Source organism: Hemiscyllium ocellatum, chromosome 33 (genome assembly GCF_020745735.1).
Source record: "Hemiscyllium ocellatum isolate sHemOce1 chromosome 33, sHemOce1.pat.X.cur, whole genome shotgun sequence".
Taxonomy (NCBI): domain Eukaryota; kingdom Metazoa; phylum Chordata; class Chondrichthyes; order Orectolobiformes; family Hemiscylliidae; genus Hemiscyllium; species Hemiscyllium ocellatum.
In genome coordinates this window covers 31,199,401-31,271,489 of record NC_083433.1, presented here as the reverse complement: position 1 = coordinate 31,271,489, position 72,089 = coordinate 31,199,401, and positions in this window count along the sequence as shown.

Genomic DNA, 72,089 nt, shown 5'->3' with positions numbered 1-72,089 from the left:
TGAGAATTGTTAATGTGATCCACATGTTTAAGAAGAGTAGCAGAGATCATCCAGGGTAATTATAGACTAGTGAGCCTGACGTCAGTGGTAGGAGAACTGTTGGAGAAGATACTAAGGGATCGGGTCTATTTTCATTTGGAAGAAAATGGTCTTATTAGTGATAGGCAACATGGTTTTGTGCAGGAAAGGTCATGTTTTACCAACTTAATAGAATTCTTTGAGGAAGTGACAAAGTTGATTGATGAAGGGAGGGCTGTAGGTATCATATATATGGACTTTGGTAAGGCAATTGATGAGGTTCCCCATGATAGAAGAAGGTGAAGTCGCATGGGGTCCAGGGTGTACAAGCTGGATGGATACAGAACTGGTGGGTAGCAGGAGACAGAGAGTGGTAGTGGAAGGGAGTTTCTCAAAATGAAAAAACTGTGACCAGTGGTGGTCCACAGGGATCTGTGTTAGGACCACTGTTGTTTGTGATATACATAAATGATCTGGAGGATCTGGTGGTCTGATTAGCAAGTTCACAGATGACACTAAGATTAGTGGAGTAGCAGATAGTGAAAGGGACTGTCAGAGAATGCAGAAGAGTACAGATAGATTCAACAGTTCAGTAGAGAATGGACAGGTGGAGTTCAATCTGGGCAAATACGAGGTGATGCGTTTTGGAAGATCTAACTCTCGAGCAAACTATACCGCAAATGGAAAAAATTCTGAGGAAAATTGCTGTACAACCAGATCTACGTATTCAGGTCTTTTTTTGCACCCTGAATGTGGCAACGTAGGTCGATAGAGTGGTCAAGAAGACATACGGTATGCTTTCCTTCATCGAACGGGGTATTCAGTGCAGGAGTTGGCAGCTCATGTTACAATTGTATAGGACTTTTGTTCGGCCGCATTTGGAATACTGCGTACAGTTTTGATCGCCACATTACTAAAATGATGTGGATGCTTTTGAGAGCGTGAAGAGGAGGTTTACCAGGACGTTTCCTGGTATGTAGGCTGCTAGATATGAGGAGAGGTTGAGTGGATTAGGATTATATTCATTCGAAAGAAGGAGGTTGAGGGGTTCCTGATTGAGGTACACAAAATCATGAGTGGTTTAGAAGCTTTTTCCCAGAATGGGAGATTCAATTACAAGGAGTCACGACTTCAAAGTGAGAAAGAAAACATTTAGGAGAGAAACATGTGCAAAGTTGTTTACAAAGAGGATGTTCGGTGCCTGGATTGTGTTGCCAGTGGAGCTGGTAGAGGCGGGCATGATAGTGTCATTTATGTTTTATCTGGACAGATACATGAATGGGCAGGGAGCAAAGGGATGCAGATGCTTAGAATATAGGTGACAGGTTTAGATAGAGGATCCGGATTGGAGCGCCAAAGAGTCTGATACTGTGCTGTAATGTTCTTTGTTCTTTGTCTTTTTCCAAGTCCAAGACAAGAGGCAATAGTTTAAGATGAGAGGGGAAAGATATTGAAGGGACCTGAGGGGCACCTCTGTTCATCATTTTTATTAATATTTTGACATAGAAGAATGGGTACGTAAATTTGCGGATGACACTAAGGTAGGCAGAGTTGTGGAGTGTATCAATGGATGTTGTGGGTTACAGAGCGACATAAATGAGATGCAGAGTTCGGCCGAGAAGTAACGAATAGAGTTTAATGCAGACCAGTATGAGGTATTTCACTTTGGAAGAAGTAACAGGAATGCAGAGTACTGGGCTAATGGTAAAATTCTTGGCAGTGTAGATGAGCAGAGAGCCCTCAGTGTCCAAGTGTATAAATCCCTGAATGACAGGGTTGTTAAGAAGGTATATGGTGTGTTGGTTGAGGGTTTGAGTTTCAGAGCAATGAGGTCATGCTTCAACTGTACACGGCACTGGTAAGGCCACATCTGGAGTATTGCATACAGTTCTGATCACCGCATTATAGGAAGGAAGTGGAAGCTTTGGAAAGGGTTCAGAGGAGATTTGCTAGGATGTTTCTGGTCTGGGAGGAAGGTCTTACAAGAAAAGGCTGAGGGAACTGAGGCTGTTTTCATTGGACAGAAGATGTTGGTGAGGTGACTTAATCAAGAATCATAAGATAATCCGAGGGTTAGATTGGGCGGACAGTGAGAGGCTTTTTCCTCAGATGGTGAAGGCTAACTCAAGGGGACTTATCATTAAAGTGAGGGATGATAGATTTCAGGCAGATATTAGCAGCAATTTCTTTACTCAGAGAGTAGTGGGGCGTGGAATGATCTGCCTGCAACAGTAGTAGACTCACCAATGTTTTGGGCATTTGACATACATATGGATAATAGTGGAATGGTGTAGGTTAGTTGAGCCAAATGGCCAGTTTCTACACTGTAGGGATTCTATGATTCTTTGATTCTTTGATGGCAAATCTGATGTGGTCAATTATCAACTCATCTGGCTATTCTGTGCTGTGAAAATACGAAGCAAGTTGTTTTCAATAGTGTTATGAAGCAATACCTGGTCAGCAATAACCGGCTCACTGATGCCCAGTTTGAGTTTGGTCAGGGCCACTCAGCTGATGACAGCCTTGATTCAAAGAAGTTGAACGCCAGAGGACAGGTGAGAGTGACTACCCGCAATATCATGGAACCATTTGACCGGATGTGACGTTAGGTGCCCAAGTAAAACTATGGTTGATGAGAATTCAGAGAAAACTGTCTGTTGGTTGTAATAATAACTAACAAAAAGGAGTATGGTTGTTGTTGTTATTGTCAGCAATCTCAGCTCCTGGATATGTCTGGAAGAGTTCCTCAGGGAATGTCCTGTGTTCAATCATCTTCAGTTGCTTCGCCAATGAACTCCCCTCCCAAATAAGGTCAGAAGTGGAAATGTTCATTAATGATTGCACCATTTTCAGCACCTTTTGCAAGTCCTCAGGGACTGAAACAGTCCAGATCAAAATAGATCAGGACTTGGACAACAGCCGGCTTGGTCTTTCAAGTGACAAATAACACTTGTACCCCGCAAGTCCCAGTCAAGAGCCATCACCAAGATGTTAGAATCTTATCATCGCTCTTTGACATTCAATGGAATTATCATCTCTAAATTCTGACAATAACAACATCCTATGGTTTTCAGTTGACAAGAAACTGAACTGGACTCACCATATACTATAAACAGTGCGGCTCCGAATGAGATCAGTGTTAAGTCTCCTGCAACAAATAACTCCACTGTTGACTCTCAAAAGTCTGTTCACCATCTGAGTTACAGAATACTCCACTTGCCCGAATGGGTACAGCTCCAGCAACACTCAAAAAGCTTAACACCATGCAGGACAAAGCAGCCCCTTAATTGTCACCCCATCCACAAATATTCAGTCCCTGCATCACCCACGCAGAGGAGCAGAAGTGAGGAATTTGCACATTCTCCCCGTGTCTGAATGGGTTTCCTCCGGGTGCTCAGGTTTCCTCCCACAGTCCAAAGATGTGCGGTCAGGTGAGTTGGCCATGCTAAATTGCCCATAGTGTTAGGTGCAGTTGTCAGATGGAAATGGGTCTGGGTGGGTTATTCCTCGAACGGTCGGTATGGACTTTTGTGGCCGAAGGGGCTGTTTCCACACTGTAGAGAATTTAAAAAAGAATGGCTAGTCAGAGTCTTTATCCCAGGGTAGGAATGTCAATTATGGGGAGTCAAAGACTCAAGATGCTGTGGAGGAGATCAGATTCCCCCAAAGTATGATTTGATTTGTTTGGATTTATTATTGTCACATGCACCGAGATACGGCGAAAAACATTGTTTACCTTACATAAGTATATCAAATTAATATAGTGATACAGCTACAGAAAAGGTACAGGTGAAAGATCAACTCTAAAATATGAACGGTCCATTCATAAGTCTTGTAACAGCAGGGAAGAAGGTGTTCTTGAATATTTTGTGTATTCTGCCCAATCAAAGAAAGCCTAAGAGATTATAACCAGGGTGGGAGGGGTATTTGATTATGTTGGCTTCTTTTTCAATGCAGCAAGAAATATAGATAGAGTCAATGGACGGAAAATTGCGTGATGGACTGGGCTGTGTTCACGACTGTAACTTCATGCAGTCTTGGGCAGAGCAGTTGCCAAACCAAGCTGTGATGCATCTGGATCGGATGCTTTTTATTGTGCTTCTATATAAATTGGTAAGAGTTAGATATCATCGCAGACTGAAGTTAGACTGTACCAATTGTGTGAAAGTGAGTACTGCAGATGCTGGAGATTAGAGTTGAGAGTGTGGTGCCAGAAAAGCACATCAGTCAGCAAAATCCAAAGAGCAGGAAAATCAACGTTTCTGATGAAAGGCTTTTGCCCTGATAAGTCGATTTTACTGCTCCGCGGGTGTTGCCTGACCTGCTGTACTTGCACCAATTCTTGTTATTCCAGCAGATTCTCCTTACTCTTGTATTCTATGCCTTAACTAGTAAATACAAGTATTCCATCTGCCTTCTTCATCAGTTTACCTCCCTGCCTTAAACCTTTAGTCTCCTGTGGATTTATATGCCAAATTACTTTCCATGATCCTGCTGTTCACTGTGTAATCCTTGCTAGCCTTCCTGATCTCTCACATTTTAACCTCTCACTCCATTCCAAGGTGAAGTCTATTTACTATTATTCAACAGAGCTGACCAATCTGTTGATATTCTCCTCCAGTTTACACCCTCCGCCCCACTATTGACCACGTAACCAATTTGCATAACATATGCAAACTTCTTAATCCTTTCACAAGCAATCATTTCCAAATCCCGAAAATGCACCATAAACAGCAAAGGCCTCAGCACCAAGCTCTGTGTAATCTGACTGGAAACAGACGACTTCAGGTCATGGAGCTCGGTACTTTTACAATAGTTAAAAGGCATCTGGATGGGTACATGAATAGGAAGGGTTTAGAAAGATGTAGGCTAAATGCTTTCAAAAGGGACTCGATCTGTTTATGATATCTGCTGGGCATGGATGATTTTCACCTTAGGGTCTGGTTCCAAGCTGTTTGACTCTAAGTCACAGAAACATCCCTTCACTGTCTCCCTCTCTTTCCTATCAATCGTTTTACATCCAATGTGTCACTTTGTCCTGTATCCCACTGGCCTTTACTTGACCAGTTTTCAATGAAGGAGTTTATTAAAAGCTTGTTAAACTCAATGTAGATTAAAGCAAATGCATTTCCCTCATTGGCAATCTTGGTTTCTTCCTCAAGAAAAATGAAGTTTATCAAATACAATTTTTACTGAATAAATTCTTGCTGCTGAACCTGGTGAGTGTTGGCAGCAGCTTCTGTGGTTATTGGAGATTCCCAGTGGGATCAGGATCAGACTGTCTGAGTATTAAAGGAATCCCTGAGCAGGAATCAATCTTAAATACAGCATGGGTAGTAACAGAGGAGAGAAATTCAGGAAATCAGAGAATCTGTGTGTTACTTTCCCAGTTCCAAGCTGGAATTCCAGATTACCATCATTCTCAAAAAGAAGTAACAATTTGAATGATCTGTTTTTCACAGAATGACACTCTCATGCATTTTCAAGACAAGTGACGAATCCATAGTTTTTACTTTGGCTTGGGGCTATTCTGGTGATTGGTTTAAAATTGGAGCCTTGTGATCGTCGGAAATTGAATCCCAGTCAACTGCTTGGAAGTCAGCGATACTCATCATTGATGAAACAAATGAATATGGTTGGATTTAGCACATTCCCTGATGAGCCGCTGCAGTGGTGTCCTGGCATTGAGATTACTGACACCGTTCCCTGCCACCACCCAAGCTGCAAAATCTGTGCCCATACCTCCCCCTTCACCTCTGTCCAAGGGCTCAGAGGATCATTTCAAATCTGGCAGAGATTCTCCTGCACATCCAGCCATCTCATTTATTGTCTCCGTTGCTGTCGATGTGTCTCCTCTGCATTAGGTAGATGGAATACCAACTTGTAGAGCAGTTCAGGGAACATCTCTGGGACACCCACACCACCTGCCTGTTAGAAACAGGCCGAGGGTCCACTCCAGCCCCAGAGTTACAGCAATGCTCCACAGCTTCTTCTTGCTGCTGTTCAGGCTAAGCTGGAGGGAAAGGAAATGCTAGAACTTTCTCTATTACTGCAACTATTCCACAGCATTTTCACACAGCTCAACACAAGGTGTGAGTTGGACTGAGATAAATCTGTAAAGTCAGTTCATTTTTTTTAATGAGTTTCTGAGGAGGAACTTCAATCCATTTCACTGATGAACATCCAGTGATTACATGGATCAGTTTTATAAATCTGTGAGTTGTACAAATGACCATGAGATTTTAAACAGATTCTCCTCTTCCTGGAGAAATTACTGAGAGACATCACACGACTGTTCCACTTCCTCATCCTCAGTACATCCGGAACAGCTGGGACTGAACTGATGGACACAGATTGTGTTAAGGATGGTTAAACTCAGGACAGTATCAGTTACTGCACACAGTTTCTTTGTGTGTGTGTGTTTCTGCACCTCTGTGTGTACATTCAGTGCATTTCTATCCCTGTGTCTATGTGTGTCTTGTATATGTTTGTCTGTGTCTCTGTGAGTATCTCTGCATATGTGTGTGCCTCAGTGTCTGTGTCTGTTTCTGTCTCTGTACCTGTGTCTGTCTGTCTGGGGGGTATATCTGACTATTTGTGTGCATGTGGGTTAAAATGTCCTAATGTGTGTCTCTATATTTGTATGTCACACTGTTTCTGTGTCTTTGTATAATGACTTGTCTGCAGTTTTCGGAGTCAGTGATTCACACAGGGGGGTCGGTCTGCTCTCCCCAGGTCAGTGACATAGACACAGTGTGGTCAGACCGCTCTCCCTGGGTCAGTGAGAGAGACACATTTTTCACTTCTGATCTCCAGCATCTGCAGTTCTCACTTTCTCCTGGGTCCGAAATTGGCTAGCTGAAAGAAGACAGAGGGTGGTGGTTGATGCGAAATGTTCATCTCGGAGTTTAGTTAATAGTGATGTATTACAAAGATCTGTTTTGGGGCCACTGCTGTTTGTCATTTTGATAAATGACCTGGATGAAGGCATGGAGGATGGATGAGTAAATTAGCGAATGACACTAATGTTGGTGGAGTTGTTGTCAGTGCTGAAGGATGTTGCAGGTTACAGAGGGACATAGATAAGCTGCAGAGCTGGGCTAAGAGGTGGCAACTAGAGTTTAATGTGGAAAAGCCTGAGGCGAATCTCTTTGGAAGGAACAACAGGAATAAATAGTATTGGGCTAATTGTAAGATTCTTGGAAGTTTAGATGAACAGAGAGATCTCAGTGTCCATATACATAGATCCTTGAAAGTGGCCACCCAGGTTGATCGGGTTGTGAAGAAGACATAGGTGTGTTAGGTTTTATTGGTGGAGGGACTGAGTTTCAGAGCCATGAGGTCATGCTGCAGCTGCACAAAACTCTGGTGTGGCCGCTCTTGAAGTATTGCATAGAGTTCTAGTCACTGTCTTATAGGAAGAATTTGGAAGCGTTGGAAAGGATGTAGAAGAGATTTACTAAAATGTTGTCTTGTTTGGAGGGAAAGTCTTATGAGGAAAGGCTGAGAGACTTGATACTGTTTTTATTTGAGAGAAGAAGGTTGTGAGGTGACAATAGAGACAAATAAGGTAATCAGAGGGTTAGATAGGATGTAGAGTGCCTTTTTTCTCAGATGGTGATGGTTAGCACGAGGGGACATAGCTCTATTCCGACTTTTCCTATTTCTCTCTCGGTCACTTATTCTCTCTCTCACCCTGCCTTTCTCTCAATCTCTTTGTCTCTTTCAGACCTGAACGTGTCCACACAATTTCGCATCCCTCAATACTTTGCCCCACAATTTGACTCCCATCCCGAATTTATGCCCTTCCCCAAATATTTTCCCTCACAAAGTTTTGCTTCACGAAATATTTTGTTGCCCACAATACTGTGTTCAGCCCCAACCCCGGGACAGAGGTAACTGAGTCTGTGTGAACTGCCTGGCCTGTGACAGACTGCTTTACTGCACAGCAAGATCCCAATTCCAGAATTACAGAAAGCCACATATTACAGACAGAGTCCTTTCAGCCCATCCAGTCTGCCCCCTCCCCCCAATTAAGTGATCCTGGTCCAGCCTGGCTCCTCAGTATTTTCCCGTGAATGGCCTCACTGACTGCCGTTCTTTTGGAGACCACTCCTCTGCCCTGTCTCACCTCTGCCCACTTCCATCTCCATCTCTATCTCTTACAATAGCCCCTCCCTCTCCAGCCCCCCCATGTTCCTGTCAAACGTTCCCCTCTCTCTCCTGATGGCACGAAGATCTGATGCAAGGCGACCTTGGCCCAGAGATTGATAAAAGACAGGCAGCATCCTGAGGGAGACCCAAAACCCTTGCGGCCAATAAACAGGAGCTGTTGTGTTACAGTTGAGGTCACCTTCCTGAAGGAATAAAATATCTCACTCAGGCACACCGTTAGGAGGAGGCCTGATGTCAAGGGATTGCTGAAAGTTGTCTCCATCTCTCTCTCATGAGAAAGTGGGACACTGGTGATTTTACCTTACTGTTCAGACTCAATACCTTTATTTTGAGCAAAACAATAATTGACATTTGCTCAAGCATCTCCTCCGAAACAACATAAAATATGAACTGGCATCTTTTCACTGGAATGTAGGAGGTTGAGGGGTGACCTTATTCATGTTTATAAGATCGTGAAGAGTTTTAATAAGGTGGTATGCTTTCCTGAGAGTGGGGGAAGCTCAAAACACGGAGTTAATTTTTTTAAGGAGATGAGATTCCTGAAACTGTGGAAACAGGCCATTCAACCCAACAAGTCCATGCTGACCCTCCGAGAGGAGCCCACTCTCCTCTGACTAATGCACCTGATACTATGGGCAATTGAACATGACCAATTCACCTGTGGAAGGAAACAGCCAGACACAGGGAGCATGTGCAAACAGCACATAGACAGTCACCCAAAGCTGGATTTGAACCTGGGACCCTGCTGCTAACCATTGAGCCACTGTGCTTCCCCACAGGTAAACTGAGAAAGAAAGTGGTAGATGCAGGTACAGTGTTATAAAGTTGAAGGCAGGTACTGTAACTTTAAGAGGGAATGAATGCTGGCAAGTACATGTCATGTGAGATCTAGTCAGAGATTTGGACTGCTTTGACCAGATAAGATCCCAATTTGTGTCCTAGATCTTTAAATAAAACATAAGAGAGGCAATTGGTTTAACTTTGGCTACTTACAGTTAATAAAATTAGAAGTGACAGAAATGACTCTTAAAATTGCTAAAGAAATTCTGGGATTTGAATATGATACACACATTTGCCAAGAAAATTTAGAAGGAAAGAAAAAGACCTTACCTTTAGAATTATCAAAGAAGTTAGAAATGGGTTAAACCAAGGACAAAAGTGAAGATGAAATTGGAAGGGAGTTGCTCAAGCACTGAGGTTTCTCAGAGAAACAGACAAGTGCAGTAGCGGTAGAAAAACTTTAATTACAATTGAAGAAAATGGAGTTAGAAGGTATCAAAAACAAAGAGAGAGAGAGAGAGAAGGTTCTTAGCTGAGCAAAGAGAGAGAGAAGAAAGAGTGAGAGAAAAGGAAGAGAAATAATGAAGAAAGTTGTGAGGTGACTTAAACTTCAGAAGTTGTGACTTAGACAGGAAAATCAAAGTAACAGGATGGAGATGAAGGGAGAAGGGAGTGATATATACAAATATGTTCAAACACTGCCACATTTTGATGAGAAAGATGTCGAAGCCTTCTTTATTTCATTTGAAAACATGAATTGGCAGGTGGAGTGGTCAGAGGACTTGTGGGTCATACTAGTTCAGACTAAACTGGTAGGGAGAGTTAGAGAGGCATTTGCAGCACTCTTAGATGAGGGGTCAAAAGATTATGAAGAGTTTAAACAGGCTACTTTAACTGCTTATGAATTGGTACCAGTGGCTTATGTTCACAAACATAAAGAAGGAACCAGGTCAAACTTATGCTGAGTTTGAAAGAATTAAACAGATGGGGACGAGACTTAAAAATAGATAAGTCCTTTGAGGCTCTAAGAGAGATTATTCTGCTGGAGGAGTTTAAAAACTCACTTCCAGAGATGGTAAGAATTCATGTGGATGAACAGGAAATTCAAGATGTGAGAAGAGCAGCAGAGATAGCAGATTGATATACAGTGGTACATCAGGCAAAGTTTAGCTTCTGGCAAAAATTTCTTTTTATGAGGGACAGACACTGGGAGAAGGAGAGATCCTACAATATGAAACAAAGAAGAGGGAACACTGGTTCTTGTTTGCCACAGGTTAAGAAGGAAGCCCAGGAAGTTGGAAAGGAGGTGAAGGGCTTCCGGCGTTTCGTCTGTGATAAATTGGGATATGTAAAGTCAGAGTGCTGGTCGTTAAAGAAAGGCATTGTGGGAAAAGATTGGTAATAGAGGCTAAGGCAGTGGCAGTAGTGGTAGCAGTAAAGGAAACCCCAAGGAAAGCCGATGAGCTGCAGGAGAGTCCACAGCCTAGGTAGCTGCTGGGTGTAGAGTTGGTACCTGATCTCTGTTAAGAATTCACCTCTGTGGGTAAAGTTTACTCAGAAAGAATGGGTAAGGGGAAGAGAAAGTAGCTACAATTTTGAGAGATATAGGATCTAGCCAGTCTCTAATAGTCGGAGATGAACATATTTGTACTGGATCTGACCTGTTACCAAAGAGTGTGGTAATTTGTTGAATAGATGGACAGAAATCTAGAGTTCCCCTTTGTAAGATCAGTTGGAGTGCCAGCTCAAGACTGGGGAGGTTACAGACTGGGAGTGATTGACAGGGTATCAGTTCCAGGAATCCAGTTTGTGCTTGAGAATGATTTGGCAGGGTCCAATGTGGGATTCACATCCTTTGTTGTGGAGAAGCCCAAAGAAGACCAGGAGACTGAGGAGTTAAATGAAAAATACCCTGCAGTTTTTCCAGACTGTGTAGGAACAGGATCCCACTATCATAAACACATCACAAAGCAAAAACTAAAGAGAAAAACAAAGGAGTTGATGTTCAGGTAGCAGAAACACTGTTTGATGTAATGGAGCAGGAAACACCTGCAGAAGCAAAGAGTCATACAGAAATGTTTAGTCGTGGAAAGTTAATGGACTTGCAACAGAAAAAAAATGTCAATAAAAGATCTATATGTTGATGCATATTTAGAAAAGGAGGCAGAGAATATTGCTGAGGGTTTTTACCTTAAAGATAGAATCGCAAAAGAAAAACGGAGACCACAGCAGGCTAGTGCAGAGGAGAAATGGGCAGAAGTGCATCAGATTGTGTTACTGGTGGTATACTGTGGCCTTGGAGGGAAGTGAGGCGGGAGGTGTAGGCACAAGTTTTGCATTTCTTGCGGTTGCAGGGGAAGGTGCGGGGAGTGGAGATTGGGTTGGTGGGGCGTGTGTGTCTGACGAGTATGTCGCAGAGGGAGTGGTCTTTCCGGAATGCTGATAGGGGAGGGACAGGAAATATATCCTTGGTGGTGAGGTCTGTTTGGAGGTGGCAGAAATGACAAAGGATGATACAATGTATCTGGAGGTTGGTGGAATGGAGGTGAGGACCAGCGGGGTTCAGTCCTGGTGGCGATTGGAGGGGCGGGGTTCAAGGGCAGAGGAGCGGGAAGTAGAGGAGATGCGATGGAGACCATCGTCAACCACGTCCGAGGGGAAATTGCGGTCTTTGAAGAAAGATGCTATCTGGGTTTGTTGGTTTTGGAATTGGTCATCCTGGGAACAGATGTGGCGGAGGCAAAGTAATTGGGAATATGGGATGGCATTTTTACAGGAGGCAAGGTGGTAGGAGGTGTAATTTAGGTAGCTGTGGGAGTCAGTCGGTTTATAGTAAACGTCTGTGTTGAGTCGGTTGTACGACATAGAAATGGAGAGGTCTAAGAAGGGGAGGGAGGAGTCTGAGATGGTCCAGGTATATTTCAGGTCGGGGTGGAAGGTGTTAGTAAAGTGGATGAACTGTTCAACCTCCTCGTGGGAACACGAGGTAGCGCCGATACAGTCATCGATGTAGCAGAGGAAAAAGTGGGGGGTGGTGCCAGTGTAGCTACGGAAGATGGATTATTCCACATATCCAACGAAGAAGCAGGCAAAGCTGGGGCCCATGCAGGTGCCCAAGGTTACTCCTTTGGTTTGGAGGAAGTGTGAGGATTGGAAAGAGAAGTTGTTCAGAGTGAGGACCAGTTCAGTCAGTTGAAGGAGGGTGTCAGTGGAAGGGTACTGGTTGGTTCGACCGAAAAGGAAGAAGCGGAGGGCTTTGAGGCCTTTGTGATGGGGGATGGCGGTGTATAGGGACTGGATGTCCATGGTGAAGGTAAGGCATTGGGGGCCGGGGAAGCGAAAATCATGGAGGAGGTGTAGGGCGTGGGTGGTGTCCCGAATGTTGGTGGGGAGTCAAACCACTAAATCACCCTCAATACCAGACTCTGCACTTTGTGCAATAGCCTACAATGGGGAACATAAGCAAATGCCTTACTGAATACCATATACACCACATTAACTGCGCTATCCTCATCCACTTCTTTTGTCACCTTCTCAAGTAACTCAATAGGTTTTGTGAGATACAACCTAACAATCACAAAACCATACTGACTGTCCCTCATTAAATCATTCCTTTCTAGATGATTATAAATCCTATCTCTCATAATCCTTTCCAACACTTTTTTTTATTAGCGGGTTTTGACAAGATTTGTAGCTTGGGTTGATTTTTCTGGATGTAGGTTTGTTTAGTGACCTAGACCTTTCGTTCTCAGATGTTTCATCTCCATACTAGCTAATATAAGTAACCCGTCAGATGAATCACTGGTGGCATGGTTCGGTTTTTATTTATGTGTTGAGGTTCCTTTGGGTCGGTGATGTCATTTCCTGTTCTTGTTCTCAGGGGGTGTTAAATGGAATCCAAGACAATGTGTTTGTGGTAATAAACACTACATTGGACAAACAGGCAGAAAACTAGCCATCAGGATACATGAACATCAATGAGTCACAAAAAGACGTGGCTCACTCTCACTAGTATCTTTGCATTGAGATGAAGAAGGACACCACTTTGACTGGGACAACACATCCATCCGAGGACAAGCCAAACAGAGACATACACGAGAATACCTAGAAGCATGGAATTCCATCAGAACTCCATCACCAAACTCATTGACTTGGATCCCATTTACCATCCATTGAGAAAAAGAACAGGAAATGACATCACCACAGGAAATGAGACCACCAAAGGATTGACATCACCACCCCAAAGAAACCTAAACACATAAATATTAAGTGGGCTGTACCACTAGTTCCTTCAAAGCAAAGACATCGATGGCTGAGTTCAAGTTTGAGGACAAAAGCCAGAATTTATCGCTTCAACAAACACATCTACCAAAAGCGGAGCCAGCTTTATCCAAAATGTTTTATAAACTTCAGCAGGAAAGTCATCGGGTCCAGAACTTTTACTGCTATGTAGTGATCTAGCCACAGCCTCAAGTTCTATTGCTGTGATTGGTTGTTCCAACTTCTTTGCCATAATTTCATCAATTGTAGAAACATGAATCTTATCAAAAAATATCTCAAAATCCACTGTAACGGAAGGACATTCAGATGAATGAAGTGAAATGTAAAATTCCTTAAAAGTCTTGTTGATTTCTAAGGGTTCTGATGTGACAGCTGAATTGTGGGATGAATTGAAATGAGGACATTTGGCACAACTGATGTGCCAACAGTTTCCTAGTTCTATCACCTTGTTCATAAACATTCCACTTAGAGTGAAGTAAAAGCACAGTGGTGTATTGTGACATTACAACATCATTCTCAGGCTGTAGAGATATGTGTTCTTTATATACTTCTGGAGACTTAGAGATTTTATAAAGAGAGGTGAATTGAGACAGACATTGTGCTGACCCTGCCATATTCTCTTTCCAAAGTTTATTCCTATGTTCTGCACACGAAATGATTTTACCCCTGATGAATGCCTTCAGGGTTTCCCACAGCAAGGAAGCTGTAATGTCTGAGGCTTATTATTTTTTGTAAAAATCTATCCACTGAGAACCAAAATTAACAAAATCTTCCTCTAATAGTAAGTGTGGATTGAAATGTCAAGATGGGCATGTATTAACAAACTTCTGAAATTGAACGTTCATAGAGACAGATAAAACAGTTGAATCATATTTGCGAACAACAATGGATGTGAGCAGCCTGTCATCCACCAAAACAAAAAGTCAATCCATGTAAAAATGTGTTGGACATACAACAAAAAAGAATATTCTTTTTGAGAGGGCTTGAAGAACCACCAGGGATCAACAACATGTAACCCTTCCATAAAAGTCTTATTTATTTTAGCAGATTTGAACTGGGCATTTGGAACTGAGGAAGAACGGTCGAAGTGAGGATTCAACCGACAGTTAAAATCTCCTCCCAAGATTAACTGGTATGAAGATAAATCTGGTAAGAAATTTTAAACATTTAAGAAAACCACAGACGTTACAGCTTCCTTGCTGTGGGAAACCCTGAAGGCATTCATAAGTGGGGAAATCATTCCTTATGCTGAAAATAAGAATAAACTTAGGAAAGAGAAAATGGCAGGGTCAGCACAATGTCTGTCTAATTCGAATCTATTTACACAATAACTAAGTCTCCAGAAGTATATAAAGAACACATATCCCTACAGGTCAAGGATATTGTTGGAATGTTACAACACACCACTGAGCTTTTATTTCACTCTAGGTTGAACTTTTATGAACAAGGAGATAGAACTAGTAAACAGTTGGCACGACAATTGTGCCAAATCTCCTCATCTCAACTCATCCAACAAATCTGTAAAAGAACCATCTTAAAAAGACTCATCATCCCAGTTGGGAGCACAAACATTAGCCAAGATTACATCAATATCAGAACTTTGACCAGTAATAATGATAAATCTGCCAGTAGAGTCAGAGTTAGTCTTTGCATGGACAAAAGGAATAGATTTATGTAAAAGAATTCCTCTAGATCTGCCTGAAAAGGAGGAAGAATACATTTGTCCAATCTAACCACATTTCAACTCAGAACTGCTTTTATTTTTCAAGCGAGGTTTTTGTCAGTAAATTATACGGGCATTAGAATGACATAAATAATGTAAAACCTGTAACGTAATGTAATTACTGTGTTTAATTGGAGTATTCAGGCCTTTGCAATTTGGACGAGCAAATTTAATGTCCCCACCTACTAAATGTGGTGACACATTACACTGGGTGACATTGTATCACTTGAACACCAGGGAGCTTGATTGCACTAATTTGACTCTTCAACCCATGACAGGAAATATCTGATTATAGACCGCACTGGGGTAGCACCCCATTAGAATTGAGTAGCTTGAGGCTGGAAAATAGGGAGCCAGTCATTTGTTATCATTTGTTTGGTGGGTTGGTTCTGATATTGTCATATAATCATCTGCCACAATTTCTCAGATCGAAACAGTTCATAGTTGGCTGTTTGTGACATGAGTATGGGGTCTGTTGTATGAGCAAGGAGTGAGATATTTATTTAATATTGCAAAACTCTCTGATGAGCTATTTTATTTAATTTCATCAGAACCCGCTGAAGGATTCGATTTTGTTGGAGACTTACAGAGACTTCCAAAATGATTGCGATTATCTTGTAGGAATTCCCAATTCCCTGTAAACTTCACCTGGATTCTACTACAATTGGGAATCTGCAGGCTCCCAGATTAACTCTCTCTCAGCACTGGGATAAGTGCACTCTTTCAGGAGTGTGATGAAATATTCCCCACTTACCTGGATGGGGACAGCTCTAACAACACTCAACACCATCCTGGACAAAGCAGCTCTTTCTTGATTGGCACATCCACAAACATCTACTCTCTCCACACTCAGTGGCAGCAATGTGTATCATCTGCAAGTTTCATTGCCAAAATTCACCAAAGACTTTCAACGCCTTCGAAACCCACAACTGCTTCCATCGAGAAGGATAAGGACAGCAGGTACCTGGAAACATCACCAGCTGCAAGTTCCTCTCCAAGCCACATACCATCGTGAGTTGGAAATTTATCACCGCGCCTTCAGTGTACCTGGGTCAGAATCCTGGAATTTCATTGTTTAAAACATTGATGACCCACATACAGGACATGGACTGCAGTGGTTCAAGAAAGCAGCTCACCACCACCGTCTCAAGGGGCAGAGGGGGATGGGTATTAATGCTGACCCAGATAGTGATGTCTGCATCACAGAAGTGAATATAAAAAAAAAATCTTTCAAGGTCTGGAAGCAACAGGACTCTTCTCTGGGCTCCCCAGAGGAGTTTTATTTATTTATTTATATCACAAAGAATTTGTGAAACCAGAGAATTTACTCCATGACGGATCTTTGCTCTGAAACGAAACAATGTTGCTGCATAAACAAATGTGTTTGTGCAACAACTTAGGATCTGCAACATATAACCAATTCGTCTGAAGTTATATAAAAAGGTGAGTAATCAGCAGTATCCTTGAAGAGCATAATATAAGAAATCTACAATGTAGATTAACCACAGGAGGATGGAGCTCCCAGAGATAGTGAAGAGCAAAATCACAGACTTTCTTCTGCTCTCCATCTCTGGGTCTCTGTAACTCTCTCCTTTGGTCTCGCCCTTCAGCCTCTTCCGGATTCGACTGGTCACTAAAATATGTCTGACTGTCAGAGCATTGAGCAACAGAATTAAAGCAAATGGCAGTAAAGGAGTCAAAACTGTATCAAGCCAATCTAATGGCACCCACCATGTCTTGGTATGGTAGCTTGGCTTTGTTATACAGTCGAATGGCGCATTGTTGATTATCCTCAGAGGTTCATATTGAAAATAGAAGGGGATGTTTTTCAAACAGAACAGGGTGCAGGTTGTTACTAGAACCACAGTTGCAGTTTTGTCAGTGCAGTGTTTTGTTCTCAGTTTCTGAAAACAAATGGTCACAAATCGGCCAAAGGAGAAAGTGACAGTGAAGCAGACAGAGCAGTCCTTAGCTGCACGTTTTAGGACCACAACAACATTGCACACAGGAGTGATGTCCAGGAAAGACTGCCATAATAGTAATAGGGAAATTTCCATAGTATAACCTCAGTGCTAATGTTCATCAGATCGGCAGTTGCCATCAGCAGCAGGTAGCGAGTCATGCAAGGGGAAACACCACATTTTCCTCTTGCAAGAACGGCAATCGCCAGAAAATTAACTGTGGTAGACAAATGAGCAAAAGTGGGTTGAATTGTTGCTCAGAAATTCCCCCTGCCCCTTCCAGAGAGCAACAATAGATGTTTATCATGAAAATCCACTCTTGTGCATGAGTGGAAGTGGTTGGAGTTGAGTGAGTTTGAATTTTAAGACTTTCACTTTCTCCTCAGAATCTCTTCCAAAGATTATGCATTTTGGACAGAGACTGAGTTCTTTCCCCCTCCTAAAAGAGCAGATGGAAGTTTATGATGTTGTTTGATTGCAAGGGAACTATTTGAATGAGTGTTATAGCTTCTTACAGTACTCGGCTCCACCTCTACCAGGCATGGAACGCAATTGGAAACCTCATTCCCAACTCAGTCATTGGACTGGTGCTTGGACTGTCAATAAACCAAACTCTCTCCTTCTCCTTAGACCAGGGCATCCTCTACACTTAGCAATGGATCATATCCTGATCGGAGCCACAACAAGAACAGATCATCAGAATCTGGATAGAACATCAAACATTATGGCACAATATAGCCCCTTCAGTCCTTGATGTTGCATCAACTATGAAGCCATTATATGAACTTGTCTAACTTACACTATTCCATTATTACCCATATGTTTATCCAATTACCATTTAAATGCCCTTAAAGTTGGCAAGTCTACTACTGTTGGAGACAGGGCATTTCATGTCCTTATTATTCTCTGAGTAAAGAACCTACCTCTAACAGTTGTCCGAATCTATCATCCCACATTTTAAAACCTTGTCCCCTTGTGCTTGCCATCACCATTTGAGGAAAAAGGCTCTCACTGTCCACTTTACCTCAAACTCTGATCATCTTGTATTTATTATCGAGTCAGAGAGCCATAGAGATGTTCAGCCCAGAAACAGACCCTTCCATCCAACTTGTCCACACTGACGAGGTATCCCAACCCAACCTAGTCCCACCTGCCAGCACCCAGCCCATATCCTTCCTTACCCTTCCTACTCACATACCTATTCAGATGCCAGATGCAATTGTAGAAGCTTTCCCCACTTCCTCTGGCAGCTCATTCCATTCATGCACCACTCTCTGTGTGAAAAGTCCCTTTGGTCTCTTTTATATCTTCCCCCTTTCACCCAAAACCTATGCCATCTGGACTTCTCCACCCCAGGAAGAGACTTTGTCTATTTATTCTGTCCACGCATCTCATGATTTTATAAACCTTTGTAAGATCACCTCTCAGCCTCTGACGCTCCAGGGAAAACAGCCCCAGCCTATTCAGCCTCTCCTTTTAGCTGAAACCCTTTAACTCTGACAACTGCCTTGTCAATAATTTCTGAACTCTTTCAAGTTTCACACCATCTTTCTGATAGGAAGCACTCCAGAATTGCATGTTATCTTCCATTAGTGGTCTAGCCAATGTCCTGCACAGCTGCAACATGACTCCCAACTCCTGTACTCAATACTCTGATCAATAAAGGAAAACATACCAAACACCTTCATCACTATCCTATCTACCAGTGACTCCACTTTCAAGGAGCCATAAACCTGCACACCAAGGTCTCTTTGTTCAGAAACACTCCCTCAGAACTTACTATAAAATGTATAAAAGCGAATTACTGCTGATGATGGAATCTGAAACGAAAAGAGAAAATACTGGAAAATCTCAGCAGTGACCTTCCCGTGGCTTGCCACTTCAACACACAATCCTGCTCCCATGCCCACATGTCTATCCTTGGCCTGCTGCAATGTCCCAGTGAAGCTCAACGCAAACTGGAGGAACAGCATCTCATCTTCCAACTAGGCCCGTTACAGCCTGCCGGTCTCAACATTGAATTCAACAACTTCAGATGATTATCCAATCTCGACCCCTTTGTTTTCATTCTGCTCCGTCATTTTATTTTATTTATTTTGTGTTTTTTAAAAGATTTTCCACTGTTCTGTTCCTCTTATTGCTTGATTGTCTTTCTCTCGCTCCCCACTCTCTCATCACCTTTTTCCTCTCCTCTTCCCCCTTTGCTGCCCTTCTCCCGTGTTTTCCATTTTGCCTCTGCTTCACCCAATCTCCCATCCCCCACATATTTTGTCACATAGCATTAGCTTCAGCCTTGGTCATTCACAGCTACTAAACTCCCTATAATCTCTCTATGCACTGTCATTACCACTTCTTTATTGCTTCCTTTGCTTCTGGAGCCATCCTGATGAAGGGCTTTTTCTCGAAACGTCGATTTTGCTGCTCCTCAGATGCTGACTGAACTGCTGTGCTCTTCCAGCACCACTAATCCAAAATTACCTTCTCTCAGCCTAGTGTAAATATTTCCCTATTTCCTCTCTTTTTTTTTAGCTTTGACAAAGAGTCAGTTAGATTCGATAAGTCAGCTCTTTTTCTCTCCTTACAGATGCTGTCAGACCTGCTGAGATTTTCTAGCATTTTCTCTTTTGGTATTAAATGTATAAGTCCTGCTCTGATTTGCTTTTTCTATTAAGTCACCTCTTATCTTTCCTCTCTCTCATGAAAACAGCTTCAAGTCCTTTAATCTTTCTTCATAAGACCATCCCTCAGTACCAGGCAACCTCCTGGTAAATTTCCTCTGCACCCTTTCCAATGTTTCTGCATTCTTCCGATAACGCAGTAACCATAACTGTATGCAATACTTCAAAAGCGCTCCAGAGTTTTGGATACCTGCAACATGACCTTATGGCTCTGAAACTCAATCCCTCTTCCAATAACAGCTAACACACTGCACGCCTTCTGAACAAGCCTATCAACCGAGATGACAATTTTCAGGGATCTGCACACATGGACACGGGGATCTCTCTACTCTTCCACACTACCAAAAATTTTACAATTAGCCCAGTACTCTGTATTCCTGTTATTCCTTCCAAAGTGAATCACCTCACACTTTTCTGCATTAAACTCCTTTTTCCACCTCTCAGCCCAGCTCTGCAGCTTATCTTTGTCCCTCTGTAACCTGCAAAATCCTTCAGCTCTGCCCACAACTCTACTGACCTGAGTGTCATCTGCAAACTTACTAGCCCATCCTTGTACGCCCTCATCTAGGTCATTTATAAAACTGAGAAACAGCAGTGGCCCCAAAACAGATCCTTGAGGTGCACCACTAGTCACAGAACTCCAAGATGAACATTTCCCAACAACGACCACCCTCTGTCTTTTTTCAGCTAGCCAATTTCTGATCTAAATGGCCAAGTTACCCTCAATCCCATGCCTCTGTATTTTCTGTATTAGTTTCCTACAGAAACTTTATCAATGCCTCACTGAAATCCATATACACATCACCCACTTTACCCTCATCCACCTGTTTTTGGTCACCTTCTCAAAGAGCTCAATAAAGTTTCCGAAGCATGACCTACCCTTCACAAACACATGTTGACTGTTCCTCTTCAAATTATTACTTTTGAGATAATTATAAATCCCATCTCTTAGCATCCTTTCCAACACTTTACCCATAACCTAAGTAAACTATATAATCACTAGGGTTGGCTTTACACCCCTTTTTGAACAAGGGGACGAAATTTGCAATCCTCCAGTCTTCTGGCACTATTCCTGTCGACAATAACAACATAAAGATCAAAGCCAGCGGTTCGACAATCTCTTCCCGGACTTACTAGAGAATCCAACCATACATTCACACTTTTCAGAATTGCTAACACCTCCTCCTTATGAACCTCAATCCCATCTAGTCTAATAGCCTGTAACTCAGTATTCTGTGAATATTGACAAAAAATATTCATTTTGCACCTTTCCTATCTCTTCCAACTTCACAAAAAAAAATCCCACTACTGCCCTTGACAGGCCCTAATCTTAGTCCACTCATTCTTTTATTCCTGACATACCTACTGAAAGCTTTAGCATTTCCCATGGTCCTACCTGCCAATTACTTCTCATGTCCCCTACTGCCTTTTCTTAGTTCTCTCTTTCGGTCCTTCCTGACTAACTTGTAACACTCAAGCACCTTAATTGAGCTTTCAAGTTACCTCTTTACAGAAGCCTCCTTCTTCATCTTGACAAGAGATTCAACATGTTTAGTAAAACACAGCTCCCTCTCTTGACCACTTCCTCCCTGCCTGATAGGTACATACTTATCAAGGACAAGCAGTACTTGTTCCTTGAACAAGCTCCACGTTTCAATTATGCTCATTCCCTACAGTTTCCTTCCCATTCTATGCATCCTAAATCTTGCCAAATTGCATCATAATTGTCTTTGCCCCAGTTACAAAAATTGCCCTGTAGTATATACCTATCCCTTTCCATCGCTAAAGTAAATATAACCGAATTGTGTCACTCTCACCAAAGTGCTCATCTACCTCTAAGTCTAACACCTGGCCTGGTTTATCACCCAGTACCAAATCCAATGGGGTCTCACCCCTTGTTGGCCTGTCTACATGCTGTGTCAGGAAACCATCCTCCATACATTGGATAAAAACTGATGCATCTAAGGTACTTGAACTATAGCGTTTACAGTCAATATTTGGAAAGTTAAAGACCCCATAACAACTACCCTGTCACTCACGCACCTATTGTGAATCATCCTTGCTGTCCTTTGCTCTACATCTCTGGAAATGTTTGGAAGCCTATGGAAAACTACCAACAGGGTGACCTCTCCTTTCCTGTTTCTAACCTCAGCCTATATTACCTTAGTAGATGGTCCTCATCAAATGTCCTTTCTGCTACCATAGTACACTACTTGACTAACAATGCCACATCTCCCCCTTTCCCCATTTTCCCTGATCTTACTGAAACATATAAATCCTGGAATCTACAACATCCAGTTCTGTTCCTGCTCTGTCCATGTTTCTGAAATGGCCACAACATCGAAGTTCCAGGTACCAACCCATGCTGCAAGTTCACCCACCATAGAATCAAAAAATCCCTAAAGTGTGGAACAGGTCCTTCAGTCCCACACTTATGCCACATCTTAAGTCACATTTACCCCTGACTAAAGCACCTAACATACACATTCTTGAACACTATGAGCAATTTAGCATGGCAAAACCTAACCTGCATATAGAGTCATAGAGTCATAGAGATGTAAAGCACAGAAACCGACCCTGAGATCAAACCCGTCCATGCCAGCCAGATATTCCAACCCAATCTGGTCCCATCTGCCAGCACCCGGTCCATATCCCTCCAAACCCTTTCTATTCATATACCCATCCAACTACCTTTAAAATGTTGCAATTGTACCAGTCTCCACCACTTCCTCTGGCAGCTTATTCCACACACGTACCACCCTCTGCTTGAAAACGTTGCCCCTTTGGTCTCTTTCGTATCTTTCCCCTCTCACCCTAAGACGGCTCTCTCTAGTTCTGAACTCGCCCACACCGGGGAAAAGACTTTGTCTATTTATCCTATCCATGGCCCTCATAATTTTGTTAACCTCTATAAGATCATCCCTCAGTCTCCGACACTCCAAGGAAAACAGCCCCAGCCTGTTCAGCCTCTTCCTACAGCTCAAATACTCCAACCCTGGCAACATCCTTATAAATCTTTTCTGAACCCTTTCAAGTTTCAAAACATATTTCCGATAGGCAGGAGACCAGAATTGCACGCAATATTCCAGCAGTGGCCTAACCAATGTCCTGTACGGCCACAACATGACCTCCCAATAGGACTAATAAATTAAACTCCATTTATGTCAATGGAAGGGGCCCATCAGGGAAGGCAGATGAACTCAGGGCATGGTTAGGAACATAGGATTGGGATATCATAGCAATTACAGAAACATTGCTCAGGGATGGACAACACTGGCAGCTTAATATTCCAAAGTACAAATACTACAGGAAGGATAGAAAGGGAGGCAAGAGACGAGGGGAACTGGTGTTTTTGATAAGGGTAAGAATTACATCTGTGCTGAGGGAGGATATTCCCAGAAATACATCCAGAGAAGTTATTTGGCTGAAACTGACGAATAAGAAAGTGATGATTATCTTAATGGGATTGTAGTATAGACCCCCAAATAGTCAGAGGGAAATTGAGAAAAAAAATTATTAGGAGATCTCAGCTATCTGTAAGAATAATAGGGTGGTTATGGTAGAGGAATTTAACTTTCCAAACATAGACTGGGACTGCTATGATGTGAAGGGTTTAGATGGAGGGGAATTTGTTAAGTGTGCACAAGACAATTTTTTGATTCAGTATGTGGATGAACCTACTAGAGAAGGTGCAAAACTTGACTTACTCTTGGAAATAAGGCAGGGCAGGTGACTGAGGTGTCAGTGGGGAGCACTTTGGGGCCAGCTACTATAATTCTATTAGATTTAAAATAGTGATGGAAAAGGATAGACCAGATCTAAAAGTTGAAGTTCTAAATTGGAGAAAGGCCAACTTTGACGGTATTTGACAAGAACTTTCAAAGCAGATTGGGGTAAAGAGACGGCTGGAAAATGGGAAGCCTTTAGAAATGAGATAACGAGAATCGAGAGAAAGTATATTCCTGTTCGGGTGAAAGGAAAGACTGGTAGATATAGGGAATGCTGGATAGCTAAAGAAATTAAGGGTTTGGTTAACATAGAACATAGAAAAATAGAGCGCAGTACAGGCCCTTTGGCCATCGATGTTGCGCCGATCCAAGCCCACCTAACCTACACTAGCCCAATATCCTCCATATGCCTATCCAATGCCCGTTTAAATGCCCGTAAAGAGGGACAGTCCATCACTGCTACTGCCAGGGCATTCCATGAACTCACGACTCGCTGAGGAAAGAATCTACCCCTAACATCCGTCCTATACCTACCACCCCTTAATGTAAAGCCATGCCCACTCGTAATAGCTGACTCAATACGTGGAAAAAGATTCTCACGGTCAACCCTATCTAAACCCTTAATCATCTTGTACACCTCTATCAGTCACCCCTAAACCTTCTTTTCTCCAATGAGAACTGCCCCAAGTGCCTCAGCCTTTCCTCATACGATCTACCTACCATACCAGGCAACATCCTGGTAAACCTCCTCTGCACCTTTTCCAGTGCCTCCACATCCTTCCTATAGTATGGCGACCAAAACTGCACACAATACTCCAGATGCAGCCGCACCAGAGTCTTATACAACTGCAACATGACCTCAGGACTCCGGAACTCAATTCCTCTACCAATAAAAGCCAGTACGCCATATGGCTTCTTCACAGCACTATTTACCTGGGTGGCAACTTTCAGAGGTCTGTGTACATGGACACCAAGATCCCTCTGCTTATCCACAATACCAAGTATCCGACCATTAGCCCAGTACCCCATCATCTTGTTACTCTTGGAAATCACTTCACACTTACCTACATTGAACTCCATTTCCCACCTTTCTGCCCAACTCTGCAGCTTATCTGTATCCCGCTGTAACCTGCCACATCCTTCCTCACTGTCAACAACTGCACTGACTTTCGTATCATCCGCAAACTTGCTCACCCAAGTTCTAGCCCCTCCTCCAAGTCATTTATAAATTGACGAACAGCAATGATCCCAAAACAGATCCTTGTGGAACACCGCTAGTAACTGCACTCCAAGATGAATCTTTACCATCAACCACTACCCTCTGTCTTCTGCCAGCCAGCCAATTCCTAATCCAAATCTCCAACGCACCCTCAGTGCCATACCTCCATATTTTTTTCAGTAGCCTACCATGGGGAAACTTATCAAACGCCTTACTAAAATTCATATACATCACATCTACTGCTTTACCCTTGTCCACCTCCTTAGTCACCTTCTCAAAGAATTCAATAAGGTTTGTGAGGCATGACCTGCCCTTCACAAAACCATGCTGACTATCCTTGATCACATTACTCCTATCCAGATGTTCCTACTCTCCTTCTTGAACAAGGGAACCACATTTGCTATCCTCCAGTCTTCTGGCACTCTTCCTGTAGACAACGAGGTCATAAAAATCAAGGCCAATGGCTCTGCAATCTCCTCCCTTGCTTCCCAGAGAATCCTAGGATAAATGCCATCAGGCCCAGGGGACTTATCCATTTTCATTCTTTCCAGAATTTCCAACACCTCTTCCCTACATATCTCAAAGCCATCCATTCTAATTAATTGTGACTCAATATTCACATTGGCAACAATGTCCTGTTTCTGAGTGAATACTGACGAAAAGTATTCATTCAGTGTCTCCCCAATCTCTTCGGCCTCCACACCAACTTCGCACTACTATCATTGACTGGACCTATTCCTAACCTAGTCATTCTTTTATTCCTGACATACCTGTAGAAAGCCTTTGGGTTTTCCCCAATCCTACCAACCAAGGACTTTTCATGTCCCCTCCTTGCTGCTCTAAGCTCTCTTCTTCAGATCCTTCCTGGCTACCTTATAACTCTCAATCGCCCCAATTGAACCTTCACGCCTTAGCTTTACATAGGCCGCCCTCTTCCCTTTAACAAGGGATTCCAATTCCTTATTAAACCACAGCTCCCTCACATGACCCTTTCCTCCCTGCCTGACAGGTACGTACTTATCGAGGACACTCAATAGTTGCTCCTTGAACAAGGTCCACATATCGATAGTGCCCTTCCCTTGAAGCCTACTTTTCCAAGCCACCCATCCTAAGTCAGGCCTCACCGCATCATAATTTCCCTGCTCCCATCTATAACTCTTGCCCTGCAATGCACACTTATACCTCTCCATCACTAGAGTAAAAGTTACTGAATTGTGGTCACTGTCCTCAAAATGCTCACCTACCTCCAATTCTAACACCTGGCCTGATTTGTTACCCAGAACCAAATCTATTATGGCCTCACCTCTTGTTGGCCTGTCTACATTACGAGGGAAATTACGATGCTGTAAGACAGGATTTGAGGAGCATAAGTTGGGAGCATAGGCTGTCAGGGAAGGATGTGATGGAAATGTGGAACTTTTTCAAGGAGCAGATACGATATGTCCTTGATACGTATGTACCTATCAGGCAGGAAAGAAATGGTTGTATGAGGGAGCCTTGGTTGACGAGGGAGGTTGAATGTCTAGTAAAGAGGAAGAAGGAGGCTTACATAAGGTTGAGGAAACAGGGTTCAGACAGAGCAGTGGAGGGATACAGGATAGCCAGAAGGGACCTGAAGAAAGGGATTAGGAGAGCTAAGAGAGGGCATGAAAAATCTTTGGCGGATAGGATCAAGGATAACCCCAAGGCATTTTATGCGTATGTGAGAAACATGAGAATGACGAGAACGAGGGTCGGTCCAATCAAGGACAGTAGTGGGAGATTGTGTATTGAGTCGGAAGAGATAGGAGAGGTCTTGAATGAGTAATTTTCTTCAGTATTTCCGAACGAGAGGGACCATATTGTTGAAGAGGAGAGTGTGAAACGGACTGGTAAGCTAGAAGAGATACTTGTTCGGAAGGAAGATGTGTTGGACATTTTGAACAACTTGAGGATAGACAAGTCCCCCGGGCCTGACGGGATATATCCTAGGATTATGTGGGAAGCAAGAGAGGAAATTGCAGTACCGTTGGCAATGATCTTTTCGTCTTCAATGTCAACGGGGGTGGTACCAGGGGAATGGAGAGTAGCGAATGTTGTGCCCCTGTTCAAAAAAGGGAATAGGGTTAACCCCGGGAATTACAGGCCAGTTAGTCTTACTTCTGTGGTAGGCAAAGTAATGGAAAGGGTACTGAGGGACAGGATTTATGAGTATCTGGAAAGACACTGCTTGATTAGGGACAGCCAGCACGGATTTGTGAAGGGTAGGTCTTGCCTTACAAGTCTTATTGAATTCTTTGAGGAGGTGACCAAGCACGTGGATGAGGGTAGAGCAGTGGATGTAGTGAACATGGATTTTAGTAAGGCATTTGATAAGGTTCCCCATGGTAGGCTTATGGGGAAAGTCAGGAGGCATGGGATAGAGGGAAACTTGGCCAATTGGATTGAAATCTGGCTAACTGGTCGAAGTCAGAGAGTGGTGGTAGATGGTAAATATTCAGCCTGGAGCCCAGTTACAAGTGGAGTTCCGCAGGGATCAGTTCTGGGTCCTCTGCTGTTTGTAATTTTTATTAATGACTTGGATGAGGGAGTCGAAGGGTGGGTCAGTAAATTTGCAGATGATACGAAGATTGGTGGAGTTGTGGACAGTGAGGAGGGCTGTTGTCGGCTGCAAAGGGACTTGGATATGATGCAGAGCTGGGCTGAGGAGTGGCAGATGGAGTTCAATCCTGCCAAGTGTGAGGTTGTCCATTTTGGAAGAACAAATAAGAATGCGGAATACAGGGTTAACGGTAGAGTTCTTAGTCAGGTGGAGGAACAGAGGGATCTTGGGGTCTATGTTCATAGATCTTTGAAAGTTGCCACTCAGGTGGATAGAGCTTGTAAGAAGGCCAATGGTGTATTAGCGTTCATTAGCAGAGGGATTGAATTCAAGAGTCGTGAAGTGATGTTACAGCTGTACAGGACTTTGGTTAGGCCACATTTGGAGTACTGTGTGCAGTTCTGGGCGCCTCACTTTAGGAAAGATGTGGAAGCTTTGGAGAGGGTGCAGAGAAGATTTACCAGGATGTTGCCTGGAATGGAGAATAGGTCATACGAGGATAGGTTGAGAGTTCTCGGCCTTTTCTTGTTGGAATGGCGAAGGATGAGGGGTGACTTGATAGAGGTTTATAAGATGATCAGAGGAATAGATAGAGTAGACAGTCAGAAACTTTTTCCCCGAATTCAACAGAGTGTTACAAGGGGTCATAAATTTAAGGTGAAGGGTGGAAGGTATAGGGGAGATGTCAGGGGTGGGTTCTTTACCCAGAGAGTGGTGGGGGCATGGAATGCGCTGCCCGTGGGAGTGGTAGAGTCAGAATCATTGGCGACCTTTAAGCGGCAATTGGATAGGTACATGGATGGGTGCTTAATCTAGGATCGATGTTCGGCACAACATCGTGGACCGAAGGGCCTGTTCTGTGCTGTATTGTTCTATGTTCTATGTTCTACATATTGTGTCAGGAAACCCTCCAGCACACATTGGACAAACACCAACCCATCTAACATACTTGAGCTCTAGCTTTCCCAGTCAATATCTGGAAAGTTAAAGTCCCCCATAACAACCACCCTATTACTTTCACTCTTCTCCTGAATCATCCTCGCAATCCTTTCTCCTACATCTCTAGGACTATTAGGAGGCCTGTAGAAAACTGCTAACAGGGTAACCTCACCTTTCCTCTTTCCAACCTCAGCCCAAACTACATCAGATGGCGAGTCTTCCTCCATCATCCTTTCCACCGCTGTAATACTATCTTTGACAAGCAATGCCACACCACCCCCTCTTTTACCCCCACCTTGGACCCTACTCAAACATTTAAACCTTGGAACCTGCAACAGCCAATCCTATCCCTGTTCTACCCATGTCTCCGTAATAGCCACAAGATCGAAATCCCAGGTACCAACCCACGCTGTACGTTCACCTACCTTATTTCGTATACTTCTCACATTGAAGTATACACATTCAAGCCACTTTCCTGTTTACAGGCACCCTCCTTCGAGAATGATGCCATGTTCCTAACCGCCCTGCACTCCTGGTTCTGCACCCGAATGCTACAGTCTAGGTTCCCATGCTCCTGCAGAGTTAGTTTAAACCCTCCCAAAGAGCACTAGCAAATCTCCCCCCAAGGATACTGGTGCACCTCAGGTTCAGGTGTAGACCATCCTGTTTTTAGAGGTCCCACCTTCCCCAGAAAGAACCCCAGTTATCCAGATACTGGAATCCCTACCTCCTGCACCATCCCTGTAGCCATGCATTTAACTGTTCTCTCTCCCTATTCCTCGACTCTCTATCACATGGTTAAGAAAAGAAAGAAGCATATGTCAAGTATAGACAGGATAGATGGAGTGAATCCATGGAAGAGTATAAAGGCTGTAGGAGTATATTTAAGAGGGAAATCAGGTGGGCAAAAAGGAGATATGAGATAACTTTGGCAAGTAGAATTGAGGAGAACCCAAAGGGTTTTTACAAATACATTATGGAAAAAACGGTAACTCGGGACAGTATAGGGCCCCTTGAAGATCAGCAAAGTGGCCTTTGTGTGGAGCCACAAACAAAGGGGGAGATATTAAACAAGTATTTTGCACATCTTTGGATTGTGGGAGGAAACTGGAGCACCTAGAGGGAGAATGTGCAAACTGCATGCAGAAAGTCGCCCGAGGCTGGAATTGAATTGAGGTCTCTAGTTCTGTAAGGCAGCAGTGCTAACCACTGAGCCATTGTCTGAAAATTATTTCAGACATTCCTGGTGTTGAAGTAGACACACTTAAAACCACCTTCCTGCCTGCCTGTTCGCTCATGCAACTTTGAAACCTTGTTCATGACCTCACTACTCTCAACCTCCACTATACTGGGGCTACAATTCATGTTCCCATCCCTCTACTGAATTCCTTCAAACCCTCCTGAAGAGCATTTGCAAATTTCACTTCCCCCCACCCTCCAACCTCAGGATTTGGTACCCCTCTGGTTCAGGTGGAGACCATTCTTTTTGAAGTGGTCCCACCTACCTACCCCAGAGTGAGCCCCTATTATTCAGGTATCTGAACCCCTTCTTCCCACCCTTTCCCTGTAGCCACATGTTCAATTTGGTTCGAGGAGAAGAGTGGGTGGGGGACACTAACTGAGTAGTGTTTCAGGGATTGCAATCGCCTCAGTATATTACCTCACTTACTCAGCAGTCACGTGTCTGGTTCAGCTCAACGTATACTCTGCCTACTCACGATGTAAGTTATTAAAGGATTAATTTACCTTCCCAGCAGTCTCCTGGTCCTCGCTCTCACCGCTCCCGCCGCTGATGCTGCTGCAAAAATGGAGGCTGCTGATCCCACAGGGTAAGGTTTATAGGATTTATTGGTAAGATTTCAAACAAGGCTATTCCATGTGTCTAACACAAATGCAGCATATCAGAGCGTACAGTGCTCCCTTCATGAGAATGTGAGAGTGTTGGGACTGCTGTAAATCTCCACTTCCTTACATGGCAATTATATGCATGTTCAGGGATCATGAGGGCAATCTGTCAGAATTTGAATATCCTGAAAGAAATGGTGAGGAGGAGATAATTTCCAGATAGGATGATAGGTCATTGAAGCTTTCCAAATGAAAATGGGGCACATATCTTCAACTCCTTTACATAAGAAAAAAAAGTCTATCGCAGAATTAAAGTTCAGAACTGATCCAGTGTCCTCTGCCATTTTATGGAAGACAGTTCCAAACTTCTCCCTCTCTTTATGTGTAGAAGTGCCTCCTAACATCTCTCCTGTCTGCTCTGGCCCTAATTTTCTCTCATTCCAGAATTCCCATCCAGTGGAGATTGTTAATCTTTTCTTGTCAATATCTTGCAGTACATCACACAGATCACCCCTTGACCTTCAAAATTCTAGCGAAAATAGACCTCATTTGTATAACAAAAACAGACATTAATCAGCAGGACTGGCAGCATCTGTGGGTGAGAAAGCAGTGTCAATGTTTCGGGTCCAGTGACCCTTCATCAGAACTACCTTCCATGATCTCTCCCCATACCTTCAAACTGTCTGAAACCAGAACAGATGACAGAGCACTGAGATCACAAACTGCTGCAGCAGCAGAGAAGTTGGGAGTCTCTGTCAGTGGAGAATTGTACCGAGGATGCTGCTCAGTGAATTACTGTCACTGTTCCAATATCTGAATAGGTCTGATCAGTTAGTGAGCGGGAAATGTTACAGTTCAAAACATAAAACCAGACAGCAGATTAATAATAGATTTAATCAAGTTCAATGCCGTACCAGGGATGCCAATAAAAACAAGGATTGTGTAGAACACCTTCTCCACGTGTTGAATTCGTCGATGCATTTTCCTGGGTGAGGTGATCTGTCCCTTCAGGCAGCTGACATGCTCCTTGTTTGAAACTCTGAGCTGATGCATTCCCAGAGAAGCTGTCTTTTTCTGTGTGGAAGCTCCTTGGGGAGATTGAGATTACAGCATTGCTCAGCTTTGTTACTGTCTTTCAAATTTCTGTACATGAACAAACTAATTACAATAACAAGTTTAATCCCAATTATGAAGGGCTTGCACTGCTCAGTGCATCATTGCGAAATAGCAAAACCAGAACCTGGAATCTCCCAGCAATCACGCTGTCCACGCAACACCATGAGCCCCACCCGGAGATCATCAGTTATTTCAATCAATGCTGCATCAAGATAGTTTATTCCCAGTGTGAAACTATGTCTTAGAGCTGTCCTTCTGTACTCTAGGGTAGGCAACCACATTTATACAAGAACATTTTAATCCCTGATTAAAATGTAAATGTTCTCACACACTAAAGGTGTGCATTGCTGCCAAGGTTAGCATTTATTCCTCATCTCAAATTTACCAGGATCTGGTGTCACAGAAAGGACCAAGTGAGGAGAACATCCTACTTTTCCTGAGGGAAGTGGTCAGTGAAGAAGATGGGCTTCCAACAAGGGAAACATCACTGACCTCACTCCATCCTGTCACTGTCCATTCAGGTATATCACTGACTTCACTGTTATTGCCACAGACCAACCCAATCCATAACTGACCTCACTTTAAGTGTCACACTCAATCTTGCAATGTCACTGACCTTACGTGTATTTTTACTCTTCATCGAGAAACATCAATAATCTCTCTCTTAATTTCACGTTCTATTATCTCGGAAACGTGACTTGAAATAAATTCTGGAAATTACGGATTAATTAATCAATATGTGAAAATCATTCTAAAAATGGAAGACTTAACAGCAATCTCGGTTTGTTCAATATATCATATCAGCTGCATGCCACTATGATTTTTTGTTATAAATTCTGTGTCTTATGATCCTGCCCCATTAGTTATCTGATGAAGGAGCATTTCTCCGAAAGCTTGTACTTCCAAATAAACCTTTTGGATTATAACCTGATGTTGTGTGATTTCTAACTTTGTTCAGCCCAGTCCAACACCAGCACCTCCACATCATGGCTACCATCGACACCACTAACTGCCTACTTACTCGCATTGACGCTGTCTAGCCAGATAGATCATTGACCTGGCTCTTATTGTCATTATCCATCCAGATGCACTTCTAACCTCAATCGTATTGTCTCCGTCCTATCAGATACATCACTGACCTCACTCTGATCATTGCAGTTACAGTGGCTAACATGGAAGGCAAATGGAATTTTGACATTTATTATGAAAGGAATAGAGTATAAAAGTTGGGAAGAGTTGCTGCAAGTGCAGAAGGCATTATTGTGAGTTCAGCTGGAGTATTGCAAATGATTTCGGTCCCCTCACTTCGGAAGAGGTGTAATTACATTGGAGGCAGTTCAGAGGAAGTCTATGAGATAATTCAGAGAAGAAGGTGTTGTCAAGTTCCTCCTTTAAAACAAGTTCAACAATTCCAACCAGACTGAATTTGTCCAAGTGTCACACAATACTGGAACGGTCAAATCAGTCTGAACACAAGCCTTTACAGTACCCTTTAATCATCAATGTTTTATCTCTAATCCTATTTGGCTCTTGAGCTTACAAGAGGCAAGACCTATACAATTAAAAGCAGAGCCTTGGGTAACGTTGGAGAACAGAGAGACCGAGGGGTTCAAGGACAGAATTTTTTGAAGTTTGTATCACATGTAGATAGGATGGTTAAGAAGGCATTTAGCATGCTTGCCTTCATCGCTCAGACCTTTGAGTATACGAGTTGGGAAGTTATGTTGCGATTTTAGAGGAAGTTGGTTCTGGAATACTGTGCCCAGTTCTGGTCACCCTGTTATAGGAAGGATATTATTAAGCTGGAGAGGGTTCAAAGGAGATTACAAGCGAGCTGGTGAAAAGGGAGGGTTTAAGTTATAAGGAGAGTTGTATAGGCTGGGACTTTTCTCACTGGAGTGGAGGAGTTTGGGGTGACCTTAGAGAGGTATATAATATAATGAGGGATACACAAAAGGTGAATGACAAGTATCCTTTCGCTTGGGGGGTGGGGAATTTCAGGATGAGTGGATATATTTTTAAGATGAGAGGAGAAAGATTCAAAAAAGACATAGTGGTATTTTTTTTACACAAAGTGGTTTATGTATGGAATGAACTGTGGGTGGATGTATGAATGTGGGTATTGTTAAGACGTTTAAAAGACATTGAAGGAAGGACACAAATAAGAAATATTGGGAGGGATATGGGCCAAATGCAGACAGGTTGGACTCGGATTAGGGTCGGTATGGAATGGTTGAATGAACATTCTGTTTCTGTGTTAGGTGACTCTATGATCTATAAAAGCTGGGACTGGAGGTAGTGACAGAGATAGGGAGGGGTGCAGGTGCTCAAAAAAGCTTTAGAGAAAAGGAGGGATGCAGGTGTTGGAGGAGGTCAGAGAGATAGGGAGGGTTGAAGATGCTGGCAGACGTTATATACACCAACATTGTAAATGCTGGAGGAGTTTACAGAAAGAGCTTTGAGTATAGGAGCAATAAGGTCCTAGAGATATGGTGCAGTGTCAGGGCAGAATTTGGTGACAATTGTTGGGTGGGATGTTGCATGTTGCATGTGGAGGCAGTTACGGAGATAAAGTGGTATGTAAAGGCTGGAGAAACTCACAGAGATAGGGATGGTTGTTAGAGCTGCAGGAAGTTACAGAGGTAGGGAGGGGTATATATGGTCAAAGTTTACAAAGATAGGTAGTCGTGTAGAACATAGAACATAGAACAATACAGCACAGATCAGGCCGTTCGGCCCACCATGTTATACCGAACATTTATCCTAGATTAAGCACCTATCCATGTACCTATCCAATCTCCACTTAAAGCTCACCAATGATTCTGACTCTGCCACTCCCACAGCAGCGCATTCCATGCCCCCATAACTCTCTGGGTAAAGAACCTACCCCTGACATCACCCCTATACCTTCCACCCTTCACCTTAAATTTATGTCCTCTTGTAACACTCAGTTGTACCTGGGGAAAAGGTCTCTGACTGTCTATTCTATCTATTCCCCTGATCATCTTATAAACCTCCATCAAGTCACCCCTCATCCTTTGCCGTTCCAATGAGAAAAATCCTAGCACTCTCAACCTATCCTCGTACAACCTATTCTCCATTCCAGGCAACATCCTAGAACATAGAACATAGAAGGATACAGCGCAGTACAGGCCCTTCGGCCCTCGATGTTGCGCCGACCGAATCCTACCTAACCTATACTAGCCCAATAACTTCCAAATGCCTATCCAATGCCCGCTTAAATGACCATAAAGAAGGAGAGTTCACCACTGATACGGGCAGGGCATTCCATGAACTCACAACCCGCTGTGTGAAGAATCTACCCCTAACATCTGTCCTATACCTACCACCCCTTAATTTAAAGCTATGTCCCCTAGTAACACCTGACTCCATTAGCGGTAAAAGGTTCTTAGTATCTACCCTATCTAAACCCCTAATCATCTTATACACTTCTATCAGATCTCCCCTAAACCTTCTCTTCTCCAATGAGAACAGCCCCAAGTGCCTCAGCCTTTCCTCATAAGATTTTCCTACCATTCCAGGCAACATCCTGGTAAACCTCCTCTGCACTCGTTCTAAAGCTTCCACATCCTTCCTATAGTATGGCGACCAAAACTGCACACAATACTCCAGATGAGGCCGCACCAGAGTCTTATACAACTGCAACATGACCTCAGGACTCCGGAACTCAATTCCTCTGCCAATAAAGCCCAGTACACCATATGCCTTCCTCACAGCACTATTTACCTGTTAAATCTCCGCTCACCCTCTCCAAAGCTTCCACATCTTTCGTAAAGTGAGGCGACCACAAATGCACACAGTACTCCAAATGTGGCCTTACCAAGGTCCTGTACAGCTGCAACATCACCTCACAACTTTTGGAGGAATTGGAGGACTTTACAGAGTTTTGGGGTTGGAGAGGTTACAGAACTCGGAAAGGATGTTGACTGATTCTAATTCTCAGCTCCCTCACTGAGCAGCTCCTAGCTCTTGGTGATCGTCAGTGAGTTTTCAGTCGTGGCAAGTGTTCCCTGGGTATTTCCAAGAGAAGGCAGAAAGAATTGTGGCAATCCCATCACTGCCCATCACCTGTACACTCCATTGTCAACGTTTGGATCAGCTTTGTGCATTCTGGAATATGAGGATATTACAAACTGAGTAAAGTGAGGGTTTTAGTAACTCCCTGTTTGACTAGATTAGATTACTTACAGCGTGGAAACAGGCCCTTTGGCTCAACAAGTCCACACCAACCCGCCGAAGCGTATGCCACCCAGATCCATCCTCCTACATTTACCCCTTCACCTAACACTATGGGCAATTTAGCATGGCAAATTCACATTTTTGGACTGTGTGAGGAAACCGGAGGAAACCCACGCAGACACAAGGAGAATGTGCAAACTCCACACAGAGAGTCGCCTGAGGTGGGAATTGAACCTGGGTCTCTGGCGCTGTGAGGCAGCAGTGCTAACCACTGTGCCACCGTGCCACACATAAAAATTGCATGTTCCCATAGCAGGAGTCGAACCCGGGTGAAAACCAAGAATGCTAACCGCTAGCCCATATGGGAGGACTGTGGTAGGACCCCTTGAACTGGACAGGTCAAAGTATGACCTCACGGAACAAGACCTCACGGAACAAGTGTGACTCCACCGTGTCCCTAACAGAGAGAGATCAGACATCACAATCAGTTTGTAAACTGGCTTCACCTGAGGCACAAGGCTGCAGGAGGAAACACAGGGAAGCTGATGTCACTGCACTGACTGTGTCTCAGGCTGATCTGTCTGGGAGTGAAGTGATCAGAGGGAAGATCAAAACAGCTTCACTTTACAAAGAAAAGACAATGTGATGAGAAGACTATCAGCGAGGGGATCATAGAGTAGATGGGGAGGTTTGAAAGATTAGTCTAAAATTCTTCCCGGTGCACTAACTGAGAGTTTGGGTGTAATAGGGAATGAAGGTTCCAGAGATTTATTCTGCTGACATTGAGAACTTATTTAAACTGGTAAGATATCCAGATCTAATTCTTAACGGGGGACAAAAATATTAATCCCAGATGTCACTCTTTTCCTCTGACCTAGACAGTCCCTGTCATTGAAGACCATCACGGGCTATAATAATTGTACAGTAGGAAACTGACATGCCATTAATTGAGGAGAGTATCGTAAAGCCCAGAGACAATGCATTTGAGAGGGAGGAAGATAGGAGCAGAAATTAAGGTGGAGAGGGATTGATAAGATGGATTTGGATGTGAGAACTTAAGATGGAACAAGTTATATAGGGGAGGGCATTGTGGATGGCACAGAGATGATGGCTTGCTTCACATCATCCTTGTCGTTAATTTCACCAACTGTACCAGGAGTGCCAGTCTCAAGATCTTTCAGACAGGCTAGCCATCCTCAGCATGTGGTCATAGTCCCAGTGCTCCTCATCAGCTTTAAACAATGTTTCGTCTCAATCTGGAGACTTGTCATTTACTTGGATGAAGTTGACCATGGAGTTGCAAATCTGCACCGTCTCCTGCAACTCTTCCTGCAGATGTAGGTCACAGGCACAAACATTTCAATAGCGACTGATCTCTTTCCAGTTCCAGGAAAACGTCTCTCTCTTTGTTCAGAGTGGATTTATTTCCTGGGATTGCCTGAATGGGGTATTATCTATAATTAATGAGAACGTGTGTTTGTGGAATAGAGTCAGATATGGTGTTTTTTTATTTCATGATGTTCACTCTCTGCTGGAACCAACACCCACCCCGCTGCCATTGAACGGGTTTCTGTGAGGTTCTGTGTGGGCCCTGACCTTCCAGTGGTGAACCTGAAGACTGGGCACCTGCACTGACCCTCCGACAACCATTCATTTTAGTCAGTCAAATGCTGACACCTTGTATTCAATGTTTCCTGCTCTGCTTTCCTCTCAGGTAAATCTAAGATTCTTATTCATCATGGAATGTTTTTACATTCTCTCAGTTAAATGATATATTTTTAAGCTTGATTGTTTCCTTTTTTTGCCCTGAAAACAAGATTATTTTCCATATTTTTGTGTTCCCTTTTACTATTCCAAAATCAGGCTCAAGTTCATTGATTTGCCCCATGAGTCGATCATATCAAACTTTTGCTGATTCAGCTTTGATTCTCTGAGCCCAGACCATGAGGAAACAAATTGCTGGATGTTTCTTTTTGTCGTCTTGCTTTCGCTGTCCCAGACCCATTCCAGTTTGTGTTTAATCTATGATCAGTCTGCAGACTGAGATTTCTCTCTCTCTCTCTCTCTCTCAGACATTGAGTCAAACAGCATGGAAACAGGCCTTTTGACCAAACATGTCTGCACTGACCCAATTTCCTAAAACGAACTAAGTCCAGTTTGCCTGTGTTCTGGCCTGTATCCCTCTGACCCTTTCCTTTCCATGTAACTGTCGAACTGTCCTGTAAATGTTGTAATTGAATTACAACTGCCACTTCCTCCAGCAGCTCATTGTACACATGCATTTCCCTTTGTGCGAAACAGTTGTCCTCAGGTCCCTTTGAAATCTTTCCCCATCACCTTAAACCAATGCAATCTAGTTTTGGACTCCTGTACCCTGGGACTTTATCTATGCTCCTTGTGATTTTATAAAACTTTTTAAGGTGACACTTCAGCCTCCTTCTCTGCACGGAAATAATGTCCCAACAAAGCTAGCCTGTCCCTATAACTGAAATCCTCCACTCCCAGCAATATCCTGGTCAATATGTTCTGCACCCTTTCCAATTTAATCACATCCTTTCCATAGCACTGTGACCAATATTGCACACAGTATTCCAAATGTGGCTTCCCAATGTGTTGCACAGCTGTAATATAACATCCTGACACCTTTTCTCAATGCTCTGACCAATGAAGGCAATCACCCTGTAAACCTGTGATGCCAAATTTCAAGGGACTATCTATCTCCATCCCTGGATTTCTCTGTTTCATAACACTCCCAAGGGCATGAGTATAAGTCCTGCCCAGGTTTGTCTTACCAAAATGCAACACATCACCTTTGTCCCAATCAAACTCTGTGTGCAATTCCTCTGCCCACTGGTCCAGTTGGTCATGATCCCTGTGTAATCTTAGAAAATCTTCTTCACTGTTTACCAGACCAACAATTTTGGTGTCATCTGGATACGAACCATCCCTCCTCTCTATGTCATCATGTCCTCATCCAAATCATTCATGTAAATGATGAACAATAATGGACCCAGCACCGATCCTTGTGACACATCGCTGGTCACAGGGCTCAAATCTGAACAACAACCCTCTATCACCACCCTCTGTCTCTTACTGTCAAACTCATTTTGTATCCAATTGGCTAGCTCTCACTGGATTAACCGTCGACCATGTGGAACCTTGTTGAAGGCTTGCTAAGGTCCATTCAACAACGTCTACCCTTCTGCCTTCATCTTTCTTCTTGTTCAACTCTTCAAAAAAACTGAATGAAGTTTGCAAGACATGATTTTCTAGAACCTATCTGTCTGGTGTTCTGGGTAATAGTGCAAATTCATTCTGCTGTCTCTCTCTGTCTTTCTCTTTGTTTCTCACATTGCTTGCTCCTAGACCCACATCAACAGTGTTCAGGCTCAACTCTGTATATTAACTTTCAGTCTCAGTTTTAGCTTTGTCCTGACGTTCTTGCTGCTTCAGGCTCCAAACCAAGCACCATAGATGTAAACTTACAAAACTATAAAGACCACTGTCACCTAAAAGGACAGGTTCCACAGATAGTTAGGAATCAATCCTTGTGAACCTGAACTGAAATTATGTTGCGTCATCATTAATGTCATTTGTTCAAAAAATGCAGGAAATTCCTCCCAGGATTTGAATTCAGCCATTAATTCACATTCCTTCAGAAATAGCCAACCAGCTTAGTATATCCCAAAGAAATATACCAAAGGTGAAGGATATTGAGCCAGCTGCAGTGCAGTCCTTGTTGTAACGTAGGGAAATGGCATTGAAGATACAGACACCAAGCTTCTATAAACTAATATCATCAAAACCAGGTCACCTTCTTGATTCTTCGAGTGCTGTCTTGTGTGAAAGAATTATTGGCCACAAGGTATTGGACTATTTCCAGTGCCTTTCTTTCATGAGTGAGAGTGGTTACATTACTCTGAGAGAACAGACAAGGCCCTTGGTTAAATTGCTGAGACAATTCAACAGCTGCTCTGTAGTGACCCACCAACAGTGCAATGTTTCCTCATTGATGAGCATTCCAAATGTTCACACTATCTCAAAACAGAGGATCCATAAGGTTTTCTTTGATTCTCACCAAGATACCATCAATGTAGTGCTCCCTCAGCTCTGTATCCCCAGGCTACCAGTGAAGTAGACACCAAGAACTCACCAATTATAGTACAGCTCTCTCTCTCTCAGGACTGACCTCTTCATAACACACCACTTCCTCAACAATAACTCCCACACACAGAGAGCTCTGTCACTGTTGACTCTTCGATTGTATCACGCACTATCAGTACTGTCCTCAATTGCAGCTTGGATTATACAATGTACTGAGTCACAAAGGTGGATGTCCTGCACAGATTCACAAAGTTATATATCGTGCTGATTAACAGATAGTGTTGTATTAAAATGTCTCAAGTTTTGATGAGGATTGAGAATCAACCATTATTAAATTAATATTTTAAAATCATCAAAGTGGTTCGGATGTGGTGTAGATAGTGAACAGTCAATCTGCAGTAAATGTTCAGCAAACAATTGTGGTGATGAAAGTGAAATATTTTCTTCAGTGTTCTTTGTAACAGGTTTAGGCAGGGAAGCATACTGTATACCTATCAATGATCAGGTAACTATACCACAGAGACAAGTACAATTTGAACAGAAATTAGATTAGATTAGACTTACAGTGTGGAAACAGGCCCTTCGGCCCAACAAGTCCACACCGACCCGCCGAAGCGCAACCCACCCATACCCCTACATTTACCCCTTACCTAACACTACGGGCAATTTAGCTTGGCCAATTCACCTGACCACCCGGAGCACCCGGAGGAAACCCACGCAGACACGGGGAGAACGTGCAAACTCCACACAGTCAGTCGCCTGAGTCGGGAATTGAACCCGGGTCTACAGGCGCTGTGAGGCAGCAGTGCTAACCATTGTGCCACCGTGCCGCCCATAAATATATGCTACAACTCAGCAATTGTTTTGAAAATCACTTTTAATGCTATCCAGGGGAGGGAAATCATACATTTTACCACATTCTTGACCATTGTTTCCACATAGTGGGTCCAGGACAAATTGTTGGTTATCATCACTGTTAAGAATTTGATGCTTTTGATCCTCTCTGCCTCAGCTCCATTGATGTAGATAGGGGCGTGCCCTCCATCTTGCTTCCTGAAGACAACGATCAGTTCTTCTGTTTTGCTGATATTGAGAGAGAGATTATTATCATGGTACCAAGCAACCTATCTCCTTCCTGTATGATGACTCCGTTTTGTTTGAATTCTCACCTACAATAGCAGTGTCATCAGCAAACGTGTTGATGGTGTTCATACGAAATTTGGCCACAAAGTTGTGAGTTTACAGAGAGTATGTGGGGGCTGAGTACCCATCCTCACAGGGCGCCAGTGTTGGGGGTTATCGTGAAGCAGTGCTGTTGTCTATATTTACTGATTGTGACCCATCAGTGAGAAAGCAGAGGGAGGAGCCAAGACCTCGGTCTCAGAGTCACAAAGTCATAGAGATGCAGAGCATGGACACAGACCCTTTGGTCCAACTCGTCCATGCTGACCAGATAGCCTGAATTAATCTAGCCCCATTTGCCAGCACTTGGCTCATATTCCTCTAAATCCTTCCTATTCATATACCCATCCAAATGCCTTTTAAATGTTGCAATTGTACCAGCCTCCACCACTTCCACTGCCATCTCATTCCATGCATGCACCACCCTCTGCATGAAAACATTGCCTCTTATGTCCCTTTATATCTTTCCCCTCTCACCCAAAACCTATGCCCTCCACTTCCAAACTCCCCCAATTACAGGGAGAATACCTTGTCTGTTTACCTTATCCATGTCCCTCATGATTTTATAAATCTCTGTAAGGTCATCCCTCAGCTTGCGACGTACTCAGGAACATAGCACCAGCCTAACCTGCCTCTCCCTCTAGCTCAAATCTTCCAACCCATGCAACTTCCTTTTAAATCTTTTCTGAACCCTTTCACACTTCACAACATCAACAATAGAATTGCATACAATATTCCAAAACTGGCCTCACCAATATCCTGTACAGTCACAACATGACCTCCCAATGCACTGATCAGAATACCAAGTGCTTTCTTTCCTACCCTATCTACCTGTGACCCCACTTTCAAGGAACTAAACCTGCACTCCAAGGTCTCCTTGTTCACCAACACTCCTCAGGACCACACCATTAAGTGTACAAGTCCTGTCAAGATTTGAAGATGCCAGTGTTGGACTGGGATGTACAAAGTTAAAAATCACACAACATCAGTTTATAGTCCGACATGTTTAATTGGAAGCACACTAGCTTTCGGAGTTACGCTCCTTCATCAGGTGATAGTGGAGAGCTCGATTGTAACACAGAATTTATAGCAAAAATTTACAGTGTGATGTAACTGAAATTATTCATTGAAAATTGATTGTCTGTTAAGCCTTTCATCTGTTAGAATACAGTAATAGTTTTAATTCTTTCGTGTGTAAATCACAAAACCTTTTTTTAAAGTTGCACTCTTGGGTTAGCTGTTAACAATGGTGATAGCGAGACAATATGTTGAAAGTGTTAGCCACTGTGTTCTCTGTCTATGCCCTGATATTTAAATTGATTCTAATCTAAAAAGTGATACAACAGAGATTTACATGCTCCTCATGATTTCATAAATTTCTATAAGGTCACCCCTCAGCTTGCAACATTCCAGGGAACTCTGTTATCTCACTTTTTAGATTAGAATCAATCTAAACATCAGGGCATAGACAGAGAACACAGGGGGCTAACACCTTCAACAACATATTGTCTAGCGATCACCACTGTTAACAGCTAACCAAAGAATGCAACTTTAAAAAAAGATTTTGGGATTTACACATGAAAGAAGTGAAACTAAAGACTTAACAATCATTTTTTTCAATGTATAATTTCAGTTACATCACTGTAAATTTTTGCTATAAATTCGATCGTGCCCTCCACTATCATCTGATGAAGGAGCGTCGCTCCAAAAGCTAGTGTGCTTCCTATTAAACATGTTGGACTATAACCTGAAAGCCTGTCAAGATCAGCCTTCTCAAAATGCAGCACCACACATTTACCGAAATTAAACTCCAACGGCCATTCTTAGGCCCATTAGCGAATCTCATCAAGATCCCATTTTAATTTGAGGTCAGCTTTGCTCTGCACTGCAACTCCAATTTTGTTGTCATCTGCAAACTTACCTCTTATGTTCACATCCAAATCATTTCTATAAGTAATGAAAATCAGCGGACCCAGAATCGATCCTTGTAGCACACCACTAGTCACAGGCCTCCAGTCTGAAAAGCAGCCCTCCAGCACCACCCTTTGTTTTCTACCTTCGAGCCAGTTCTGTATCAAAATGGCTAGTTCTCCCTGTATTCCATGAGATCTAGGAGAAAGTGAGGACTGCAGATGCTTGAGATCGGAGTTAAAAGGTGTGGTGTTGGAAAAGCACAGCAGGTCATGCAGCATCCAAGCAGGAGAATCAACGTTTCTGGCTTCAGCCCTTCATCAGGAATCCTTTCCAAAATGCATGTAAATTCTGTCCCTCAGATTCTCTCCCACAATCTGTCCACTACCAATGTCAAGCTTTCCAGTTTATAATTCCTTGGAGTTGCCTTACCACCTTTCTTTAAAAAATGGCACCACGTAACCCAATCTTCAGTCTTCCTGCACCTCAACTGTGACTATCAATGATACAAATATATCAGCGAAGTGCACAGCAATCACATTCCTAGCTTCCCACATAGTTCTAGGTTACAACTGATCTGTTCCTGGGATTTTATCTTTTTTAAGACATCCAGCACCTCCTTGCCTGGAATATGGACATTTTTCAAGATGTCACCATCTATTTTCCCACATTCTATATCTTGTGACTCATGTGACTCAGCCAACGTTGTCTATCTTTTACGTTGCAGGCAAGAATGCCCTGAGGCATGGTACATTGGGGAAACCGAGCAAAAGCTATGGCAATGGGACTGTTCCCTCACAGTTGGGGAACACTTCAGCAGTCCAAGATATTCAACCTCAGACCTTCGGGTGACCATTCTCCAAGGCAGACTTCAGGACAGGCAGGAGTGAAAAGTGGCCGAGTATAGGCTCATAGCTACGTTCCATATCCGTAGGGAGGGCCTCAACCGGGACCTTGGGTTCATGTCCCACTACAGGTGACCACCATGGCACTATACACACATACAGACATGCCTGCACACACACCCACATACACACATGCGCGCACAGGCACTCCTATACACACACGTGCACACGGACACACGTATACACAGACCCACGCACACACTGCTACAAACACACACACTCCCACAGTCAGACATGCATCCTCTCAGACTTAGACCACTCGACACTCACAGACACATATACACTCTCTCAGAGAAATTCACAATCCGCAACCCCAGGTACAAGATACAAACACACATCCATACTCCGACAGACACACACACTCCCACATGCATCCATTCACAGACGTAGACACTCTACACTCATACACACACAGAAACACTCTCTCTCACATTCACATACCCCCACCTCAGACAGACACACACACAAAAACCCAATTTGTACTTGCAGAGTTGCATGGTACTTTGCTCAAAAACTGCATGAATTCATGTAAGACTCTGTTAACTCACTTATTTAGATTAGAATCAATCTAAACATTATGGCACAGACAGAGAACACAGGTAGATAAACCTTCAACATATTGTCCAGCTAACACCAATTGCTACAGTTAACCTGAGAATGTAACTTTAAAAATAAGGTTTATGATTTACATATGAAAGAAGTGAAACTGTCATGGTATTCGAACAGATGAAAGACTCAACAAACAATCAAGGTATTTTTCAATGTATAATATCAGTTATGTCACACTGTAAACTTTTGCTATATATTCTGTGTCTTACAATTGTGTCCTCCACTATCACTTGATGAAGGAGCAGCGCATCGAAAGCTAATACTTCCAATTAAACCTGTTGGACTATAACCTGATGTTGTTTGATTTTTAACCTTGTACACTTCTGTCCAACACCAGCCTCTCCAAATCATATCTTCCATGTCCTTCTCCACAGTAAACACTGATGCAAAATACTTGTTTAGAATCTCCTCCATCTTCTGTGGCTGAACATATTGACAGCTTCACTGATCTTACAGGGAGAGAATAGGGTCACTATTTTCTCCCTGGTTACCTTTTTGATCTTAATATATTTATAAAATTCTTTTGGATTTCATTAACTCTGTTTGCCAAAGCTATCTCATGTACCCTTTTTGCCCTCATGATTGCCCTCTTAAGTATACTCTTACTGACTTTGTGCCCTTCTAAGGATTCACTTGATTTTTTTGAGAAGATTTGTAGCTCAGGTTGAGGTTCTGGATGTAAGTTTGCTTGCTGAGCTGGAAGGGTCATTTTTAGAGATCACCAAAGGCTCATTGAAGATGTTACCAAGTATGGTGACGAAACGTCTGAAAATGAAACTTCCCACTCAGCAAGCAAACTTACACTGACAATTGGTACGGGAATCTGTCGTAAAACCCCGATTATGTAATCATTCCTTTCTTAGTTCCACCAAATAACTTCACCAACCGTGCAGTGAGTTTATCACCCTACCCTGTTTGCTCTCTTGCATTGAAGTATCTGCAGTTTAATTTATCAGCCTTACCTCACTCCCTGCTCTGTTTCTGTCTGCCCTGATTGTTTGACTGACTTCTTTTCCCAACTGTACCAGTCTCAGAATAATCTCTTTCTTCATTATCACTTTGGATCCACACACTCCTCCAACATACTTGTTTAAAACCTCCCAAGCAGTTCCAGCAAATCTCTCTGCCAGCATATTAGACCCCTTCCAATTCAGGTAAAATCCTTCTTTCATATACAGATCACTTCTACCACTGAAGAGATTTCAATGATCCAAAGATGTGACTCTTCACTCTGCCTCATAGTGACCCCTCCCAGTCTGTTTCATAGTGACCCCTCCCAGTGTGCCTTACAGTAATCCCTCCCAGTCTGTTTCACAGTGACTCCCTCCCATTGTGCTCAGTGACCCATCCAGTTTGTTCACATTAACCCCTCCCACTCCGCTTCTCAGCAACACCTCACAGTCTGCTCACAGTGACCCCCTCCCACTCTGCCTCACAGCAACCCCTCCCAATCTGTTTAAAACTAACCCCTCCCAATTTGCCTCACAGAAACCCCTCCCAGTCTACTCACAGTAACCCATCCCAGTGACCCCTCCCACTCTGCCTCATAGTGACCCCTCCCAATCTGCCTCAATGACCCCTCCCACTCTGCCTCATAGTGACCCCTCCCAATCTGCCTCAATGACCCCTCCCACTCTGTCTCACAGTAACCCCTCCCAATCTGACTCAATGACCCCTCCCACTCTGTCTTTCAGTAATCGCTCCCAATCTGCCTCACAGTGACCCCTCTCAATCTGCCTCACAATAACCCCTCCCACTCTGCCTCACAGTAACCCCTCCCACTCTGTCTCACATGGAGAACAGTGTGGTGAGGGGTGCGTAGGTAAAGTTATTATAATTTACATTAGGATTAAAGTTTGGCACAACATCGTGGGCCAAAGGGCCTGTTGTGTTCTGTAAGTTTCTACATTCTATGTTCCATGTTCTTTGTTCTATGTGGACTACCAATAGAAATACTGTCAGATCAAGTGTCAAACTTCACATCCAAATTAGATTAGATTACTTACAGTACGGAAACAGACCCTTCGGCCCAACAAGTCCACACCGACCTGCCAAAGCACAACCCACCCATACACCTACATTTACCCCTTATCTAACACTATGGGCAATTTAGCATGGCCAATTCACCTGACCTGCACATCTTTGGACTGTGGGAGGAAACCGGAACACCCGGAGGAAACCCACGCAGACACGGGGAGAATGTGCAAACTCCACACAGTCAGTCGTCTGAGGCGGGAATTGATCCCCGGAGTCTGGCGCTGTGAAGCAGCAGTGCTAACCACTGTGCCACCGTGCTGCCCACTAAGGTTATTGCCAGATTACCCGACTGTGTGGTGTACACCGATGACCTAGTGATTTTTAGTCACATCATGGAAGGAATATTAACAGCATTTGTCAGACTTGTTTTATTTACTTCGGAAGACAGGCTTGATGGTAAACCTAGCTAAAAAGGATTTACCAAAGCCCATGTCACCTTCCTGGGCCATGTTCCTGGACACAGACGAATGGCCCCAGGGGATGCAAAAACAAAAGTGGTTGGGGAATTTCTCATATCATCGACAAAAAGAGCAGCACTATGGTTCCTGGGATTGAGTGGATTTTATTGAAAATTTGTGCCGAATTTTAGAAGTGTGGCTGCTCCACTCACTGAATTGCTGAAAGAAAAGGCAAGACATTTCAGTGGACAGAGGACTGTCAGAAGTCATTAACAGTGTTAACCACTTTCCCAGTGTTAGCCAGACCTGATTATGCATAGCCCTTTGGCTGGCTTTGAAAGCTTTACTGGGGCTCTTTTTCCTTACCCCTAACAAATAGTGCCGCGGATAAATACTATTGTAAGTATTTTGGAACAACATCATTAAGTTGGGAGAACCTGTCAGGTTCGGATAGGATAAGTTATTCGGGTATTCTATTTTTAGTTCATTGTGTTTCATTTTGTAATTTTGTAAATAAATTTTATTTGTTTAAAACTTGGCAGTCGGACCAGCTAATTCACTCGGAAAGACCATTGTACAATATCCTGAAACAAATAGCACTGATACCATTTGGGCTACCTGCTGAAAGATGTTTGGAGGGTCAGGCCTTGTCCATAACACCACCAGGCTGTTGGCTCGATACATTCACTTATCGTCACTATCCCGTCCTTTGCACTTCTGCCATTTGAAGTCTTTTTGCTTCAAGTTCTGATTTGGTCTGTTCCAACTCACACTTTCTGTCCCTTTCTTTATCTTCTTTCATAATTTATCTTTCCCTTCTCTTTCTTTTTCCCTTTCTTCCCTCTCTTTTTCTTTCTGTTGTCCGTCTGTGTATAATTCATACATTTTCAGTTTCCTTTCCTGTTCAAACTGCTCCATCTGCAATTGATTTGCAGCCATTCACAAAGATTTGGATGGCCTTTCCAGAAATATTATGTTGATTAATAGCTTTAATTATCTCTTCTTTTCTCTAAAAGGTCACCCGAATCCCAGTTTCTCTGCCAATTCCAGCAGCTTTTCCTTGCTCACTGTTTGTAAAATCCCTAAAGGCACTGTTTACATCCCTAAAAAACTCTTAGTAACTGAAAGAGTCATTTACTCACCTCTGATTCAATGACCAACAAGCAATCGAAATTAAACCAGACGTTTCTCAGCTAAATTTTATTTAAATATCTGGGACACTAATCCCCATACTGATCCTCTCTCTCTGTGACTTCTCTCCTATAAGAACCTGTATTTGATTTTACCTTTTAGGCCAAGGCGTGTTTATAGGGATTGTTGCAAGTATCGGATGGATTAAGTTATTCTGTATTCTGTTTTCTTTTGCTGGTGTTTCATTCAGTGATCTTGGAAATAAATTCTATTTTGTTTCAAACTGAGTGGTTTGACAGGCTACATCCACCCTCCTGAATGCAGCTTACTTACACTTAATTAGCAAAGTAAGGGTCTGGGCTGCTTTCTTGAAAGGTTTTGAGGTGGTCTGCTTGAGTCCATAACAGACTCTTTGCGGGATTTGTTCTCGAGTTCCAAATTTGGAATAGGGTTGACTTGGAGTTGCCAGTGTTGGACTGGTGTGGAAAAAGTTAAATATCACACAACACCAGGTTATCGTCCAACAGGTTTATTTAGAAGCACTAGCTTTCAGAGCACCGCTCCTTCATCAGGTGATTGTGGGGGTTAAGATCATGCTCACAGAATTTATAGCCAAAGGAGTCTAGTGTTATGGAGATGTGATACAGTAAACAATCTTAGATAATAACTTTCATCTTTTAAAATGGGATATGTGGTTTCTGTTCTTTGATATGTAACACCCAGAGCTTCTTTTACATTATATTCTCAAGATAGTTCAGCTTTTTAATGAATAGGTGTGAAGTCTGTCTGTATCCCAAATATCTGACTGACAAGCCCTCTGTATAGTTTTACAGAGTTTTAAATGGATTCCTACAGTTTCTGAGCAAAATAAAATGTAATTCTGCAAAAATAAATTCACCCTATCAGCTTTTCTGTGTGCGAATGGAGGAGCAACAGATTGAGTGTGCATGTTGGGTGTGAGTGCACGTGATAGAGTGTGTGTGCATATATGTGTGTGTGAGCTTAGTTAAGTGTATATGGTGGGATATGTGTGAGATGGTGTGTGTTGGTGTTAGGGTGAGGACTGTATGTGTGTGCACATATGAGTGTGCGTGTGTGTATGTGTGTGTATGTGTGTGCGTGTGTGTGTGTGTGTGTGAGAGAGAGAGAGAGAGAGTTGGGGTCACCAGTAGAGTGACATGAACCCAAGATCCCGTTTGAGGCTATCCCCATGGGTACTGAACTTGGTTGCTAGTCCTGAAGTCCGTCTTGTAGGATGGTCTCCCGAAGGTCCGAAGGTCTCCCACCCCAAACGTAAAGTGGGAATCAGTATTTGTTAACAATAATGAATGTGTCCACTAGATTTCCAGAGTGTTTTCCATTATGCAATACCATGGCGAAAATAATTGTAGAGCAATTACTCAAAAATTTCACTAATTATGCAGTATCCACAGAGATGCAATCACAGATATGATCAAACTTTGCATCAAAATTATTCAGGGAAGTTATCGATAGCTGAGGAATAAAGTAATTCAAATATACTGTGTACCATGCAGAATCACTGCACTAGAGAGGTGGTATCAGACATTAAAGACCATGTTAAGGGGTTGTGGTCAAGACTATCCAGACAATTGTACTTTTTGCGATCAGAGATGCAACAAATAAATGAACCGAATTTAGTCCATTTGAATTCGACTTTGAGCATGAAGTGAGAGGAATGTTAAATCGAATAAGGAGAATCATCAGCCAGACTTCAGAGACCACATATTTGCTCTACATGTCAAATTTTCGGGAATGATTGAATAGCGTGGGGAATGCTGGCTAGACAGCATTTAAAAGTAGGCAAAGGTTCCGGAGATTAGAGTTGACGGTGTGGCACTGGAAAAGCACAACATGTCAGGCAGCATTTGAGGAACAGGAGAATCAACATTCCGGGCAAAAGCCTGATGAATGGCAAATGGAGAGTATCAGTTTAAAATCATGTCATTTGGTAAGAAGAATGCATCAACTGAGAGGAATGTTAAAATTGATGAAGGAGAAATTGGTAAGTCAGAATTCAGAGACCACACATTTGGACGATGTGCCAACCACATTTCAGAGATCATTGTGGATTAACCAGCTGTGTGTTTTGACCAGCTGCATCCCTCCTTGAATATCTGTGTTAAATCTGCTTAAAAAGACGAGCAAAGTTAGAGCCTGGGCTCTGGTGCAAAACAACTCGTTTCTGCATGTCAGAGCAATCCATTTTAAATTTAATTGGTTCGTAGTTTCAAAGAGCCTTTTTAGATTAATTGACTAAATTTAAACTGTTGTCTGGATAAAATGCAGCTTCTATCTGCTCACTGTAAAGCCCTGTGATACACTGTTTCATTCCAAGAACTTGCAGCTACACAGACGTTCATTTTAACTCCTTAAGCAACGAAATTAATACTATTTCTAAAAGATGCAACAATACATTCCCTCCATCAGAATAGTTCTCAAGGAGCTTGACAGCATGAGGTATTGAATGACTGAATAGCCTCAGCAAAATTAAGGTCATCACTGAAAAAAAAATCAAAAGGTATTGAGATATTGATGGGACTGGTAGTGAGTGAAATAATGAAGCATTGTTGTTTGAAGACAAATTACAATTAACATTTGAGACATAATAGGATCAGATTAATCCAGTCTTTGCAGTATTCAAACACGGTCTTAAATCTTAATGACATCACATCATTAAAATAAACCTGTTGTCAGAATCTGTTTGTTCCAAATTATAAAAAAAAGTGTCACCACAGTTTCCCAGTGGAGATACCACATAATATAAAAACAGTCGCTGGGAACTGTGTCAGTTCCAATTCCGAGAAAATTCTCCAGTTCTGACTGATTGCCAGCAGCAAGAAGAGACAAAAAAGAAAATGTATCTTGCAACAGAAATCGTTAAAAAAGTATACTACACCACCCTTGCCATTATTAGTATTCCTGGTAAGTATTGTAACAACTTATGTTTCACAAATGTCTGCATTTAATCATACTTATTTCCAGTCTATGACTGATAATTATTTCCTTTCCATTTAGCAAGACAAATCCTGATGCCAGGTGTTACTGTCCTCACTTACTGAGTTTAAAGCGAATGATATTGTCCCTGAGAAGGCTCGTCAGTAATGTGCAGCACTGTCTGTTTCTCTATCCTGTGCAGAATGGGTTTACACTGAGGCTGCATTGTTGGAGTTTGATTGGGAAGCAACCCTGGCTGGTATGGACAGTGTTTAGCAAGACCACTCTCTCTCCGTGGTAGTTCAAGTCTGCTGTTTTTAAATTGAATCATAGTCTTTTGAGGTTCCCTGAATGATAATGATCTTTGTGAAATTTCTCTCGTGACTTTGTTTGGGATTGTTACTTTGTCTCTTGTTATCAATTTAGATTTGTATTCTAGTTATAATAGCTATTTTGTCAGTAGTGACATCTTGGAGATGAATTCTCTCGATGTGTTTTTAGACCTATTCAATGTAAGTTCATAGTGTGACACCATGGACTGCAGTACTCCACCAACTTATGAAATCTCTATTATTGTACCGGGTCATGGGGCACAGAACGGTGGAGGATGGGGGGTACAACAGAGCTTTTTGCTGATCTGAGACAAGTGGGTTTGGAGGTCTGATGTGTGATTTCGGACACGATATTGCTCTGAAGCTCCGGCCATAGGCAGTGAAAGTCAGCCCTGCTGTTAAGACCTGTATTTAATCTGATGTTTAGCATTGTAGATTTCATTGAGTTTGAAACTGTGTCAGGATCAGCAGTGAACAGTGAAATGAATATGAATTGTCTGTTGATCCTGATTTACTTGATCTTCTTTGCCTCATGGTGTGGGGCATCATTGCACTGATTGTCACAAGGGATGTCTGTCCAAACAGTGATTGTGATTTCACAGCACAGAGACAGATCTATCTCGATTTATAAACTCTAACAGTTATAACGTGACTTGCTGTTGTTACCCATCAACACTTGTACTTCTTCCTTGCACTCTGCTGATTGGGAAGCAGGTGTGGTGGGAATGAATGTTTGTCTGTGTTTACTTTGTGATAACTTGTTCATGACAAGACACTGTGTTGGTTGAGGATGGCCATTCAGGGAACTGACACCACACAGGGCAGTTCAGTGTGTTCAGGTTTTTCTGCTTGGATGGAACTTTTCATGTTGTTCGGATCACTGTGTCAAGGTGCGGTGGTTTATTGGAGGTCACATTTAGGTGCTGAGTAACCCCAGAATGATTTGTGGCTACTGAAGGATGGAAGGTATGTTGATGGTGGCAGTGAGGTAGTATTGAAGGGACTTGTTGTTGCCAGCGAGCACTTGGAATTTTATAACTGTTTGCAGTCACGATAACACCGAGCTGAACATTCCTAAAGTACATTGTAAATATTAGGGTTGCAGCATCAACACTGCTGGCTGGGACACAGCTGGCCCAGTCTGTTTTACATCAGAGGAGTAACACAGTGGATTACACTCACTGAAGTAATAACGCCCTGTCTCTTCAATTCCAATATCGTTCCCCAGGAGGAAAATGTTGTTGTCGGAGGGTTGGGTGAGATATCCATCAAATTTCATTTGGTATTTGATAAGACTGTGTAAGATTCAGAGAACATACGTTACTTCCATAATGCCGGAGGTTCGTACAATACCGAAGACCGAGTGTTCTGGGGCACGAGCATTCTGTAATGGACTCTCTTGCAGTATTTTATTCTCCCATTGATATTCAGTCTTTATTTCCCTCGCGTATCCCATTGCCTGATGTTGGGTGCTGTCTGAATGCTGATCCATTGCTGTGCATGATGGATGCATTTAACCCTTGACTTATTGGGCACTGACTGGGGCAGTACAAATTCCTAATGTATGTGATTTATGTGGACAGTTAATATTTCCAACCAACTCTGTGATGTAATTCCATAACTCAGAAAATAAGTCGTTTGTCTGTAGCTCACAGGCACTCTGCATTATCCAGAGATTGATTGGAATGTTGTGTACTGTTGCTCCAGATCTCTGGGAATCACTCTGAGTGAGGTATTACTGATTGTGGAATTGTACTGAATGTGGATCACGATGCTCAGGCTGGGCTGTCTGAATGCTGTGGCCTCATATTGCTAGGAGGATGTGTCATTGTGGAACTGTACTGAGTGTGGGCAACTGATCGAATGGGAACATCTGACCCTGTATTCTTGCTTTTCTGGGGTATTAGTAAATGCATCACTGTAGTAAACAGGAGACTACCAATGACTCCAATTGCAAGTTTTATGGGGAATACCTTTACTGTAGAACTATATTGCATGCTCGTCAATAGCTGGAAGGATCACTCAACTCGAGAAGCAATGTGGTTCAGTGAACCTTTTTCAATTAGTATTTTCCAGGGGGTGGGTTCCTAGCCCAAGGGAATAACTAACCCCAGTGTCCAAATTTCACTGGGAGCATCTCTCAAAATAAAATTGCACTGAGTAGTCCTATTACTTTGAGGGTAACAACTTACCCCAGCGGTCTTGCGCAAGTAGGAGGATCTCCAATGAAAGACTTTAACTGTTTGTGAGGAACTAAATAAAATGGAATATCTGACCACAGTGGGAACAAGAACCATAACAATATTAAGCATGTGATGCTTCATTTATATGTTCTATCCACTGATGGAGCTGTCAATGCAGATTGTAAATGATCATTTCTCATCGGATTCCACTCAGGGAAAGGAAAACATTCTAGAGGAGAAGAATGAGATATGAGAGATTAGACTAGAAAAGATTGAAGGTTAGTTATGAAGAGGTGTTATCAATTTTAGAAAGAGTGAAAGTGGATAAGTCCCCTGGGCTGGATAGGATTTATCCGAGGATTCTCTTGGAAGCTAGGGAGGAGATAGCAAAGCTTTGGCTTTGATATTTGAGTGATCATTGTCTACAGGTTTAGTACCAGACAACTGGAGAATTCCAAATGTTGTGCCCTTGTTCAAGAATAGCAGTAGCGATGACCCAGATCATTATAGACCAGTGAGCATTACGTCTGTTTTAGAAAAGATTTTGGAAAGGATTATCAGAGATAGGATTTATAATCATCTAGCAAGCAACAATTTGAATTCAAATAGTCAACATGGTTTCGTCATTCTAACATTGTTGCTGAGTAAAAATTCTGTATCTCTCCCCCAACACCCTGTGGGTTTTTGTGCGCCCCAGAAAATGCAGATGTTCACAAAGGTTGATCTCCAACGCTGTCACAAAGTTGATTAGAGCCAGGAGACAGATCCTTTTACCTTGGTTGTCGGTGCTGGGTATCGGTCTATATGTTGGTTATCCCGACTCCAGGAATTTACACTGAATTAAGTGGAGGATCCTTTAGCTTTGAAAGTGGATCAACTTTGGGAATTTCATAGTTGAGACAATGGACTCAATGTGGGATATTCAAATAACAGGGTGTGGTCTAAAAAGAGAGCAGCCATCCGTGGTGATGAGTTGGCTGTGAATGGGGAGTTCCGGTTTCTTTTCTTCATTGAGAGGATGTGGGTGTTGCTGGCTCGGCCAACACTTCCCCATCTTCCCTAACTGTCCTGAGGGCAGGTAAGCATCAACCAGGTTGTTGATCTGGAGTCACATCTAAACCAGATGGGTTGAGGATAACAAATTACCCACCCGAAAGGATGTTAGTGAGTGAGATGATTTCCTTTCCCAAAAACTGACAACCATTCATTGTCAAAATCAGGAGTCTAGATTTTTATTGAATTGAAATTGCATGATCTGCCATGGCAGATATTGACTAAGCAAAAGTGAGAACTGCAGATGCTGGAAACCAGAGTCTAGATTAGAGTGGTGCTGGAAAAACACAATCGGTTAGGCATCATCTGAGGAGCTGGAAAATTGATGATCTGGGAAAAAGTTCTTCATCAGGAAAGGCTGATGAAGGGCTTTTGCCTGAAACGTTGATTTTACAGCTCCTCGGATGCTGCCTGGCCTGCTGTGCTTGTCCAGCACCACACTAATCTCGACGCATGCCGATATCGAACCCACAGAACATCATCCAGATCTCTGAATGAATAACTGAGTGATAAGACCTTTAGGCCTTCATCTCTCCTCATCTTTAACATTGGCCTGAATCCAGGGAAGTAATCTCGGATGCCTAGCAGTAGTACACTTCTTGTGTCTACTAGAACAAGTTGTGGTACAATTTGTGTGATGTTGATGGACAGTGCTGATTGAATGATGGGGATTCCTAGTCGCAGTGTGTGCTCCAAATCTGGGAGAGATCTTTGTTCACACAGAAAGGAGCTTGGTCCATGAGCCTGGAATATTAGACAGGAAGCTTTGCTTAATTCCAGATAAATTGTGATTTCTGAACTGGAAAGTTGCAATTACCAATGCTGCAAGGATTAAGGTTTTATTTGGGTGGGGGCTGTGGTATAGAACATTGGACAGGTGGGTGAAGTCCATACCGAATATTGAAGTACTTCTTATTGCAGTGGATATACCACCTGGAACATGGTATTTGGATTCACAGATAAATATCTTCATCGTTCAGATTGCCAGGTTGTTCAGATGAAGGATCTAAATGCCCCAACATTTGTTCATACATATTTTGCAGGCCACCTAATCCTTAACACTGTGGAGTGATTCAGTGCACTGTCGGGCAGATCAAATCGTATGGATGTACAATTCTAGACACAATCACAATTGTGGAGGTTTCAAACCAAATACAGGAATTTTGAATCCATGTCTGAATTCAATGTCTCTCTTTCTTCATATTTCTAATCCCGGGGAGTGTGTGTGTGTGTGTGGGGGGGGGTGGGGGGGTGTGGGGGGGTGGTGTGTGTGTGTTTGGTTGGGGGGGGAGGGGCGGTCAGTCATTGTGTGGATATTGTGGCATAAAGGGAAACTCCAGCCAAACACAGTAACCTATAAAGCAGAAGAAATCAACCACTGTCAACCCCAATAAAACAATGAGTAGCTGACTGTGTTTCTTGGAGTAACTGGCTAATCATGTTATTCCCTATGCCTTTTAATTGGGAAAATGATTCATTTGAAGACTTTGAATTCTTTAAACTTTATGTGACATGGAACGACAATTCTCATTGCACTAAAATCCATCACTTACAATCCAGGCCAAAGCAGAGAAATGTTTGATCAGAAACTTCAAGTGTCTTTTTCATTTTTCTCCTTCTTACAGTTAGTCTAGTGACGATTGTATTTTTGGCTCGGGGCAAGTGTGGTCTTTCAGCATGCAGCATTCGCTATCTGGTGGCCATGGCAGCGTCTGATCTCCTGTATATTGCTTTTGATGTTGTACTTGTAAGATTTACATATTATTATTATCCACCAAGTTTCCTGGATCTCACTCCTGTGTGTTCTGTTCTAAATGTCCTGAGCTGCTTGACCATTGATTGTTCTGTCTGGTTCACCGTTGCTTTCTCTTTTGATCGATTTGTTGCCATTTGTTTTCATCTGATGAAAACAAAGTATTGCACAGAGAAAACTGCAATGAGGCTTCTAGCAACTATCTGTATTTTCTTTTCTTTAAAGAATATTCCCAACTACTTTCAATATAAACCTAGAAAGATCATTAAGAATGTTCCATGGTACTGTGAAACCAAAAAGCGTTATTATACTTTCCATGGGTGGTTAAGTTTTCAATATTTTGAACGATTTTTGACACCAATGCTCCCATTCGCTTTCATTCTTTTTCTCAATGTTCTGACTGTCAGACATATCTCGGAGACCATTAAGGTGCGTAAGGGACTGAGGGGTCAGAGAAAAACAGAGGATGACCCAGAGATTCAGAGCAGAAGGAAATCTGTGATTTTACTCTTTGCCATATCTGCCAGTTTCATGTTTCTCTGGTTGCTGTATATTTTACATTTCTTTCGTGTAACTCATTCCTTGGATTCTGCTGCTTTTAAAATCTTTGTACAAGTCACATATATGTTGAGGAACCTAAGTTGCTGTACAAATGCACTTATTTTTGTGGTGACACAGAAAAGTTTCAGAGAGCAGTTGAAGTATGCAGTGAAATATCCAGTTCTGAAAATAATTCAGTTGATGAATAAATCCAAGTAACTGTGAGCCAACATTGAATGCTGCAGATAATGGAACGAAGGGTCCATGTCAGGAATGGAATGAAAGAGGAGAAGCAGCAACATGCAGAACCATCTGATGAAGGAGCAATGCTCTGAAAGGTAGTGCTTCCAAATAAACCTGTTGAACAATAAGATGGTGCTGTGTGATTTTTGAGTTTGTACACCCCAGTCCAACACTGGCATCTCCAAATCATGATTCCTTTTCTAATGGGCAAAGATTGGCTCCATCTGAGGAGTGAAATGAAAGAATCTGGATGAGCAAAGTGGTGTAAAGTGCTGTTAGCAATGAGCAACAGTTGGCAGATATCTGAACAGCAAAAGTATAACTGAAAGAGGAATCAGACATGCACGATAAATAAATTATTCCAAGCAATCAGTCCTCAGTGAGGCAACTGGAGGCCAGAGCGGGAATCATAACGCTAGGTTCCTCTCCACTCTTCCTCACTGAGTTCCCTGATATGCACATCTGGACAGAAGTGAAAAAAGAGAGGTTTCCTCATTCAAAGTGCGATATACTATAAAAATAGTCCACCTCTTAATTGCAAATTTATATTCAGCAATACTTTGTCTGGTTCCATTCAGTTCACCCTTGGCCTGAAGCTGATATCACTGACTTTCTTTACTTGTTTTTTTTTCCATGAATTAGCTGCTGTGTTGTACTGAGCCCAATCAGAGAGCTCAGTAACAGGCATGATCTGAAGCTCAGGAATGGGGTTGTATGATTCGACATCCTCAGTGCTTCCCTGAAAAGGTTTTTTGGCTTCTCACTGACTCCATCAAACTCAGTGGGAACTGACTCTGGATGAACTCTGATTGTTTGTAGTTTCATATTGAAGCCTTAGATCAGTTCCAAAAGATATCTACATCTTCACAAAGACATAGAACATAGAACACTACAGCGCAGTACAGGCACTTCAGCCCTCAATGTTGCGTCGACCTATCATACCAGTTTGAAGCCCATCTAACCTACACTATTCCATGTACATCCATATGCTTGTCCAATGATGACTTAAAGTTGGCGAATGTACTACCATTGCTGGCAAAGCATTCCATACCCTTACTACTCTCTGAGTAAAGAAACTACCTCTGACATCTCTCCTATATCTATCACCCCTCAATTTAAGGCTATGCCCCCTCATGCTGCCCGTCATCATACTTGGTAAAAGACTCTCCACGTCTACCCTATCTAACCCTCTGATTATCTTATATGTCTCTATTAAGTCATCTCTCAACCTTCTTCTCTCTAATGAAAACAGCCGCAAGTCCCTAAGCCATTCCTCGTAAGAGCTTCCTTCCATACCAGGCAACATCCTAGTAAATCTCCTCTGCACCCTTTCCAGGCTTCCACATCCTTCTTATAATGCAGTGACCAGAACTGTAGACAATACTCCGAGTGCGGCCACGCCAGAGTTGTGTACAGCTGCAGCATAGTCTCATGGTTCTGGAACTTGATCCCTCTATTAATAAAACCTAAAGCACTGTATGCTTTTTTAACAATTCTGTCAACCTGGGTGGCAACTTTGAAGGATCTGTGTACCTGACCGAGATCTCTCTGCTTATTTCCACTACCAAGAATCTTACCATTAGCCCAGTATTTTGCATTTCGGTTACTCCGACCAAAGTGAATCATCTCACATTTGTCGGCATTAAACACCATTTGCCACCTCTCAGCCCAGCTCTGCAGCTTATCTAAGTCACTCTGTAACCTACAACATCCTTCGTTACTATCCACAACTCCACCAACCTTAGTGTCATCTTCAAATTTACTAACCCACCCTTCTATGCCCTCATCCAGGTTGTTGATGAAAATGACGAACAGCAGTGGACCCAACCCTTGCGGTACACCACTTGTAACTGGACTCCAGGATGAACATTTTCCATCAACCATCACCCTCTGTCTTCTTTCAGCAAGCCAATAACTAATCCAAATTGCTATATCTCCCACAATCCCATTCCTCCACACTTGATACAATACTCTACTGTGGGGAGCATGATCGAACACCTTGCTGAAATCCATATGCACCACATCAACCCATTTACTGTCATCTACCTGTTTGGTCACCTTCTCAAAGAAATCAGCAACGTTTGTGAGGCACGACCTACCCTTCACAAAACCATGCTAACTATCCCTAATCAAATTATTCTTTTCTAGATGATTATAAGTCTTGTCTCTTGTAACCTTTTCAAACACTTTGCCAACAACTGAAGTGAGGCTCACTAATCTATACTCCCCTTCATGAACAGGGGAACCATTTTTGCTATCCTACAGTCTTCTGGCACTATTCCTGTAGACAATGACAATTTAAAGCTCAATGCCAAAGCCCGGCAATCTCCTCCCTGGCTTCCTAGAGTCTACTAGGATAAATCCCATCCGGCCCAGGGGACTTATCTATTTTCACACTCTGCAGGATTTCTAATACCTCTTCCTTGTGAACCTCAATCCCACCTAGTCTAATAGCCTGTATCTCAGTATTCTCCTCGACAACATTGTCATTTTCTAGAGTGAATACTGTCGAAAAATATTCATTTAATGCTTCCATTATCTCCTCCGAGTCTACACACTGCTTCCCACTACTATCCTTGATTGGCCCTAATCTTACTCTTGTCATTCTGTTATTCCTTAAATACCGATAGAAAACCTTAGGGTTTACCCTGATCCTGATGAAGGGCTTATGCCCGAAACGTCGATTTTCCTGTTCCTTGGATGCTGCCTGACCTGCTGTGCTTTAACCAGCAACACATTTTCAGCTGTGATCTCCAGCATCTGCAGACCTAATTTTTTACCCTGATCCTATCCACCAACAACTTCTCATGTCTCCTCCTGGCTCTTCTGAGCTCTCGTTTTAAGACTTATTGTTCCCACCTGCAAAACTGCTCCGAAACACCAAAGTTGGTGAAAGTCATACATAAAGTCATAGAGTCGTAGAGATGTACAGCATGGAAACAGACTCTTCAGTATATTCGTCCATTCCAACTAGATATCCTAACCTAATCTCGTCCCATTTGTCAGCACTTGGCCCATATCCTTTGAAAGCTTTTCAACACATGCACACGGACACTCCTACACATGCGCGCGCGCGCACACACACACACACACACACAAACACACACATACACACACACACACACACACACACACACACACTCTCTCTCTCTCTCTCAAAGACACTCAGAACTTCCCACCAAGACACACAAACACACACACTCCTACAGACACACACACACTCCCACACTCACAGATGCACTCTCTCACAGACTTAGACTCGTGGGCGTAAATCTAATCTAATCTAATCTAGACACTCTACACTCAAATGCATACACATATACACTCTCTCTCAAACCCACAATCCCCCCTCCCCACCACCCCATGAGCACACATATACATATACGTTTGTAGGTTGAATGTGTACTTGCAGAATTTTTTTAGATTACTTACAGTGTAGAAACAGGCCCTTCGGCCCAACAAGTTCACACAGACCCGCCGAAGCGCAACACACCCATACCCCTACATTTACCCCTTACCTAACACTACAGGCAATTTAGCATGGCCAATTCACCTGACCCGCATATCTTTGTGACTGTGGGAGGAAACCGGAGCACCCAGAGGAAACCCACGCAGACACGGGGAGAACGTGCACTCTCCACACAGTCTGTTGCCTGAGGCGGGAATGAATGCAGGTCTCAGGCGCTATGAGGCAGCATTGCTAACCACTGTGCCACCGTGCCGCCCACATTGTACTTTGCTCAAAAACTGTATGAATCCATGCAAGACTCTGTTAACTCACTTTTTGGATTAGCATCAGTCTAAACACTATGGCAGACAGAGAACACGGGGGGCTAACACCTTCCACATATTATCTGGCTGACACCAATTGTTGCAGTTAAACTGAGAATGTAACTTTTTTAAAAAAATGTGATGTACAAATGAAAGAAATATTCTTTCATGGTATTCTAACAGATGAGAGGCTCAACAGAAAATCAAGGTATTTTTCAATGTATAATTTCAGTTACATCACACTGTAAACTTTTGCTATAAATTCTGTGTCTTACAATTGTGTACTCCACAACCACCTGATGAAGCTCCGAAAGATAGTGCTTCCAATTAAACCTGTTGGACAATAACCTCGTGTTGTGTGATTTTTACTCCTTCACCTACGCCCTCTAGTTCTGGACTCCCCCATTCCAGGGGAAAAAATAACTTGTCCATTTATCCTATCAATGCCCATCACAATTTTATAAACCTCTATAAAGTCACTATTCAGCCTCAGATACTCCAGGAAAAACAGTTCCAGTCTATTCAGCCTATGATACAATTGCTCAGATCCTCCAAATGTGTTTATGTCCTTGTTAATCTATTCTGAATCCTTTCAAGTTTCAAAAACATCCTTCCAATAGGAAGGAAACAAGAATATTCCAATAGTGACGTAACCAATGTCCTGTAGAGCCTCAACATGACCTCCCAACTTCTATATTGAATGGCCTGACCAATAAAGGAAAGCATGCCACACTCCTTCTTCACTATTCTACCTACCGGCAACTCCACTTCTGAGGAAATATGAAAAAAGAACAAAGAACAAAGAAAATTACTGCACAGGAACGGACCCTTCAGTCCTCCAAGCCTGCATGATCCAGATCCTCTATCTAAAACTGTCACCTATTTTCTTAGGGTCTGTATCCCTCTGTTCCGTGTCCATTCATGTATCTGTCCAGATATATCCTAAATAACATTATGGTGCCCGCTTTACCACCTCTGCTGGAAATATGTTCCACACACCCACTAACGTCTGCATAAAAAACTTTCCACGCATATCTCCCTTAAACTTTTCCCTCTCACTTTAAACTCATCACCCCGAGTAATTGAGTCCCCCACTCTGGGAAAAAAGCTTCTTGCTATCCATTCTGTCTGTACCTCTCATGATTTTGTAGACCTCAATCAGGCTCCCCCCAACCTCTGTGTTTGTATTGAAAATAATCCTAATCTACTCAGCCTCTCTTCAGAGCTTGCACTCTTGATACCAGGCAACATCCTGGTGAACCACCTCTGCACCCTCACCAGAGCATCCACATCCTTTTAGTAATGTGGTAACCAGAACTGTACGCAGTATTGCAAATGTGGCTGAACCAAAGTTTTATTCAACTGTAACATGAGCTGCCAACTCTTCTACTCAAAATCACATCCGATGAAGGAAAGCATGCTGCATACCTCCTTGATCACTCTATTGGCTGACATTGCCACTTTCAGCAAACAGTGACTCTGAACACCCATATTGTTCTGTCCATCAATTCACTTTATAGTTCGCTCTTGAATTGGGTCTTCCAAAATGCATTACCTCACGTTTGCCTGGATTGAACGCCACCAACCATTTCTCTGCTCCACACTCCAATCTACTTATATTCTGTTGCATTCTCTGGCAGTCTCTTCACAATCTTAGCATCATCTGCAAGCTTGTTAATTAGACCACCTATCCCTTCCTCCAGATCATTTATTTATATCACAATCAACAGGGTCCCAGTACTGATCCCTATTGAACACCACTGGTCACAGTTCTTCAGTTTGAAAAACTCCCTTCCACTACCACTCTCTGTCTCCTGTTGCCTCGGCAGTTCTTTATCCATCTAGCTCATACACCCTGGATCCCATATGAGTTCGCTTTATCTATCAGCCTACCGTGTAGAACATTATCAAATGCCTTACTGAAGTCCATGTGTATGACATCTACAACCTGTGCCTCAAGAATCAAATTTGTCACTTCCTCAAAGAATACCATTAAGTTGGTAAGACATTACCTTCCCTGCACAAAACCATGTTCCCTTTCACTGATAAATCCATTTTCTTCCAAATGGAAATAGATCCTCTCCCACAGCTCCCATATCTTCCCCACTGCTAACATCAGACTTACTGGACTATAATTATCGAGATTTTCCCTGCTACATTTCTTAAACAAGGGGACAACATTATCAATTGTCCTGTCCTCCGGAGCCTTATCCATGTTTAAGGATGCTGCCAAGATATGAATTAACGCCCAAGTTATTTTCTCTCTCACTTCCCTCAGTAACCTGGAATAGCTTCTATCTAAACTGGGAACTTGTCAAACTTAACATCTTTAGGAATACTCAATACTTTCTCTCTCCTTTCACTGACTTGAACTAGAGTAATCAAACATCTATCCCTAACCCCAACATCCCTCATGCCCCTCTCTGGCATGGTTGCTTAATGGTTAGCATTGCTGCCTCACAGCGCCAAGAAGCTGGTTTCAATTCCCAGCTCAGGCGGTGTGGTTTTGCACATTCTCCTTGTGTCTGCGTGATTTCATCTGCGTGCTCTGGTTTCCTCCTACAATCCAAAGATGTGCACGCCGGGTGACCTGGTAATGCTAAATTGCCCATAGTGTTAGGTGCATTAGCCACGTGGACTCTCAGTTACGAGTGTGGGTCTGGGTGCGTCACTTCTTGGAGGGTTAGTGTGGACTTGTTGGGCCAATTGGCCTTTTTCCATACTGTAGGGAATCTAATCTAATCCTGGGTGAATACCAATTCAAAGTATGCATGAAAAATCTCACCCATTTTGTCTGATTCCACATGTAAATTTCCTCCTTTGTCTCTGAGTGGGCCAACCCTTTCTCTAGTTACCTCTTGCTCCTTATACATGAATAAAAGGCTCCGCAATTTTTCTTAACCTTGTTTGTGAAAGGTATTTCATGAACCATGTTCGCCCTCTTAGTTTCTTGTTTCAGATTGGTCCTACATTCCATTATTCTTCCAAAGCTTCATCTCTCTTCATTCACCTAGACTTTATGTATGCTTCTTTTTTCCCTCTTAGCTAGTCTCAGAATTTCACCTGTCATCCATGGATTCCTAATTATGACGTTTTTATCTGTAATTTTCACAGGAACGTGTCTCTCCTGCACCCTAAGCAACCTCTCTATGACTGCCTAGCACATATCAAATGTGGATTTACCTTCAAACATCTACTCCCAATCCACAATTCCCAGCTCCTGCTGAATTTTGGTATAGTTGGCCTTTCCCCAATATACACTCTTTCTTTAGGACCACATTTGTCTTTGTCCATGAGTATTCTAAAACTGATGGAATTGTGATCACTATTCCCAAAGTAATCCCCTACTGAACTTTATTCACCTGGCTGGGCTCATTCCCCAACACCAGATTCAACCTGGCCCTTTCATGAGTTGGTCAATTTACATACTGCTCTCCAAAACCCTCCTGGATGTTCCTCACAAATTCTGCTCTGTCTGAACCTCGAAGAAAGTGAATACCAGTCCATGTTGGCAAAATTAAAATCTCCCATCACTACCACTCTGTTGCACCAGATCTTTCCATAATCTATTTATATATTTGTAGCTCTCTCTCATGCTCGTTGTTGGGTGGTCTATAGTACAGGCCCAATATTGTTATTGCACCTTTTCTATTTCTGAGCTCTGTCCATACTGCCTCACTACTAGAATACTCTGCCATCCCTCCTCCTATCAGCTGTGATATCCTCTCTAACCAGGAACGCAGCTTCACCATCCCTTTTACCTCCCTCTCTATCCCACCTGACGCATCAATACACTGCGATATTTAGTTGCCAATCATTCCCTTCCCTCAACCAAGTCTCGGTAATAGCAATAACATTATACTCCCAGTTACTAGTCTAAGCCCTAAGTACTACTACATTGCTTGCATTAAAACAAATTCACCTCAGTCCACCAGTCCCTTTACGTTATTCATCTGCTCCCTACTTACTCTTCCCGTTAGTCACGCTGGGCTTCATTATCTAGGTCATTACAGGCTTTGGTTACTAGCTCCTTATTGTTCACTAACCTCCTCATTTCGTTCCCACACCCCTGCCACATTAGCTTAAAACCTAACCTCCCCAACAGTGTAAGCAAAAGCACCCTCTCGGATATTGGTTCCAGTCCAGCCCAGGTGTACACCATCCAATTTGTAATAGTCCCACCTCCCCCAGAACCAATCCCACTGTCCCAAAAATCTGAACTCCTCCCTCCTGCACCATATCTCAAGCCACTCATTCATCCAACCTATTCTTTCATTTCTACTCTGACTAACACGTGGCACTGGTAGCAATCCTGAGATTACTACCTCTGGGATCCTACTTTTTAACTTGACTCCTAACTCCCTAAATTGTGCTTCTGCGATCTCATCCCATTTATTACCTATACCATTGTTGCCCATATCCACCATGACAACTGGCTGTACACTCTCCCCATTCAGAATATTCTGCAGCTGATCTGAGTCATCCCTGACCCGTGCACCTGGGAGGAAGCATACCATTCAGGAGTCTCATTTCCGATCACAGGACCATCTATCTACTCCCTTACAATTGTATACCCGATTACTATGGCCCTTTCACTCTGTTTCCTGCTCTTCTGTACCGCAGAGCCAGCCATTGTGCCATGAACTGCTGCACTATCCTGGTGAGCTATCTTCCCCAACAGCATCCAAAACGGTACACCTGCTTTGGAGGGAAATGACCACAGGAACTCCTGCAGTGCCTTCCTGCTCTTTCTCTGCCTTTTGGTCACCCATTCCCTTTATCCCTCAGCAATCTTAATCTGCTGTGTGGCCAAATCACCAAATGTGCTATTCACGACTTGTTCAGTATCATGGATATGTCCAAGTGAGTCCATCCGCAGCTCCAGAGCCATCGTGCAGTCAAACAAAGCTACAGCTGGACACACGTCCTGCACACGAAGGAGTAGTGGGCATCTGCTGCATTCCTGAGCTCCCACATTGAGCAAGAGGATAATTACACAGTTCTGGGATCTCCTGAAATTTTTAACCTTAACCTTTACTTAGTCTTAAGTTAGATAAATGAAAAAGGAAAGAAAAGTATTATCAATCACACGATTAAAAAGAATAGAAAAATCTTACATTATCATCAGACCACAAAATGTGCTTTATTGGTTCGAGGAAGAGGGTGGGTGTGATGCAGCGTATTGGGTTCAGCCGCTGCCCAAATATATCGGTTCACTCACCTTCCCAGAATGCAATCTGACTGCTCCCACTCAGCTCTTTGCTCTCACCGTTCCCACTGTTACTGCAAATGAAGGCCGCTGACGTTCGAGGTAAGTTCTTTTAAAAGGGATAATTTATCTTCTCAGCAGCTCCCTTGACCTGTCTCTGTCTTGATGCTCCTGAAAATGAACCTGAACTACAAGGCCTAATTGTTCATCAACAGTCCCCAGGGCCTGACCATTGAGTGTATTATTCCTGCTCTGATTTGATTTTCCAAATACAGCCTTTCACATTTATCTGAATTGAACTCCCTCTGCCACTCCTCAGCCCATTTACCGATCTAATCAAGATCGCAATGTACTCTGAGGTAACCTTCACTGTTCATGACACCCCCAATTTTGTGTCCTCTGCAAAGTTACTAACTGTACAACCGAGGCTCACACCATAATCATTTAAATAAATGACAAAAAGTTTAGCAGCCAGCACTGATCCTTGCGGCACACCACTGGTCGCAGGCCTCCAGTCTGAAAAACAACCCTTTTCCATATGTGGAAGTATTCAGAAACGGAGTCAGAACTTAAAAGTTAGGTCATCTAAGCTATTTGAGAGTGGGGACAGTAAACACATAGACAAGGTCGCGTTAATCAGACCTGGTTCCACATCAGCAAAGAAACATCCAACCAAGCACATAGACAACCTAAGCTAGCTCACTGCAACTTGTCCCAACTGCAACTTTTCCCAGTTAAATGATACAAGAGAAAGCTATAAATGACATTTAACCTGTATTGGAGAAGTTTAAAGTACATGATCTAATTCTAAATGCCACATACCCAAAATGGATTGAGATTGATTTATTGTGTTGCCACCAGGTCGGGTCAGTGGTCAACTTTGCCTGGAGAGTCTGCCTTTTGGCCATTACAATCATATTTTTAGACACAAATCTGTGTCAATCATATTCCAGTTTATTCTTATTGACCAATTGCATATTGATTCCAAGCCTTGGCAACACAATAGACCAATCACAATCCACTTTGGTTACCTGGCCCTCAGCATGTATTTTAAACTTCTCTTGAACATAATTTATGGCTTCTTCTTGTGTTCTGAATATCTAGGTGTGTATTTTGTGACACACCGCTGGTCACAGGCTCCAATCTGAACAACAACCCTTTATCATCACCCACTGTCTCTTACTGTCAAGCTCATTTTATATCCAATTGGCTAGCTGTCCCTGGATTAACCGTCGACCATGTGGAACCTTGTTGAAGGCTTGCTGAGGTCCATTCAACAACGTCTACCCTTCTGCCTTCATCTTTCTTCTTGTTCTACTCTTCAAAAAAACTGGATCGAGTTTGTGAGGCATGATTTTCTGGAACCTATCTGTCTGGTGTTCTGGGTAATAGTTCAAATTCATTCTTTTGTCTCTCTCTGTCTTTCTCTTTGTTTCTCACATTGCTTGCTCCTAGATCCACCTCAACAGTATTCAGTCCCAACTCTGGATATTAACTTTCAGTCTCAGTTTTAGCTTTGTCCTGACGTTCTTGCTGCTTCAGGCTCCAAATCAAGCACCGTAGATGTAAACTTAAAAAACTATAAAGACCACTGTCACCTAAAAGGACAGGTTCCACAGATAGTTAGGAATCAATCCACTGACCTTGTGAACCTGAACTGAAATTATGTTGCGTCATCATTATTGCCATTTGTTCAAAAAATGCAAGAAATTCCTCCCAGGATTTGTATTCAGCCATTAGTTCACATTCCTTCAGAAATAGCCAACCAGCTTAGTATATCCCAAAGAGACATACCAAAGGTGAAGGGTATTGAGCCAGCTGCAATGCAGTCCTTGTTGTGACGTAGGGAAATGGCATTGAAGATACAGACACCAAGCTTCGAAAAACTAATATCATCAAAAACAGGTCACCTTCTTGATTCTTCGAGTGCTGTCTTGTGTGCGAGAATTATTGGCCACAAGATACTAGACTATTTCTGGTGCGTAGTTGCGTTACTCTGAGAGAACAGACAAGGCCCTTGGTTAAATTGCTGAGACAATTCAACAGCTCCTCTGTAGTGACCCACCAACAGCGCAATGTTTCCTCATTGATGAGCATTCCAACTTTTCACACTATCTTAGAACAGAGGATCCATAATGAGTTCTTTGATTCTCATCAAAATAACATCAATGTAGTCCTCCCTCAGCTCTGTATCCCCACCCCACCAGTGAAGTAGACACCAAAACGCACCAATTATAGTACAGCTCTCTCTCTCAGGACTGACCTCTTCATAATACACCACTCCCTCAACAATAACTCCCACACACAGAGAGCTCTGTCACTGTTGACCCTACGATTGTATCACACACTATCAGTACTGTCCTCAATTGCAACTTGGATTATACAATGTACTGAGTCACAAAGGTGGATGTCCTGCACAGATTCACAAAGTTATATATCGTGCTGATTAACAGATAGTGTTGTATTAAAATTTCTCAAGTTTTGATGAGGATTGCGAATCAAACATTATCAAATTAATATTTTAAAATCACCAAAGTGGTTCGGATGTGGTGTAGATAGTGAACAGTCAATCTGCAGTAAATGTTCAGCAAACAATTGTGGTGATGAAAGTGAAATGTTTTCTTCTGTGTTCTTTGTGACAGGTTGAAGCAGGGAAGCATACTGTATACCTATCAATGTATCCATCAATGATCAGGTAACTATACCACAGAGACAAGTACAATTTGAACAGAAATAATGCAAAGCTCAGCAATTGTTTTGAAAATCACTTTTAATGCTTTCCAGGGGAGGGAAATCATACATTTTTACCAAATTCTTGACGATTGCTTCCACATGGTGGGTCCAGGACAGATTGTTGGTTATCATCACTGTTAGGAATTTGATGCTTTTGATCCTCTCTGCCTCAGCTCCATTGATGTAGATAGGGGTGTGCCTTCCACCTTGCTTCCTGAAGACAACGATCAGTTCCACTGTTTTGCTGATTATTGAGAGAGAGATTATTATCATGTTACCAAGCAACCTATCTCCTTCCTGTATTCTGACTCAGCATTGTTTGAATTCTCACCTACAATAGCAGTGTCATCAGCAAACGTGTTGATGGTGTTCATACGAAATTTGGCCACAAAGTTGTGAATCTACAGGGAGTATGTGGGGCCTGAGTACCCATCCTCACAGTGCGCCAGTGTTGGGGGTTATCATGAAGCAGTGCTGTTGTATATATTTACTGATTGTGACACATCAGTGAGAAAGCAGAGGGAGGAGCCGAGACCTCGGTCTCAGAGTCACAAAGTCATAGAGATGCAGAGCATGGAAACAGACGCTTTGGTCTAACTCATCCATGCTGACCAGATAGCCTGAATTAATGTAGCCCCATTTGACAGCACTTGGCTCATACCCCTCTAAATCCTTCCTATTCACATACCCATCCAAATGCCTTTTAAATGTTGCAATTGTACCAACCTCCACCACTTCCACTGCCAGCACATTCAATGCATGCACCACTGTCTGCATGAAAACATTGCCTCTTATGTCCCTTTAAATCTTTCCCCTCTCACCCTAAATCTATGCCCCCCAGTTCCAAACTCCCCCAATTTCAGGGAGAATCCCTTGTCTATTTACCTTATCCATGTCCCTCATGATTTTATAAATCTCTATAAGGTCATCCCTCAGCTTGCGACGTTCTAGGGAACATACCACCAGCCTAATCTGCCTCTCCCTCTAGCTCAAATCCTCCAACCCCTGCAACATCCTTGTAAATCTTTTCTGAACCCTTTCACACTTCACAACATCAACATCAGAATTGCATACAATATTCCAAAACTGGCCTCACCAATATCCTGTACAGTTACAACATGACCTCCCAATGCACTGACCAAAAAAGGGCAGCTTACCAAGTGCCTTCTTCACTCCCTATCTACCCTGATCCCACTTTCAAGGAACTAAACCTGCACTCCAAGATCTCTTTGTTCAGCAACACTCCTCAGGACCACATCATTAAGTGTACAAGTCCTGTCAAGATTTTGAGATGCCGGTGTTGGACTGGGGAGTACAAAGTTAAAAATGACACAACATCAGGTTATAGTCCAACATGTTTAATTGGAAGCACACTAGCTTTCGGAGCGACACTCCTTCATCAGGTGATAGTGGAGAGCTCGATCGTAACACAGAATTTATAGCAAAAATTTACAGTGAGATGTAACTGAAATTATACATTGAAAAATTGATTGCCTGTTAAGCCTTTCATCTGTTAGAATACAGCAATAGTTTTACTTCTTTCATGTGTAAATCACAAAACTTTTTAAAAGTTGCATTATTTTAATTCTTTTAAGTTCGCTGTTAACAATGGCGAGAGCTAGACAATATGTTGAAGGTGTGAGCCACCTGTGTTCTCTGTCTATGACCTGATGTTTAGATTGATTCTAATCTAAAAAGTGAGATAACAGAGTTTGACATGCCCCTCATGATTTTATAAATTTCGAGAAGGTCACCCCTCAGCTTGCGACGTTCCAAGGAACTCTGTTATCTCACTTTTTAGATTAGAATCATTCTAAAGATCAGGACATAGACAGAGAACACAAGGGGCTAACACCTTCAACATATTATCTAGCTATCTCCATTGTTAACAGCTAACCCAAGAATGCAACTTTAAAAAAAGGTTTTGTGATTTACACATGAAAGAAATTAAACTATCACTGTATTCTAACAGATGAAAGGCTTAACAGACAATCAATGTTTCAATGTAGAATTTCAGTTACATCACACTGTAAATTTTTGCTATAAATTCTGTGTTACGATCGTGCCCTCCACTATCACCTGACGAAGGAGCGTCGCTTCGAAAGCTAGTGTGCCTCCAATTAAACATGTTGGACTAAAAAGTGTGATGTTGGAAAAGCACAGCAGGTCAGGCAGCATCCGAGCAGGAGAATCAACGTTTCTGGCTTAAGTCCTTCATTAGGAATCCTTTCCAAATTCATGTAAATCCTGCCCCTCAGATTCTCTCCCACAAACTGTCCACTAACAAAGTCAAGCTCTCCAATCAATAATTCCTTGGAGTTTCCTTCCCACCTTTCTTAAAAAATGGCACCAGTTAACCCAATCTTCAGTCTTCCTGCACCTCAACTGTGACTATCAATGATACACGTATCTCAGCGAAGTGCCCAGCAATCACTCTCCTAGCTTCCCACAGAGTTTCAGTTTAAAACTGATCTGTTCCTGGGGATTTTATCTGTTTTAAGACATCCAGCACCTCCTTGGCTGGAATATGGACATTTTTCAAAATGTCACCATCTATTTTCCCACATTCAATGACTCATGTGACTCACCCAACGTTGTCTATCTTATATGTTGCAGGCAAGAATGCCCTGAGGCATGGTACACTGAGGAAACCGAGCAAAGGTTATGGCAATGGGAGTGTTCCCTCCCAGTTGGGGAACACTTCAGCAGTCCAAGATATTCAACCTCAGACCTTCGGGTGACCATCCTCCAAGGCAGACTTTGGGACAGGCAGCAGTGAAAAGTGGCCGAGTATAGGCTGTTAGCTAGGTTCCATACCCAAATGGAGGGCCTCAACCGGGACCTTGGGTTCATGTCCCACTCAGGTGACCACCATTGCATTATGCACACATACAGACACTCCTGCACACACACACACACACACACACACACCCCGCTACAGGAACACACACTCCCACAGTCAGACATGCACCTCTCAGACTTAGACCACTCTGCAGTTACAGACACATATACTCTCTCTCAGAGACACTCACAACCTCCAACCCGAGACACAATACACAAACACACACCCACACTCCTGCAGACACACACACTCTCACATGTACCTATTCACAGATGTAGACACACTACTCTCATACACACATCAGAAACATTCTCTCTCACATTCACAAACCCCCACCCCAGACAGACACACACACACATACAAGAAACAAATTTGTCCTTGCAGAGTTACATTGTACTTTGCTCAAAAACTGCATGAATTCATGTAAGACTCTGTTAACTCACTTATTTAGATTAGAATCAGTCTAAACATTATGGCACAGACAGAGAACACAAGGTGATAACATCTTCAACGTATTGTCTAGCTAACACCAATTGCTACTGTTAACCTGAGAATGTAACGTTTAAAGAAAGGTTTTGTGAGGAACATATGAAAGAAGTGAAACTATCATGGTATTCGAACAGATGAAAGACTCAACAAACAATCAAGCTACTTTTCAATGTATAATTTCAGTTACATCACACTGTAGACTTTTACTATATATTCTGTGTCTTACAATTGTGTCCTCCACTATCACTTGATGAAGGAGCGGCGCTGCAAAAGCTAGTACTTCCAATTAAACCTGTTGGACTATAACCTGATGTTGTGTGATTTTTAACCTTGTACACCTCTGTCCAACACCGACATCTCCAAATCATATCTTCTATGTCTTTCTCCACAGTAAACACTGATGCAAAATACTTGTTTAGAATCTCCCCCATCTTCTGTGGCTGAACATATTGACAACTTCACTGA